Here is a 72,089-nt window from a genome sequence, read left to right on the forward strand (position 1 = left end):
TGATGGAAACTACCGATCACCAAACTTCAATATAACAAACAATGTTTACAACTTCGGATGGTAACGAGCTAGGTACAAGGATCACTATAGTATCGTATGCTAAAGCGTGTGAGAAATGTGTTGTCCGTTCCAAATGCTGAAGTGTGCCCCTTATATAAGTGTGTGTGTGGTCGTATTTTAGGCAAGTCACCTAACTACTAGCTCGTTACCCCTTTAGAAATAGAAGTAAATTTAGCCTAACTAAATGCCCGTAATTTGTGCTAAGTTTCCATATTCTCCACAACGTCTATTCATGTACGAAATTAGCGTGACAGATTCCTTGATAACGTTGCTAAGACCAGGTCCAACTCGTAATTCCTGCAAAACAGCATTAAATTCAAAGAGAACAATCATTAGTATGAGGATCCTTAGGATGATCCATGATCCTGATCCTAAAGCTCTTCTGAGGATCACTATCTGCCAAAGAAACAAGGATCACTTGTTAGGATATCACGTAAGGATCATAGGTCATTAAAATCCTGCCCTAACAATTGCCCCCAAAATATAAGGAGTAATTATGTGATATTAACGAGTTATATTTTGCCGGATCTTATCTATAACTAACTCAACGGATATATAGCCGTTAAGAATGAACTATCCGTTGTGATCTGACGTCATGGAGATGACAGCCCTGCACAAATCATCATTATAAATAGAAATAGGGATAGGATCGTTTGCATTTAAATTCAAGAACTCTTCCCTTTATAACCGCGACCAGAGGATTGAACAGGTATTCCCCTTTATCTTCTCTCTTGCTTGCTCTGTTTTTCTTTATCTTTCCATCGTTCTGTAAAAAATGTTGCTCCGGAATTCTCCCTGCAAGGATCCTAAGAATAACAGCCCCTTGAAGGGTCAAGGGATCATCAAGGATTCCCCCACTGAGAGGTGTTGTTTTACCGAACTTCAAATCGACAAAATCCGTCATTGCTTTCCGGCGAACACCCTTTTTAAGCCTTTTAGCCCCACCGCTTTGAGTGATTACATCTCTGAGACTTGGGTAGCTTTCCCGGCCACTCCTTTCATGATAGGATACTCGTATCCTTTCCCTCAGTTCACCGAATCCTTCTTCTCCCTTACCGGCATCTGCTATATCCAGGCTATGCCGATGATCTGGAGGGTTTTATACACCCTTGAGAGGATCATCGAACAAGAAGGAATTGATCTGGGTATGGCGGAGTTGGCTGAGATGTATGATCTTACAACTTTTGGATCCCACCGATACTTGTTCAAATGAAAAGCTAGAGAGGAGCACCCTGTTCTCAAAGTTACCAAAAATGACATGAACTGGAAGCGGTGGTTCTTTTTTGTGAGGAGAGATACCATCCCTGATGGGAAGGATTTGCCCAAGAAGTGGGCTACCCATGGTAGGATAGAGGATCCTGGAAGGATCGCCGTAGAACTTATCCTTTAGCATAAGGATCACTGACATTCTTTTGTTTCCTTATTGTGCAGCTATATCCGTTTCTCATCTCAAGTTGACTCTTGCTGCAAAAGAGAGACTCTTGGCCTTTAGGAAGCTTGATCATGAAATAAGAACTTTCCAGGTCATCACCCAGGATTCTCAGGAAGTATCCTCTGCTTCTGTCACAATGTCAAGTAAGTATCCTTTTTTAAGGAGTATTTATATAATGAGAGTCAAATAAAATTAAGATACTTATCTTGTTTTGGTTGTGCAGGCGCTGGAAAATCCTCTAAGTCTGCTTCGAAGTTCGGCATCGATGATCTTACAAATGTCAAATCCTCAAGGAAGAAGACTCCTGCTGCTAGCCCAACTGCTTCGGCCCCTAAAGCACCTATCAGGGGAAAAGGAAGCAAGAAGAGAAAGGCCTCTGAGGATTTGCAAGGTCTGCCCCTGCTCCGCCAACAGTGTCTGGATTACATCAACGAGGTAAGGATCACTGTCCTGCTTGTGTATCCTGCTAGTCTAAGGATCACTTGATTTCTGAGGTCATTCCTTGTCTTCCTTGCAGAAATTTGCTGAGATAGAGACGTATGTTGGCCACGTCGAGGATCAGGACCGCCAGATTGCTGACCTCCAACAAGTTGCTGTGTTGAAGGATCTCAAGATAGCTGATCTTGAGAAGGAGCTCCGAGCCACCAAGGATGATGCTGCCAAAATGCTGATCAACTTTGACTATGAGAAGCATGAGATCACCCAAGATGCCAAGGTCTCTGCTGCAATAGCAATGTACAAGATCCAGCTACAAATGGGTATGGAGGCTCAGGATCCTACCTTCGATAGGAGCACATGGGACGTAGAGGGCTGGAAGGCGAGACTGGCAGAGCTTGATGATGATGAAGAGGCTGAGGAGATCCCGATGCTTGAGGGTGGAGATGCTGGCAAGGATCAGGGTGGAGAGGCAAGTGGAGCCGGTGGTGATGGTGCAGCAAAGGATTGAGCTGCAGGATTGGGCAATGATGGAAATTTCGAGACTTAGCCGGAGCCCAATTTTTTTGTTTGGTGGTTGTTTTTTTGTGGTTGTGACGTTTTAAAACAATTATGGTCTGTATTTGAACAATAGGTTTAGGGTTGAGGATCTAGGATCCTGTGAACAATAGGTAGGATTACAAATGGTGGAGGGATCCTCTGTTTGGGGGATGAAGCCATTGTGATCCTGCCGCTTTTAATTTCCTGCACTTGCTATAACCACATAAACAATGGACACCCTTTGCCAACCCATGTGGACGGGCCACGTTTTGCTGGTAGTAATGTGGGTTGGCAATTTTGACAACTTAAAAAGGGGTTAAATATTTTAATGAATAAAATTTTTAACTTTTGACTTATCCTGTGATGTTATCCTTGTATATCTTTTAAACTTTCAATTGTTTTGATTTATACTTGTCTGAGTAAGAAAAGTTAAGCAAATTATGTTTAAGAAATTTAGGATATGATCCTGGATCAAATATCCTATAATCGAAAATTTTCAAAGTAGTTTATTTTAAGGATCATAGGTTTAGTTGTCAAAGTATATGGGTTATTCAAATAAATAATGAATAGAACCAAAACAGTTAAGGGTCATACCTGAGAATCCAAGTTAGGATCCTAACCTTTAACACTGTAATCAGGATAATCATAAGAAAAGCTTTTAATGGGTAATAAGGATTGAGGATCCTTAATTGTTTAACTTCGAAAACCTGAAAACGGAATATAACTTGGGACTAAGCCAATATAAGAGATAAGTTAGTAACTGGGGACAAGCCCAAAGGATAACTGGGGACAAGCCCAAAGGATCACTGGGGACAAGCCCAAAGGATAACTGGGGACAAGCCCAAAGATCGTATGTAAACTGGAGTATGGCCCTTACTGGCGACTATCCAAACTTAGTGACATGAAAATGCCAAAACCTTAGCTAACGTGAAAACGTTAGAAACCTTAGGAACGGATGTATGGTACGTCTACCATTATACGTAGGATCCTAGGTATAGCCAGTACGATGGAATTATCAGCCCCTAAAGCGAGTACTGGTCCCAAAGACGTGAACTATACCAGGATCATCGTGCGCTACAGGCGAAAACTGGGGACAAGCCCAAGGATAACTGGGGACAAGCCCAAATAACTGGGGTTGAACCCAAGGATCTGAGTTGCTTCTGAAGATTGTCGACATTATGCTAAGGATATCTGGACTTATCAGAACTCAAAATCTCATGAGAGAAGGATGAAGGATACATGATCCTTATCCTTAAATAAGAAAATATGTAAATAAGAGTTCGAGCTTAGGACATTACCAGAGTAAGGATCATTGATGCTTCAGGGATCCTTGAAGGAGACTTCCAATGTAAGGATCATACATGCCAGAAGGATCCTGCTCACATGAAATACTTTTTCAAGTGGACAGCATTCCAGGCTCTTGGTAACAGTTTACCTTCCATGGTAAGCAATCTATATGCCCCCTTTCCTGCTTCGGCTTCGATCAAATAAGGGCCTTCCCATTTTGGTGCCAATTTCCCATCAGCAGGATTGGTGGTATTTTGGAATGCTTTTCTCAATACCATATCCCCAACTTGGAATTTCCTTATCCTGACATTTTTGTTGTAAGCACCAGCCATTCTTTGTTGGTAGCTAGCCATCCTTATCCTAGTCAGATCCCTGATTTCTTCAATAGTATCCAAGTCTTGAGCCAGGTTTGCATCATTCTCCTCAGGATCACGGGTACTTGTTCTAGCAGTTGGAACCACCATTCTGTTGGGATCACTGATTCTGCCCCAAACACCAAAGAGAAGGGTGTTTGACAGTAGCATTCTTGGGGGTTGTCCTATCAGCCCAAAGCACATAAGGCAATTCCTCTGCCCATTTCCCCTTCTTGGATCCAAGTTTCTTCTTCAGATTGTTGATGATGATCTTGTTGGATGATTCTGCTTGACCATTGGCTTGTGGGTGGACTGGTGTTGATGTTATCATCTCAATCCCCCAACTGTCACAAAAGTTAGTAGTCCTGCTCCCAATAAATTGGGAACCATTATCACATACAATTTCAGAAGGAATGCCAAATCTGGTTATAATATTTCTCTTAATAAAGGATATAACTTCCTTCTCTCTGACTTGGGCAAAAGCTTCAGCCTCTATCCACTTGGAGAAGTAGTCAGTCATAGCAAGCATGAATACTTTTCCACCAGGTACCTTAGGGAGCTTGCCAACTATATCCATCCCCCATCTCATAAATGGCCAAGAGGATGGTATATGATGTAGAAATTCAGCCGGCTGATGAAGGATATTGCTTTGTCTTTGACAAGGATCACACTTCTTAGCATACTCCACAGCATCCCTTTTCATAGTTGGCCAGTAGTATCCTGTCCTTAAGATCCTTGAGAACAATGCCCTGCCCCCAGTGTGGTTTCCACAATCTCCTTCATGGAAATCTTTTAACACTTCTTGAACTTCAGGATCCTCGATACATCTTAAATATGGTCCTGCAAGAGATCGCTTATACAACATGTTATTTAAGATTGTGAGTTGAGATACCTTAATTTTGAAAGCCCTAGGATTTTCTCCCATAGGAATCTCTCCGTGTTGTAAGTATCTCGTGATTGGTGAGATCCACGATCCTGAACCAGATTGAGTATCCTCACTAGGGATCATTGCAGAATCCTCTTCTATTTCCATGGCCACCTGATTTTCAATAGCAGGAGCCAGGATATGGATGATGGGGATACTTATATCCTCTGGGATCTTCAAAGATGATCCTAGATTGGCCAATGCATCAGCTTCTGTATTTTCCTCCCTTGGTACCTATGTCAAACTGAAGGAAACAAAGGAGAGTGCCAATTCTTTGACTATCTCTAAATATTTGGTTAGTTTTTCACCTTTAACAGCATAGGATCCATTAAAGTGATTAGTGATTAACAATGAATCCACGTATACCTCAAGATACCTGATCCCCATATGCTTAGCAATTTGCAAACCAGCGATTAAGGCTTCGTATTCAGCCTCATTATTAGTGGCTTGGAACTCACAAGCTATGGAATGGGGTATTATGTCCCCCTGTGGCGATTTTAGTAGTATACCAAGCCCCGTGCCTTTAACATTTGAGGATCCGTCAGTATGTAGTATCCAAGGATCCTTGGTTTCATCAAGCTGCTGGACTTCCAATTCGGCTTCCTTTTGTAAATCACTACTGAAATCAGCCACAAAGTCGGCTAGCTTGGGATTTGATGGCTGTTCTAGGCTCATATCTTATATCATGGGCACTAAGCTTTACTGCCCACTTAGCCATTCTTCCGGACATCTCTGGTGTCACACCCCGACCACGTGGAACAACAAAACGTGGCGGAAACGTCGGGGAGTGTTGTAACAGAATCATTGTTTCATAACACATGGAAATTTAAATATTGTTTTATTGATTAAATGAACTCATTGTTCTATTACAATCACATAAGTACAACTATGATCTTCCAAGTTTTAAAGTTGCTAAGGCACGAGTCCATCCTAAATGTAGCATGTATCAACAATCATCTCACGACAACACCTAAAACATGTGTAAAAATAGGTACGTCAGCATAAAAATGCCTGTGAGATACATAGGTTTTGTGAAAATGGGATTCATGACTTGAGTTTAAAGAAAACGTTTAATAACAGTCAGTCATGAACCTTGTAATTTGCTTTGTCTTGTAAATCATTTGAAAAACGATAAGATTGGATGATATGTATAAATAAGAGAACACTGTATTGTTAAACGGATAACCATGTAAAATGTGTTTGTATAAGATAAGTCGTTTGTAAAACAATGTCTCGTGAAAAGTGTGTTATTTGTATAAAATGCCATATGTCTCAAATTGAAATGATTCAAATAACGCTACGATATGTAATACCATATAAACACTTATATATAGGAAGTACCAGCGGCGTATCCACCATGCTTGTATCATATTACACACGCCTCGTTACTTAAGTCACTTACGCAAACCAAACCACCAATATAGAATGTTCATGTTTAAACCAATAGTCCAAGGTTATTGTATAACTCAAGTTAAATGTAAACCACATAATGTATAAACAAAAGTTATGTATGGTAAGTGAAATGATGTAAGGTTAATCGAATAACCTTATAGCAGCATATTAACAGTATACTTTGGATTTGTAAATAACATATTAAAAATACGTTTTGGTTTGTTGATAAAATGCATTTGTTGGTTCTGTACAATATCACACATGAGAGTATATCAAACTATACTTTTTGGGAGTATATCAAAATATACTTTAAAGGTGCGATTTAAGAATTCATTCAGACCTAGTGCATCAAACTACACCTTTGATACTATAAGGATACCACAAAGGAAATCCCTATTTGGATGGAGAAACAAATTGGTTTCAGACATTCCATGACAACAGGAATGGGGTGTCTAGTCCTATAGCGCTATATCATACTACCAATCGGTCTGGTGAACAAAATAAGTACTATTCCAACAATTACTTTTGTAATCTTTGAGAAATCAGTGTTTAAACCATAGATAGTCATTTAGTTTGTCAAAAGATAAATACTAACATGTATAATCAATTATACTTTGAAATCATGAAAATAACAGATAGGTACACATGCTTCACCCCAAAACAGTTTGGAAAATAGTAAAAGAGGGGTTCAATGTACTCACCTGAGATTGCTTTGGAGTTCTTGTATAATAACCAGATAATGCTAAAGATCACGGGATATCAAACGGCACCTAATAGGTAGCTATGTTAATATACCGGACCAAATCGGAAGGATCGGATAGTACGCGGGTTCGTAAACCAAACGAGTATGGAGACTTGTGTAATATGGTTTAACAAAGCCTACATACTAAAATGAAACTTAACCTAAGTGCTTACGGTCCATCACGACCCGTTTAGGTAGCTTATGCTACCCTAACGCGTCGTTCGCATAGAACGCGTTCGGAACGCCTAACATCGCGACTACAAGGTATAACCTCGGAAGGTTATAGCTATGGTCACCTAATGTGTTTGGTCGGATCCTAATGATCGACCAAATGGGTCGGGTTCGAAAGTATAAGCGATGGTTTAGATCGCTTACCTTACGACCCTATATAAGCACTAAACTAAAAGTGACGAGCTAAGCATGTTAGAACATGCTTAACTAAGTTTAGAAAATAGGTTTGGCATCAAAACAAACGGCTTTGATGCTCACGAGTAGTTTGGTTACAAAATACGCAAGAATGCACATTTTGGCCGAAACTACGACTCGTCACTGAGCCTAGATAACGTGGTGACCAGTAGGTATAGTCACTACGGACTATAACCATCGTGATCACGCTCACGTTATGAAGTTCCATGAACTTCGCATCGACCATAAGCTGGTCAATGCAGAAAGTCAACAAAACGTTGATTTTCGGACTCGAAAAGCGATAAAACAACGAAAGGATACTTACGGAGGGTCCCCGAATGCTAATCTACATCATAGAAACTCAGGTATGAAGCAATACTTCAACTTAGAGCTTTTAGATCTGATTCTTGTGATTTTTACACAAAAGGGGGGGGGTATTTATAGGAAAAGTGGAACCGTTAGGATCGTTTATCGAATATCGTGCCGCGATCTCGTGCGTACACTTGTCAAAAATGTGGTGGTTACTGAAAATGGCCTTTGGCCTTTGATTGGGTGAAAGGGCATTGCCCCTTGATCGAACGAAAGGCCAACTGCATTGATTAGAAACATTGAATCTGGTCTGACAGTCTGACGCGGCCCGCCTCAACATTTAGGCAAAACTCACGCGGGCCGCCTGAAGCTTCTGATCTGCACATACTTTCAAAAATGGCAGTTTTGGTCCCTGTTGCGTATTTAAGCCATTTCCGACACTTCTAAGGCCTGTAAAGCCAACTTTAAGGCCCTAAAATGATGCCTAAACATTGTGGACATGAAATATGCTCAAAAATGTTCTGGATGTTGGTTCGTTTGGTCGTACGAACGCGATGTTCGCTTAATTACGACGGAATGCGCATAAGCGCGAAAAACGATCCAAATGACGCGACGAATGGATTTTTCTCATGCCAAACACTAAGGCATAATATAAGGATGCTTACATAAATTTTTGGATGTCCGGATGTATTCAGAACGTAAGTTATGCGCGAAAGTGCAAACTTGTGCACTTTTTGACACTTTTAGTCCCTAATTGATCCAAAAGTTTGTTTTAGCATACCAAACACCTCAAAGCCTATTGCTAAGCTATGTAAAGGATATTTATGGAATGTTTAACTTATGGATATGTTCCGGAATGTTCGTTACAGTTCAAATTGGCATACTTTCGCAGTTTGTCAAGTTTAGTCCCTGTAAGCGAATTAACTTGTTTTTGCTATACCAAAGCCTTCAAAACTTATTTCTAAGTTATGTAAAGGTTATTTAAGGTATGTTGAGTATATGTTGCTATTCCGGAGTATTTGTCGCATTAAACTGAGTACGTTTACGCACCAGTTTGCGTATAACTCTCCAGAAAGCGATGTAGAGCTCGAAATCGAACAAGAGTTGATATGTGCAAACGATACACACATTTGTACAAGTCCAAGGTATGAGATACAATATTTCATTGGTTTGGCGTTTGTTTGATGGTTGAAGTGACACAGGTGTCACATCTGGTTTCCTGGGGACATTCTTAATTGGAAAATTAGTTCTAACAACAATAACATGGGTTTCAAAATAATGTCTTAGTTTAGTAGATGCCATAATCAGTGCAAGAATAAGTTTTTCAAGGTGTGAATACCTGGATTCAGCATCAAGTAAACTCTTACTTACATAATAGACAGGATATTGTGTACCTTCATGATCCTTAACAAGGACTACACTTACGGCTTTTGAGGATACCGCAAGGTATAAGGATAACACATCTCCTTTTTCTGGTTTCATCAATGATGGGGCTGAGGACATGTATTCTTTTAGGGCTTGTAAAGCATTCTCATGCTTTTCAGTCCATTCGAATTTCTTGTTCTTTCTTGGGATATCATAGAATTCTTTACACTTTTCTGAGGATTTGGATATGAATCTGTTTAGAGCTGCTATCCTGCCTGTTAGCCTTTGCACATCCTTAGCGTTGGCAGGGGATTTGATATTCACCAATGCTTTGATTTGTTCCGGGCTTGCTTCAATGCCCCTCTGGGTTACCATATATCCTAAGAATTTACCTGCTTTAACTCCAAAGTGACATTTTGAAGGATTAAGCTTCATGTTATAATTATCAAGGATATCAAATGCTTCCTCCAAGTCCCTTAGGTGATCCTCAGCTTTTTTGGATTTCACCATCATATCGTCTATGTACACTTCCATAGTTTGTCCAATTTGATCTTTGAACATCATATTCACCAGCCTTTGATATGTTGCACCTGCATTTCTTAATCCAAAATGCATAGCAATATAACAATATAAACCGGTTGGGGTCATAAAAGCCGTATCCACTTGGTCAGATGGTTCCATCTGAATTTGTTGGAATCCAGATGATGCATCCATAAAGGTTAACAGTTCATGACCCGCCGTTGCATCCACCATGGAGTCAATGTGGGGTAATGGGAAAGGATCCTTGGGACATGCCTTATTCAAATCAGTGAAATCGACACATACCCTCCACTTTCCATTTTTCTTTTGAACAACAACCACATTGGCCAGCCATTTTGGATACTTCACTTCTCTAATCATACCTGCTCGTAGTAATCTTTCTACCTCTTCCTGGATAATGGCATTTCTTTCTGGTGCAAACTTCCTCCTTTTTTGATGGATTGGTTTAACTGACCTGTCAATGCCAAGTTTATGAGTGATAATATCCTTAGATATACCTGTCATATCCTCATGTTTCCATGCAAAGGTAGATTTTCTTCTTTTGAGGAAGGATACTATGTCTTCTTTCATTTTATCAAGGATCCCTGATCCGATGTAGATTTTGGATTCAGGATCATCAGGATCCAAGAGGATTTCGTCCACATCCTGCTCTCTTGCCTCCAAGACACCCCTTGGAGGATACTTTAATTGCTATTGCTCCCTTGATTTCGAGGCTGGTTTCATTGATGAGGTGTAACAATCCTTAGCCTCCTGCTGATCACTATCGATCTTGATTATTCCCCAAGGGCTAGGGAGCTTCACACATTGATGGTAGGTGGATGGGACTGCCTTCATATCGTGTATCCAGGGCCTGCCAAGGATAACATTACAACAAGATAAACAGTCAATAACACAAAATTTCTGATAATTATGTAATCCTTCCACGTAAATTGGGAGTTTAATGTCCCCCAGGGTTTTCTTAGTTTCACCACTAAATCCCACAAGCACGGAGGATCTTGGTGTGATGTCTGATTCAGGAATACCCATTTTCTTCAGAACATCAAGCTGGATAATGTTTACCGAACTTCCTCCGTCAATAAGGATCCTGCGGACAAAATGGTTAGAAATAAAGAGAGTAATAACTAAACTATCATGATGAGGATCCTGGATGTTAATTCTATCATCTTCATCAAAGGTTATGATTTTTCCTTCCGAGACACTTGATGTTCGAATAGGTCTTTCTCCGTTATCCATTTTAGCTTCCTTTGCATGCCTTTTAGCTGCTGAGAAGGATGTACCACAGATGTCTGATCCTCCAGAAATAAAGTTGATCACTTGTGCATCTGCCGGAGGAGCTGGAGCTCTTTGAGGGATCCTTTCAGGATCCTGAGTCCTTTGCTTTTTTCATCCCAAGAATTCTTTCAAATGCCCCTTGCTCAGCAGATATCTAATTTCCTTTCGTAATGCGATGCATTCCTCTGTCAAATGCCCAAAATCCTCATGGTATGCACACCACTTTGATTTATCTTTAGCTGCGGCTGGTTTGTCATTTTTTCTGGGCCATCTGGCCTTTTCTCCTAGATTCTGCATTGCAAGGATTAGTTCATGGTTATCAACGGAAAAACAGTATTCAGAAATCGGAGGATAATCTTCATCATCCTCTTCTTGGTCAACAGCATGCACGTTCTGGTTGTCAGTTCTATTGTAAACGGGGAATGATGCTTGGTATGATGAACAAAGATAAGGATCACTTAAATGAAAATTGCACAAGTGACACAAGGATTTAGACGAGGAAAAAGCCCTTGATCAATGAATGATCTCCGGCATAAAAAACCTCGGGTGATGGAAACTACCGATCACCAAACTTCAATATAACAAACAATGTTTACAACTTCGGATGGTAACGAGCTAGGTACAAGGATCACTATAGTATCGTATGCTAAAGCGTGTGAGAAATGTGTTGTCCGTTCCAAATGCTGAAGAGTGCCCTTTATATAAGTGTGTGTGTGGTCGTATTTTAGGCAAGTCACCTAACTACTAGCTCGTTACCCCTTTAGAAATAGAAGTAAATTTAGCCTAACTAAATGCCCGTAATTTGTGCTAAGTTTCCATATTCTCCACAACGTCTATTCATGTGCGAAATTAGCGTGACAGATTCCTTGATAACGTTGCTAAGACCAGGTCCAACTCGTAATTCCTGCAAAACAGCATTAAATTCAAAGAGAACAATCGTTAGTATGAGGATCCTTAGGATGATCCATGATCCTGATCCTGAAGCTCTTCTGAGGATCACTATCTGCCAAAGAAACAAGGATCACTTGTTAGGATATCACGTAAGGATCATAGGTCATTAAAATCCTGCCCTAACAGGGACCAGTACTCGTTTTAGGGGCTGGCAATTTCATTGTACTGGCTGTACCCAGGATCCTACGTATAATGGTAGGCGTACCATACATCCGTCCCTAAGGTTTCTAACGTTTTCACGTTAGCTAAGGTTTTGGCATTTTCATGTCACTAAGTTTGGATAGTCGCCAGTAAGGGTCATACTCCAGTTTACGTACGATCCTTGGGCTTGTCCCCAGTTATCCTTGGGCTTGTCCCCAGTTACTAACTTGTCTTATATGTTGTCTTAGTCCCAAGTTATGCTCTATTTCAGGTTTTTGAAGTTAAACAACTAAGGATCCTTGATCCTTACCTCCTACTAAGGTTTGTCTTATGGTTATCCTGATTATAATGTTAAAGGTTAGGATCCTAACTTGGATTCTCAGGTATGATCCTTAACTATTTTGAATTTATCCTTTATTCATTTGAATAACCCTTATACTTTGACAACTGAACTTATGATCCTTAAAATATACTACTTTTTGGAAGTTTTCAACTATAGGATATTTGATCCTGGATCATATCCTAAAATTTTAAACCTAATTTGTTTAACTTTTCTTATTCAGACAAGTGTATATCAAAACAATTGAAAATTTAAAGGATATACAAGAATAACATCACAGGATAAGTCAAAAAGTTAAAGTTTTATTTATTCACAAAATATTTAACCCTTTAAGGTTGTCAAAATTGCCAACCCACATTTCTACCAGCAAAATATGGCCCGACCACATGGGTTGGCAAAGGGTGTCCATTGTTCATGCGGTCATAGCAGTGCAGGAAATAAAAGGCGGCAGGATAACAAGTGGCTTCATCCCCCAAACAGAGGATCCCTCCACCACCTATTATCCTACCTATTGTTCAAAGGATCATAGATCCTTAACCCTAAAAACTATTGTTCAAAGTACAGACCAACCATCATTGTTTGAAATTAAAACACCATAACCAAAAAACCACTATCCAACCTAATAAATGGGCTCCGACCACGTCTAGAAATATTCATCATCGCCCATCCTTGCAGCTCACACCTTCACTGCATCATCTTCAGCTGCTCCACTAGCTTCTCCACCATGATCCTTGCCACTGCCTCCAGCTTCGATTGCTAAAACCTCCTCAGTTTCTTCTTCATCCTCCAGCTCAGCTAGCCTCGCCTTCCAGTCCTTAACATCCCAGTTGCTTTTGTCGAAGTCAGGATCCTGGGCTTCTTGGCACATCTTCAGCCTAGTCTTGTACATAGCAATGGCAGCGGAGACCTTGGCACCCTCCACGAGCTCGTGCTTCTCATAGTCAGTGTTGATCAGGACTTTAGCCGTCTGGGTCTTGGCGTCTTGGAGGGCTTTCTCGAGATCAGTAATCTTGTGATCCTTGAGCACCGCAACTTGTTGAAGGTCTGCATACTTCTTGTCCAGCTCTTCAACACTCCCAACATAGTCTTCGATCTTAGTAAATTTCTTCAAAAAAGATAGAGTACAGTTCAAGATCATGTGATCCTCAAGTAAGCAGGATATATAGGCCGAGTCAATGATCCTTACATCGTTGAAGTATTCAAGGAACTGGTGGCGGATCAGAGGCAAGCCTTGCAGATCCTCAGCCTCAGAGGATTTTCTTTTCTTGCCACCCCCGCCTTTAGTGGGTGCCTTGGGGATCGAGACAATGGGGCTTGCAGTGGGCTTCTTCTTGGAGGATCGTACAGTGTCAAGATCGGTGACGCTGAATTTGGAGGCAGATTTTGAAGTTTTTCCGGCACCTACACATTTAAAACAGATAAGTATCCTCATTTTTATTTAAACATTTAATCACACATAAACACGGATACTTACTTGACATGGTGACTGAGCCTGAGGATACCTCTTGTGAATCCTGGGTGTTTGCTTTGAATGATCTTATCGCAGGGTCAAGTCTTCGGAAAGCAAGAAGCCTTTCTCTTGTTGCAGGTGTTTTGAACAGATGTGAGACATAAATAGCTGCACAAAAGAAATGGAAAAATGTTAGTGATCCTGGTTAGAAGCACGCTTATCTGGTGATCCTTCTAAGGATCCTCTATCCTACCATGAGTGCTCCACTTCCTAGGCAGATCCTTTCCATCAGGGATGGAATCCCTTCTGACGAAGAAGAATCGCCGTTTCCAGTTGGTGTCGTTTTTGGTAGCTTTAAAGATGGGATGTTCTTCACCCGGCTTGTGTTTGAGAAGATACCGGTGAGATCCATGGCTGACAAGGTCATACATTTTAGAAAGCTCTGACATTCCCAGATCGATACCATGTTGCTCAATGATCCTCTCAAGGGTGATCAAAACCCTCCAGACCATGGGCATTGCCTGGATGAAAGAAATGCCGGTAAGAGAGAAAAAGGATTGGGTAAAAGCTGGAAAAGGATAGGTGTATCCTATGGTGAATGGGGTGACTGGAAAGGCTATCCAAGTTTCAGAAGCATAGTCACTTAAAACGGTGGGATCAAACGGTTTGAAAACGGCATTCGCCGGGAAGCAATGACGAATTCTGTCAATCTGCGGGTCGGAAAAGCAGCAGCGTTCTTTTGCGGAATCCTTTATGATTCCTTGGCTTTTCAGGGGGTTGTCCTTCTTATGATCCTTAGCCGGTGAGGATCGGGGCATCATTTTGACAATGGTGGAAAAAGAGAAACAGAGCAAGAAGATGAAGAGAGAAGGGAGAGAGAAGAGTACCTGCTCGAGTCTTCGAATGAGGATTTAAAGAAGAAACGATTGAATTTAAATGCCCTCTAGCCCTTATCTCTAACTGCCATTTATAATGATGATTTTGCAGGATAGTCACCTCAGTGACGTCAGGATCTCAACGGCTAGTCCGCTTATAACGGCTAGTTTGATGGATGATTCGTTGCAGATAAGGACGACAAAAGATAACTCATTATTTACAATATTACTCCTTATATTTTGGGGGCAATTGTTAGGGGTGGATTCACCTATGATCAGTGATCCTCATGTACTGTTGGGTCTAGTGATCCTTGCTTCAGCTTCAGTTGGTGATCCTCAGAAGTGTTGCAGGATCAGGATCATGGATCATAGTAAGGATCCTTATTCTAACGATTGTCTACTTTGAATATGATATTGTTTTGCAGGAGTAAGAGCTTGGACCTGGTCTTGACGAAATTCCTGGAGCATATTCCTTATTTATTCCGCACGTGCTTGACCAATATGGACGTTATGGAGTTCGTGGGAGACTTGCATGAAATGCGGATAGTTAGTTAGCTTAGATATTTTCCATTTTTAAAAGGGGATAGCGAGCTAATTTAGAACACTTGGCTAATTTTGGCTAAACACACACACTACTAACTGCTCTCACCAGCTCGTTACCATTCACTTGGCGATTACACACTTTTATACACATTGTACTATAGTGATCCTTGTAACTAGCTCGCTATCATCCGAAGTTGTAATACATTTCTTGTTTAATTTGAGTTGGTGATCGGTAGTTTCCATCACCCGAGGTTTTTTATGCCGGAGATCATTCATTGATCAAGGGCTTTTTCCTCGTATAAATCTCTGTGTCATTCGTTCATTGCATTTCAGAGTGATCCTTTATATTGTTCAATAATTCAAGCATCATTCCCCGTAACAAAGAGTTTGGTTGCATTATCATTGCTTGATTTTTGACCAAAACAATGACAGTGAAGATTTGGAAGATCAATTGTTTATGTAATCTTTTTTTTATTTTTATTTTCAGTTGATTGTTATAAAATAAAAACGCCAAAACAGCCAAAATGCTTGTTTAAACGATATCATCCCGTTAAATGCCCCCCAAAACTCCCAAACTATAATAAAATTACTTTGAAAAAGTATTATAAAAAAACCCAAAAAAAATAAAAAAATAAAAAGCAAACTTGAAAATGTAACTAGAAATAGTAAATACAAATCAGTAATACTGAAGATAGGGAAAATTTATTATATTAGAATCTAAAACGCCAAACTTGAAAGATGGGACGTGTTACAGACTTCAGAGATAAAGCTTATCAAAAATAATAATTACAAACAGTAACTGAAAAGACGAATACTTTATTATAATAATGCACCGCCTAACTTAGGTGCCAAAAAGACATCCTATAAAATGATACGTCTCAGCAACTTCCATTTGATTAAACCAAAAAAACAAACGCCAATACTACTAAATACCAATCACTGTAAAACGCCAAAAAATAAAAAAAATCAAAGATGGCTAATATGCTTTCTTGGATATTCAGAATTGTTCTTCGTGAAGTTTCACTGAATGAATTGTTATCAGAGGGGAGTAACTCAGAAAGATTTTGCTGCATGAGATGGACAAAAATTCAAGAAAAAGATACTGATGCCAGTCATATGGCATTTTGTATTTTTTGTTCTTGAAGAAGGTTTGGATGAGGAGAAGAGATCAATGACACTGAAGAGTGGGTTGATTATAAAGATGAAGATCAAGATAAAGAAAAAGAGAAAAACCTACTCACACGTCATAGATCTATGTCCCCAAACATCCACAAAAAAAAGCCAGTTCAACAGACGAGCAGGCAAAATAATCAAACCGATGGTTTGTTAAGTTTTACATAAAACGCCATATATTTATTTGGGGCAGTTCTTGTACTATTAAAGAAGAGAGAGACTGATGACAGTGAAGATTGTGAAGAGAGATCCGATTAGGATTTTTAATTTATTTTCTTCGCTTGTATTTTTTTTTTCCTGTGGTTGAAATATAATCTAACAATAGTAAAACGCCAAGATACCACAAACACCAAAATGTTTAAAAAAATAATAGAACAATGGGCCATCTTGTTTAAAACGCCTTGAAAAACGCCATTAAAATAGATTTCCTGACACCTTGGGTTCTAATGGCATACGATTTGAATAAACGCCATAAACGCCAAAATGTTAATACAATGAAACCATTAAAACGCCATTAATTATTGAATTTGGTTAACGCCAAAAATCTTAAAAACTAAAAATTAAAATAATATTGGGAAAAAGCGGAACTGGAAAAGCAGAAGATGAAAGACAAAAAAGCCCCTCCGCCCTTTTCTAAGCGGCGTGACACGTGTTGGGCCAAGAAACGTTCTCACACTTTTGAGCGTTTTCTCCCGATCCTGTTTCGGTATATATAATACCATCTTAAACAAACAAAGTTTTATCATTTGATTCAATCATGGACTCTTACAAGATGTCTAAAGAAGGGGAAGGGCTACTCAAAGTGAATCAAATAAATGGGGGCATAGTTCTTCCTATGGTCATTAAAACCGCTATCGAACTCGATATCTTTGAGACCATGGCGAAGACTCCTGGGGGCCGCTTCTCTTGTTTTGATCTCGCTTCTAGCCTCTCTAGACAAACCCACAAAACCCCGGTGTTAATTGAACGGATTCTTCGGTTTCTTGTTGGCCACTCGATTCTTACATCAACCGTGGTAAAGGATGAACATGGAGATTCTAAGAACTTGTATGGCATGACAACGGTGTCGAATTATTATGATCAAAAACAAGATGGAACATCTCATACTTCAACACTTCTCCATATCAACGATAAAGTACTCGTTGATTGTTGGTTAGTAATCTATATCTACGTCTTATATCTAGCTTCCTTACATGTTGAATCATAAACAAGATGACATGAGATTCTAGTAATATCATAATATGGATGTGTAGATTGGGTAACATACTAGTATGTCACATATGTGTTTTTTAAATAGTTAATGGCGTTACATATGATTTAGGGGTTGCTTGTTTTAGCTTTTAATGGTTCAGATCTCATACTGATATAATACTTAGTAACTTTTGAATTCTTCTATACATTTCTTTAGAGCTATTTTAATAAATAGTTTACTCATTTAACCCTTTATCAATGGAAAAGTTTTAAAAGTGACCCAATCTATTTGGGGCAGGTATCATCTCAAAGATGTTGTTCTTGAGGGAGGGGTCCCATTTGACAAGGCACATGGGATGAATGCATTTGAGTATCATGCAAAAGACAATAGATATAATGAGATATTCAACAAAAGACAATAGATATAATGAGATATTCAACAAGTGCATGTATGACAACACAACAATTGTAATGAAGATGATTCTTGAAAAGTACAAGGGATTTGAAGGAGTCAAAGAATTGACAGATGTTGATGGGGGTTTAGGTGCTAACCTTGGGCTTATTGTTTCTAAGTACCCTAACATTAAGGGGATCAATTTTGACCTACCCCATGTCATTAAGTATGCACCTCCTTGCCCAGGTATATATATATTCAATTTCATAGATCACTAATTACGGTTTTGAGAAATGACAAATCAAACCGGCTGGATTAAGTGGGTTGGATCTACAAGTTTTACCAGTTCGACGGTTTGAACCGATTTTACAAACTCGTTACTTTGTATCATAACTTTTAAAACTATAAAGGTGGTTTATGAGTATAATGCATTACATCACTATATATATATACTAGGTTAGAACCCCGTGTATTACACGGGTTAAATAAATGTAATTCTATACATTAAATAATAAAAAAAAAATTATATCTTTGAGATCCCCCTGTATTGTACGGGTTGAGTAAATTTAATTTTATATATTAAATAATAAAAAAGTTGCATTTTTAAGAATCTCATTTGTTATACGGGTTGAGCACATGTAATTTTATATACCAAACAATAAAAAGTTATATCTTTATAAACCCTATGTATTATATGGATTGAATAAATCTAATTTTATATACTACATAATAAAAAAGTCATATTTTTTAAAAACCTCCTGTTTTACACGAGTTGCATAAATGTAATTTTGTGTAGTAATATCTTAAAAAAAACTAACGGATATACTCGATATACGATGGATGGGGTGATTGCGGTGATGGTTCTTATAAATGTCACATAAACATAGTGATTACCGTATTTGAGTTGAGAATTGAACACGGAAATAAAAGTATAGAACCAATAAACATCGATTAGTACTTTCGTTTACCCCTTATCAACATTTTTGAAATAAGTTCTATTCTTAATTACTTTAGTTTAATAAAATAAATAAATCATTTACATTATATTAATTTATATTGAAGGGATTAGTCCAAGCGTTACGTGATGTGTTAACCATATGTAAACGCACGTTTTGACGTATCTGATTGAACTCAATATATCCTATAGTTGCATTGCGATTGGATCAAAACATAACGTAAATCAAATTTATATCGTACAGTCATAACGTATTATATGTGACCCAAATAACTCGAATTTATATCGTCAAGGCAAAAACTCTTGAGGGGGTCAAAGTGGCATTTACAAAGTTTATAAAAAGTTAAGTGGTTAAAAATTGCATTTTCTAAACTTAAGGACTAAGAAAGGGTAAAGATAAAATTTGATAAAGTTTTGGGGTAAGAAGGAAACTATAACAAAGTTATAAATATTATATATAAAATATTATATTATCTCCTATACAAATTATTTAAATTTATATTAAATTTTATTTTATAATTGATATTAACTAGATTTAAGCTCCCCCACGTTGCGGCGGGGGCGTAGAACTATGCCAAATAGCACTAATGTCATACCACCGTTAGCGACTACCAACACTGAGTCGATTTAGGACCTACGCGTTGCAACGAACTTGTCAAACGGAAAAAAAATAAATGTAAAACATTGAACCACACCTGCATGTTGCGTCGTGTTAACTCGCATAATTTTGAACGAAACAAAAAAATGTTAAACGACACACGCACGTCGCGCCGTCTTAACTCGCAAAATTTAGAACGAAACGTAAAACGAAAAGTTGCGAAAGATAAAAAGTATAGAGACCAAAGTTGAAGGTAAAAATATTGTGAGGTTAAATTGAAAATAATGAAACTTTTGAGTTAAAAGTGAAAAAAAAAAACCAATTTATATGGGTTAAAATTGCAAAAGATAAAACGTTTTTGGGTTAAAGTTAAAAAATCAACATTTTTTTTGAAAACCACCCAAAACATAAATTACAACTCCTTATGCACAAAATTGTTCCAAATTTATGGAATGTAAATTATCTATAAAAATAGATGGCTTCAATGAATGACATGTGTCCTTTTATTGGTTTCTTTTATTATATAGTATATATATATATATAGTGAAAATATAAAATACAATATTGCTTAACGTACGAGCGTACGCTGTGAAATTACGCACGTTGTAAACCCAAAACCCTAATCACGCATGTTGAAAAACCATAATCACGCATGTTATACTTATTTAATGAAGCATGTATAATTATGTAATGAAGCATGTTATGGTTTTCAACATGCGTGATTATGGTTTCACAATGTAACGCCCTAACATGTTTTAACCTAAAAGACGCAGCGGAAATACGTACCATAAAATTTCTTTCATTATGAACGTCTTAACTTACTTGAAGTTCATTTTAAGGTGACACATTTATAATGAATACATCAATCGAACTCATTTACGAAATAGAAACATAAACTATGTTTACTAAATTAGTTATTGAAACATTCCCGTACAATCTAACTTGTGACTCGGTCTTCGATCTCCACTCCTCGATGATCCTCCGTGACTTGTACAGCCTACACTTACCATACATATTCAAACGTTAGTACACATTATGAACGTAACGAGATTCATACACTTTTACATTCCATTCCGTTATTCCTTTGCATTTAGGCATTTCCGTCTGAGTATCCACTCCCTGGTGAGACTTCAACATTGTACCTGCATTATTCCTCATTCTCAAGGTACACTGTTATTAGCATCAATACTCAATCGTATTGAAAACATACGAGCATACGTACTTACCTACTGGCATGCAGTTACACATACATACTTGCACCCACATATATACGTTTCTACCTACACGCGTATGTACCTTCATACTTTAATACATAATGCTTACGCTCATACATAGCTACTTGCGTATATACATACACCGATACCTACATATATACCTACCTGCATACATAACCACATACTTACACGCATACACAAAACGATTCATAACTACACACGTGCATACCCTCACTCACACGTACATATACATACATAATACATAAATACGTTCATACATACATACAATCTCGTACATACCACTTACCTAATTCCCCACGAGTTACAGTCGTATCTTCATTACAACTGTTAGGGCAGGATTTTTAATGACCTGTGATCCTTACCTAATATCCTAATAATGATCCTTGTTTCTGTGGCAGATAGTGATCCTCAGAAGAACTTCAGGATCAGGATAATGGATCATCCTAAGGATCCTCATACTAACGATTGTTCTCTTTGAATTTAATGTTGTTTTGCAGTAATTACGAGTTGGACCTGGTCTTGGCAGCGTTATTAAGGAATCTTTCACGCTAATTTCGCACATGCATAACCAGAAATAGACGTTGTGGAGAATATGGAAACTTAGCACAAATTACGGGCAATTAGTTAGGCTAAATTCACTTCTGTTTCTAAAGGGGTAACGAGCTAGTAGTTAGGTGACTTACCTAAATTCAACCACACACACTTATATAAAAGGCACTCTCAAGCATTCGGGGAACACAACACATTTCTTACACACTCTAGCATACTACACCATAGTGATCCTTGTACCTAGCTCGTTACCATCCGAAGTTGTAAACATTGTTTATTATATTGGAGTTTGGTGATCGGTAGTTTCCATCACCCGAGGTTTTTTATGCCGGAGATCATTCATTGATCAAGGGCTTTTTCCTCGTATAAATCTTTGTGTCACTTGTGCAATTTACCTTTAAGTGATCCTTTTCTTTATCCATCATTACAAGCATCATTCCCCGTTAACAGAGAGTTTGGTTGCATTATCCTTGTGTAATTTTTGACCAAAACAGTTTGGCGCCCACCGTGGGGCAATTGATGCTTCATTCATAACAAAGTTTCCCGTTGGTGATCATTCCGGATCATTGCATACATGGCTTCATCGTTGAAGAATACCTCTACAGCAATGTCTACAGTCAATTCATCTCAGGGCATTCCACCTTTGCCTCCACCACCTGCTGGATCTCAGAAAAATGCTGAGAAGAGACCAACTTCCATTTTCTCTAAACCTCCATCTTCTTCTGCTCCAACTTCTTCTGCTCCCAGTACTAGTGATATGTTTACTTTGATTTTGCAGATGAGGGATCGTATTCAGCGGCAGGATGAAACTAATGACAGGATCCTCAAAGAAATCGGAGATCTCAAGAGACAAAAGAAAACGGCAGAGGATCATTCCCCACTGGTGCCCAAATCCTTGAATTTTGATACTCCGATGATTACTTCTCAGCCATCAGAGGTCCCAGACATTCAACATATGGGTGGACCAAGAGGAGTGCACTTCGGCTCAGCAGTAGTGACTCAGGCATCAGGTTCATATTTCCAGCCAGCAGGATCCTATCCTCAGTATATGGGATCCTTTGTGAATTCAGGAGCCTACTCAGGAGCACATCAGGTTCAAGGATCCTCCTTTGTTCCAGGATCATCCCAGGTTCAAGGATCCTCCTTTGTTCCAGGATCATCCAGGTTCAAGGATCCTCCTATGTTCCAGGATCATCCCATGTTCAAGGATCCCTCCAGATGCCAGGATCCCTGAAGAGTTTGCAAACAAGAAGTTCAGATGTCCATCAAGGAGATTTTATTCCAATGCAGACCATTGCTTCCACTGGTCCCTCCATCATCCCAGAGTCCCAGCAATATGGATTCACATCCAGCATTCCTAACTTGAACCCAATGGGAGGTAACACTTTTAATAATTCTCTTACCGCTAACCATGGATTCACGCAGGATGCAGGTATCAACCATACTATGGCCAAAGAACTGCAAAAACTGAAGGATATGATATCAAGTGTTCCAGGGGTGGTCAAACCTATCCCGGAAATTGCAGATGGAAGCCATAAGGTATCTCGTTTTGCACCACCAATTTGTGATGCTGAGATACCCAAAAGATTCCATATTCCAACTATGAAGCTGTATGATGGTTCAACAGATCCTGAGGAACACATAGCACAATACAGGGAGAGGATGGAGATCAATCTAATTCCAGAAAGGTTAAAGGAAGCATGCCTATGCAAGGGATTTGGATCCACTCTTACTGGATCAGCTCTCAAATGGCTGCTAAGTCTTCCCCCTTACTCTATTACTTCATTTGCTAATTTAGTTAACTTATTCAATAACCAATTTTCTTGTAGCAGAAAATTTGAACGATTGACTAGTGATTTATATAGGATAACTCAGGGTCATAATGAATCATTAAGGGATTATATAACCAAATTTAGTAAAGAATCCTTGGACATTCCCAACTTGGATATAGCCATGGCTGTTGAGGCCTTCAAGATGGGATTGCTTAGGGATTCATTATTCTATGATGATCTTGTTATGACACCATGCAGGAACCTAGATGAAGTAAGGACTCGGGCACTCAGGTTCATCCGGCTAGAGGATGACAAGAGGATCCAGGAGAGACAAGCAGGATCCTCAAAACAAGAAAAGCAAGGATCCTCTTTCAAGAACAACAAATTCAAATCCTATAACAGAACCGACAACCAGAACGTGCATGCTGTTGACCAAGAAGAGGATGATGAGGATTATCCTCCGATTTCTGAATACTGTTTTTCCGTTGATAACCATGAACTAATCCTTGCGATGCAGAATCTAGGAGAAAAAGCCAGATGGCCCAGAAAAAATGACAAACCAGCTGCAACTAAAGACAAATCAAAGTGGTGTGCATACCATGAGGATTTTGGGCATTTAACAGAGGAATGCATCGCATTGAGAAAGGACATTGGATATCTGCTGAGCAAGGGACATTTAAAAGAGTTGTTGGGAAGAAAAAAGCCAAGGACTCAGGATCCTGAAAGAATCCCTGAAAAAGCTCCAGCTCCTCCGGCAGATGCACAAGTGATAAACTTTATTTCTGGAGGATCAGACATCTGTGGTACATCCTTTTCAGCAGCTAAAAGGCATGCAAAGGAAGCTAAAATGGATAATGGAGAAAGACCTATTCGGACATCAAGTGTCTCGGAAGGAAAAGTGATAACCTTTGATGAGGATGATCGCGTAGACATCCAGGATCCTCATCATGATAGTTTAGTTATTACTCTCTTTATTTCTAACCATTTTGTCGGCAGGATCCTTATTGACGGAGGAAGCTCAGTAAACATTATCCAGCTTGATGTTCTGAAGAAAATGGGTATCCCTGAATCAGATATCACACCAAGATCCTCTGTGCTTGTAGGATTTAGTGGAGAAACTAAGAGAACCCTGGGGGACATCAAACTCCCAATTTATGTGGAAGGATTACATAATTATCAAAAATTTTGTGTTATTGACTGTTTATCTTGTTGTAATGTTATCCTTGGCAGGCCCTGGATACACGATATGAAGGCAGTCCCATCCACCTACCATCAATGTGTGAAGCTCCCTAGCCCTTGGGGAATAATCAAGATCGATAGTGATCAGCAGGAGGCTAAGGATTGTTACACCTCATCAATGAAACCAGCCTCGAAATCAAGGGAGCAATTGCAATTAAAGTATCCTCCAAGGGATGTCTTGGAGGCAAGAGAACAGGATGTGGACGAAATCCTCATGGATCCTGATGATCCTGAATCCAAAATCTGTATCGGATCAGGGATCCTTGGCAAGATGAAAGAAGACCTCGTATCCTTCCTCAAAAGAAGAAAATCTACCTTTGCATGGAAACATGAGGATATGACAGGTATATCTAAGGATATTATCACTCATAAACTTGGCATTGACAGGTCATTCAAACCAATCCATCAAAAAAGGAGGAAGTTTGCACCAGAAAGAAATGCCATTATCCAGGAAGAGGTAGAGAGATTGCTACGAGCAGGTATGATTAGAGAAGTAAAATATCCAAGATGGCTGGCCAATGTGGTTGTTGTTCAAAAGAAAAATGGAAAGTGGAGGGTATGTGTCGATTTCACTGATTTAAATAAGGCATGTCCCAAGGATCCTTTCCCATTACCCCACATTGACTCCATGGTGGATGCAACGGCGGGTCTTGAACTGTTAACCTTTATGGATGCTTCATCTGGATTCCAACAAATTCAGATGGAACCATCTGACCAGGAGGATACGGCTTTTATGACCCCAACCGGTTTATATTGTTATATTGCTATGCCGTTTGGATTAAGGAATGCAGGTGCAACATATCAAGGACTGGTGAATATGATGTTCAAAGATCAGATTGGACAGACTATGGAAGTATACATAGATGATATGGTGGTGAAATCCATAAAAGCTGAGGATCACCTAAGAGACTTGGAGGAAGCATTTGATATCCTTGACAAATATAACATGAAGCTTAATCCTTCAAAATGTCACTTTGGTGTTAAAGCAGGTAAATTCTTAGGATATATGGTAACCAAAAGGGGCATTGAAGCAAGCCCGGAACAAATCAAAGCGTTAGTAAATATTAAATCTCCTGCCAACGCTAAGGATGTGCAAAGGCTAACAGGCAGGATAGCAGCTTTAAACAGATTTATATCCAAATCCTCAGAGAAGTGTAAAGATTTCTATGATATCCTAAGAAAGAACAAGAAATTTGAGTGGACTGAGAAGCATGAGAGTGCTTTACAAGCCCTCAAAGAATACCTATCCTCAGCTCCAGCGTTGATGAAACCAGAAAAAGGAGACGTGTTATCCTTATATCTTGCGGTATCCTCGAAAGCAGTAAGTGCAGTCCTTGTTAAGGATCATGAAGGTACACAATATCATGTCTATTATGTAAGTAAGAGTTTACTCGATGCTGAATCCAGGTATTCACACCTTGAAAAACTTATTCTTGCACTAATTATGGCATCTACTAAACTAAGACATTATTTTGAAACCCATGTTATTGTTGTTAGAACTAATTTCCCAATTAAGAATGTCCTCAGGAAACCAGAGATGTCTGGAAGGATGGCTAAATGGGCAGTAAAGCTTAGTGCCCATGATATAAGATATGAGCCTAGAACAGCCATCAAATCTCAAGCATTAGCAGACTTTGTGGCTGATTTCAGTAGTGATTTACAAAAGGAAGCCGAATTGGAAGTCGAGCAGCTGGATGAGACCAAGGATCCTTGGATACTACATACTGATGGATCCTCAAATGTTAAAGGCACGGGGCTTGGTATACTACTAAAATCGCCACAGGGGGACATAATACCCCACTCCATAGCTTGTGAGTTCCAAGCCACTAACAATGAGGCTGAATATGAAGCCTTGATTGCTGGTTTGCAAATTGCTAAGCATATGGGGATCAGGTATCTTGAGGTATACGTGGATTCATTGTTAATCACTAATCACTTTAATGGATCCTATGCTGTTAAAGGTGAAAAACTAACCAAATATTTAGAGATAGTCAAAGAATTGGCACTCTCCTTTGTTTTCTTTAGTTTGACACAGGTACCAAGGGAAGAAAATACAGAAGTTGATGCATTGGCTAATCTAGGATCATTTTTGAAAATCCCAGAGGATATAAGTATCCCCATCATCCATATCCTGGCTCCTGCTATTGAAAATCAGGTGGCCATGGAAATAGAAGAGGATTCTGCAATGATCCCTAGTGAGGATACTCAATCTTGTTCAGGATCATGGATCTCACCAATCATGAGATACTTACAACACGGAGAGATTCCTTTGGGAGAAAACCCTAGGGCTTTCAGAATTAAGGTATCTCAATTCACAATCTTAAATAATATGCTGTATAAGCGATCTCTTGCAGGACCATATTTAAGATGTATCGAGGATCCTGAAGTTCAAGAAGTTTTAAAAGACTTCCACGAAGGAGATTGTGGAAACCACACTGGGGGCAGGGCATTGTTCTCAAGGATCCTAAGGACAGGATACTACTGGCCGACTATGAAAAGGGATGCTGTGGAGTATGCTAAGAAGTGTGATCCTTGTCAAAAACACAGCAATATCCTTCACCAGCCGGCTGAATTTCTACATCCTATACCCTCCTCTTGGCCATTTATGAGATGGGGGATGGATATAGTTGGCAAGCTCCCTAAGGCACCTGGTGGAAAAGTGTTCATGTTGGCTATGACTGATTACTTCTCCAAGTGGATAGAAGCTGAAGCCTTTGCCCAAGTCAGAGAAAAGGAAGTTATATCCTTTATTAAAAGAAATATTATAACTAGATTTGGCATTCCTTCTGAAATTATATGTGATAATGGTTCCCAATTTATTGGGAGCAGAACTACTAACTTTTGTGACAGCTGGGGGATTAAGATGATAACATCAACACCAGTCCACCCACAAGCTAATGGTCAAGCAGAATCATCCAACAAGATCATCATCAACAATTTGAAGAAGAAACTTGGATCCAAGAAAGGGAAATAGGCAGAAGAATTACCTTATGTGCTTTGGGCTGATAGGACGACCCCCAAGAATGCTACTGGTCAAACACCTTTCTCTTTGGTATTTGGGGCAGAATCAGTGATCCCAACAGAAATGGTGGTTCCAACTGCTAGAACAAGTACCCGTGATCCTGAGGAAAACGATGAGAACCTGGCTCAAGATTTGGATACTATTGAGGAAATCAGGGATTTGGCTAGGATAAGGATGTCTAGCTACCAACAAAAAATGGTTGGTGCTTACAACAAAAATGTCAGGATAAGGAAATTCCAAGTTGGGGATATGGTATTGAGAAAAGCATTCCAGAATACCACCAATCCTGCTGATGGGAAATTGGCACCAAAATGGGAAGGCCCTTATTTGATTGAAGCCGAAGCAGGAAAGGGGGCATATAGATTGCTAATTATGGAAGGTAATATGTTACCAAGAGCCTGGAATGCTGTCTACTTGAAGAAATATTTCATGTGAAGTAGGATCCTCCTGACACATATGATCCTTACATTAGAGGTATCCTTGAAGGATCCTTGAGGTGTCAATGATCCTTACTCCGGTAATATCCTAATCTTGAACTATTTTATTTTCTTATTTTCTTATTTAAGGATAAGGATCATGTATCCTTAATCCTTCTCTCATAAGATTCCGAGTTTTGATAGTCCAGGTATCCTTAGCATATCGTCGACAATCTTCAGAAGCAATCCAGATCCTTGGGTTTAACCCCAGTTGTTTGGGCTTGTCCCCAGTTATCCTTGGGCTTGTCCCCAGTTTCGCCTGTAGCGCACGATGATCCTGGTATAGTTCAAGTCTTTGGGACCAGTACTCGCTTTAGGGGCTGATAATTCCATTGTACTGGCTATACCTAGGATCCTACGTATAATGGTAGACGTACCATACATCCGTTCCTAAGGTTTCTAACGTTTTCACGTTAGCTAAGGTTTTGGCATTATCATGTCACTAAGTTTGGATAGTCGCCAGTAAGGGCCATACTCCAGTTCACCTATGATCTTTGGGCTTGTCCCCAGTTATCCTTTAGGCTTGTCCCTAGTTATCCTTTGGGCTTGTCCCCAGTTATCCTTTGGGCTTGTCCCCAGAATTGTTGGGCTTGTCCCCAGTTACTAACTTGTCTTTTATATTGGCTTAGTCCCAAGTTATATTCTATTTTCAGGTTTTTGAAGTCAAACAACTAAGGATCCTCAATCCTTATTATCCACTAAGGTTTTTCTTATGGTTATCTTGATTATAGTGTTAAAGGTTAGGATCCTAACTTGGATTCTCAGGTATGATCCTTAACTGTTTTGATTTCATTCATTATTTTGAATAACCCCTACACTTTGACAACTGAACCTATGATCCTTAGAATTAACTACTTTCTGGAAGTTTTCGACTATAGGATATTTGATCCTAGATCATATCCTAAATTTCTTAAACATAATTTGCTTAACTTTTCTTACTCAGACAAGTATAAATCAAAACAATTGAAAATTTAAAGGATATACAAGGATAACATCACAAGATAAGTCAAAAGTTAAAGTTTTATTCATTCACAAAATATTTAACCCTTTAAAGTTGTCAAAATTGCCAACCCACGTTTCTACCAGCAAAACGTGGCCCGTCCACATGGGTTGGCAAAGGGTATCCATTGTTCATGCGGTCATAGCAGTGCAGGAAATAAAGGTCGGCAGGATAACAAGTGGCTTCATCCCCCAAACAGAGGATCCCTCCACCACCTATTATCCTACCTATTGTTCAAAGGATCATAGATCCTTACCCTAAAAACTATTGTTTTAAGTACAAACCATCAAACTATTCAAACAAACAACCACCAAACAAAAAAATTGGGCTCCGGCTAAGTCTCGAAATTTCCATCATCGCCCAATCCTGCAGCTCAATCCTTCGCTGCACCATCACCACCAGCTCCGCTTGCCTCACCACCTTGGTCCTTGCCAGTGCCTCCACCCTCAAGCATCGGAATCTCCTCAGCCTCTTCATCATCCTCCAATTCAGCCAGCCTAGCCTTCCAGCCTTCGACATCCCAGGTGCTCTTATCAAAAGCAGGATCCTGAGCTTCCATGGCCATTTGCAGCTGGATCTTGTACATAGTTATCGCGGCAGAGACCTTGGCATCCTGGGTGATCTCGTGCTTCTCATAGTCGAAGTTGATCAGTATCTTAGCAGCATCATTCTTGGTGGCCTGAGCTCCTTCTGAAGATCGGCTATCTTGAGATCCTTCAGCACGACAACCTGTTGAAGATCAACAATCTGGCGATCCTGATCCTCAACATGGCCAACATATGTCTCTATCTCCGCAAATTTCTGCAAGGAAGACAAAGGAATGATGTCAGAAGCCAAATGATCCTTAAACAAGCAGGATATGTAAGCAGGGACAGTGATCCTTACCTCACTAAAATATTCCAGGAACTGTTGGCGGATCAAGGGAAGGCCTTGCAGATCCTCAGCCTCGGTGGTCTTTCTCTTCTTGCCTCCCTTTCCTCTGAGGGGTGCTTTAAGGGCCGAAGCAGTTGGGCTAGCAGCAGGAGTCTTCTTCTTAGAGGATTTGACGTTAGTAAGATCAGTGATGCCGAACTTCGAGGAAGATTTGGTGGATTTTCCAGCGCCTGCACAACCAAAACAAGATAAGTATCTTAATTTTATTTGACTCTCATTATATAAATACTCCTTAAATAAGGATACTTACTTGACATTGTGACAGAAGCAGAGGACACTTCCTGAGAATCCTGGGTGGTGATCTTGAAAGTTCTTATTTCAGGATCAAGCTTCTTAAAGGCCAAGAGTCTCTCCTTTGCAGCAGGAGTCAACTTAAGATGTGAAACGGAGATAGCTGCACAACAAGAAAACAACAGAACATCAGTGATCCTTATACTAAAGGATAAGTTCTATGGTGATCCTTCCCAGGATCCTCTATCCTACCATGGGTAGCCCACTTCTTGGGCAAATCCTTCCCATCAGGGATGGTATCTCTCCTTACAAAAAAGAACCGCCGCTTCCAGTTAGTGTCATTCTTGGTAGCCTTGAAGATCGGATGCTCCTCCCCAGGTCTACGTTTGAACAGATAACGATGGGAACCAAAGGTGGTCAGATCGTACAGCTCACCTAACTCGGCCATACCTAAGTTTATCCCCTCTTGCTCGATGATCCTCTCAAGGGTATACAAAACCCTCCAGATCATCGGCATAGCCTGGATATAAGATATGCCGGTCAAAGAAAAGAAGGCCTGGGTGAAGGCTGGAAAGGGATACGTGTAACCTATGGCAAACGGGGTCACAGGAAAGGGTACCCATGAATCGGAGGTGTGATCGCTTAGGGCAGAAGGATCATAGGCTTTGAACACAGTATTTGCAGGAAAACAGCACCGAATCCTGTCAATCTGAGGATCAGCGAAGATACAGCGTTCTTTAGCAGAGTATGTGATGATCCCTTGGCTCTTGAAGGGGGTTTCTTTCTGCTGATCCTTGGCAGGAGAATTCCGGAGCAACATTTTTTGAACGAAATAGATACGAAAAGAAAGACAGAGCAAGCAAGAGAGAAGATGAAGGGGAATACCTGTTCAATCCTCTGGTTGCGGATATAAAGGGAGAAGTTCTTGATTTTAAATGCAAACGATCCTATCCCTATCTCTATTTATAATCATGATTTGTGCAGGGCTGTCACCTCCGTGACGTCAGGATTGCGACGGATAGTTCGTTCACAACGGCTATATATCCGTTGAGTTAGTTACAGATAAGATCAGCAAAATATAACTCGTTAATATTATATAATTACTCCTTATATTTTAGGGGCAATTGTTAGGGCAGGATTTTTAATGACCTGTGATCCTTACCTAATATCCTAATAATGATCCTTGTTTCTGTGGCAGATAGTGATCCTCAGAAGAACTTCAGGATCAGGATAATGGATCATCCTAAGGATCCTCATACTAACGATTGTTCTCTTTGAATTTAATGTTGTTTTGCAGTAATTACGAGTTGGACCTGGTCTTGGCAGCGTTATTAAGGAATCTTTCACGCTAATTTCGCACATGCATAACCAGAAATAGACGTTGTGAAGAATATGGAAACTTAGCACAAATTACGGGCAATTAGTTAGGCTAAATTCACTTCTGTTTCTAAAGGGGTAACGAGCTAGTAGTTAGGTGACTTACCTAAATTCAACCACACACACTTATATAAAGGGCACTCTCAAGCATTCGGGGAACACAACACATTTCTTACACACTCTAGCATACTACACCATAGTGATCATTGTACCTAGCTCGTTACCATCCGAAGTTGTAAACATTGTTTATTATATTGGAGTTTGGTGATCGGTAGTTTCCATCACCCGAGGTTTTTTATGCCGGAGATCATTCATTGATCAAGGGCTTTTTCCTCGTATAAATCTTTGTGTCACTTGTGCAATTTACATTTAAGTGATCCTTTTCTTTATCCATCATTACAAGCATCATTCCCCGTTAACAGAGAGTTTGGTTGCATTATCCTTGTGTAATTTTTGACCAAAACAACAACCCTTCGCGTAATTAAACATGCACGGACAACTTATATGCATTCTCACTCCTATTCATGATTACTTAGTAGTTTAAGCGTATTGGAATGAAGTTAAGTCTATACATGCATACCCACATACTTAGTTCATTACCCCGCATACTCGCTCCCACATCCCGATCTTACTCACACATCCTAAACGCTTTTTGAATGTCTTTCGGGTATGTTTCGGATCTTAAGAATGAGTTCCGTTCTCACCCGTTACTCACCAAGCCATTTGGAAGGGTTGAGGAACATTATATAAACTTAACGAGGCTTGGAATGGGTTCACGGGGTCCGAAATCGAAGGAAAAACAAAGAATTTCATAAACTTTACATTTGCATCAGACCCCCACCGTAAGCTACGGTGGCTACCGTAGCTTACGGTGGCCCCCAAAACCCTTACGGCAACTTTTAACTGCCTTACGACAGAAATAAGGTCCCAGCTCCCACCGTAGCTTACGGTGGGCACCGTAAGCTACATTGATGCCCAGAATCAGCCCCCCATTTTAAAACTAAAATTCGCATAACTTGCTCGTTTTGCATCCGATTCACTTGAAACTTGTTCCTAAACATCCATAAAACAATTCCTTACATATTAGACTTAGAATCCTTACCCCGGGTCCTTAATCATTACCAATTTTATTACCGTTACCTCACTTATTCTTATTTATTCGACCCGTTTGGTCCCACAAACTACCTTCGACTATCTAGATCAATACTTATCTTAATACCTTCAATCATTTCATACCATACATGACTTCCCCTCATTTATAAACAAGAAGGTTCTTATGTATACTAAGAAGTGAGTCGGAGTCACTTACCTTAAGCGTTAGTGTTCATGATTGCTTCCTCGCCTCCGCTTGACCCGTTAGTCTTCCATTCTTTGGTCCATGCTAGTGAAAGCTCCTACCCATTCATGCCATCATATTCAAAACATTGTTATTACATATATTCATCAACACTAGCATTCAATTACAACCCAAACGGTTGCTTGACTTTCGTTAAGTAACTATTAGCATGCATAAGACTCGCATTAGCAATTTTACCTATTCTAATCCATGCTAATTTCATTCACCATCATGTATAGCACATTAAATAATCTAACTTGTATCCCGTGATCTCTCTACCCTTGTAAGTGCATCCAAAGACCTAGTCGTGCTATTCATACATTGTTGACTTTCAGAAAGTCAACCATCTTACGTACATACTTTCATCATATGATAATATACTCATCTAAACCTAGTCGACCATACCAATGATACCATTTACATTTCATAATCATGGTGTAGGACACACACACATACATAAGTACATGATCAACAAATTACATATATGCACACGTATCATCAATTCAACACATACTAACATATTCATGATTCTATAGTTGATAACCATATTCAAAGCTAGAAATTTGACATAATCTCGACATTATTCTTTACTAGTAAGTACACAAACTAACCATTTAGTGCGTATCCATATCCAAAATCACCATTTAGTCACTAGTCCAACACATGATACGCACCTCATCATTCAAGCATAGAGTGCAACTCCTAATGCATAATTCAACCCAAATCATACCATCAACTATCCCATCTTACTAAATCCTTCTTCAATATATCTTCTCATGTGTAACACCTCGAAATTTTGAGTCCAATAATGTGTTAACACGTGTCATGAGTTTACACGTGGCATTAAATATTAAATAAAGGACTAAAGTTGACAAACCTTGAAATATGTAAATTCGAGGGTTATAAATGTCAACAAAGGGTAAATGTACTGTATAGTAACCCTAAATGATGCTCGTACCTTCAAACGAATAAATCATGGATCGTACGGAGCGAAACGCGGAAGAAGGTGAGGGATTACAAGCTGCAGGGGTTAATTGTGTCAGCATGTTTAATTTATACCTCTGAGTGACCCTTTGACGAACCCAAGGCTTTGTAACAGTAAATTACGCTCACTATAATATACGATATAAATTTCGCGAAGTTCCGTTTTAAAACGAGAAAGTTATGATCAAATTCGTATGAGAGGGGTTAAAAGCGTCAACAATAAAAGTTAAGGCTTTTCGAATAGCAATTAAACTAACCGGGGACTTATCAGTGCGAGTAAAAGGCACGAGGCCCTTAACTATAATTAACTGAGGGCCAAATCGCAAAGTTACCCCTTCGAAACCGAAAGGTCAGGTTAATGATTACAAAAGATTTGGTTAATGATTACAAAAGATTTAAAAATCTTGAAAATCAAGTCTAATGCGGACCGCGTTAAGGTTAGACATGATTTAATACGGGCAGCGAGCCAGGTGTAGATACGTTTTCTGACATTAGGATCCATGCGGCCCGCGTGTGAGTTGCTTGATCCTAATGTGGGCCGCGTACAAGTCCCAGATGCAGAAACTTTGGACAGACTTGTTGTTTGAAGTTGTGAACGATCATTTGAGCAATAAATGAAGCATGGGCGCCCTCTACATGACCCCTAGCACCCAGGGCCACCTGCTGAACATCCATGCTCCATGGTAGGGTGATGTGTAATGATCTTAAGTCCATTTTTTCACTATAAAAGACACCACATTGTGCATAAGTGAAACACACCTCAAACCTGCTTTCTTGGCCATCTCTGGAGCTCTCAAGCATTCCTCTATCATTCTAAGTCGTGCACCAAGCTTCTGTAAGTATGCCAACCCTTTTGTGGCTTAGTTATTGCTTAGTTTAGCTTAAAAGTCAATCCGTCGTAACTAACGATTGACTTTGCGATAAATCACGAATGGTCCAGTGGTTTGTCGAATCAAAGATAGTTATATGATGGTAATCATGTGGGCTTTAAACCCCTAAAAGGGCACCCTCTGATTCCCACTCTAACTAGTCCAAATGTCGAGTCAAACGTGCTTAGAAAAAGTCAACAGAAATGTCATTTTGCGATTTCTTGCATAATCTGTAATGTAGATGATATGTAACCTGTTTGAGCACTCATAAAACATGATAATAAGTATATAAACTAGTCTAAGCTTGTTTGATCCGACCATTTTCTGTTTTGACCCGGTTCGGAGCCGAAAGTCGCAAAAGTTTAACTTTTGCATTGACTTCAGTTCTGACCCGTTAAAGTTTGATTTAGATATGCCTTAGGACTCTCTTAGGACCAGGTTACATGATAGTATAACCCTCTGTGACCGGATCGTTGTTTGTCCGAGTCTTTTACACATTTCCGTTAAATGCTTAAAAGTTTACCGTAACGCCCTTTTTGAATTAAAACGAGAATTTCGGACATGTGAAAGAATCATAACCTTAGTTACTGATTTCTAAGCATGTACCTAAAATTTCATGTCAATCCGAGGTCCAGAATAGGAGTTATGCTAAATAGCGCAAATTGCGAAACTTTAGTAATTAAATAGCGCAATTAGCATAACGCCTATCTAAACCCGGATTTCGACACCAAAACTTTTACTCACTGATGTAAAATAATATTTTGGGATTATTAAAGATTTTTAATTATTTTTAACCTGCTCATAACCTGCGGTTATGGCAATGGTTCGGTAAATACCGAATATACCCTTTTCGGCCATAACTTGAGTTCTACAAGGTCTTTTGACCTGATTCCAGTTGCTACTGATTTTAAATAATAAATAAAGTATTTTGAACTTTATAAACTGTTCGGGAAACTCAGATTTCCTGTAGAACTCAGAAACCCCTTTTATAATATTTAAAAAGACCGAAATACCCCTTCGGGGCATAAAATGAACTTAAACTCGTTACGGGCATTACGGAAGGTATCCTACTGATACCACAACCTCTTTAAGGCATATTGACTTAGGAAAACAATGTAGGACTCCTACGGTTACCCGTTACGCCTTTTGCGCGCACGGTTCGGCTTATGTTACTAGTTTACATAAACTAGCCGAAACGGGTCAAACCATATTGTTTTAACCCCAAATTATAGAGTGTGATTATTATACCCCTATAAAACAAGTCTTCAAACTTGTTGGGTTAAAATCACATTCCATTCCCGGTTTTCGCCTTTCACGCGATTAAACCGTATCTATCCTTTGAAACTGACCGGTCTAAGCTACGGCTATATTAAAGACCCGTTAAGATTCTAATAGGTTATTTTATAACCTTCGTTCCAGAATAGGAGACCAGTAAAAGCTATCTGCAATTTATTTCAATTAAGGAATTATACTTGCAAAGGTAAATACTTTTAACTTATTTTCCGTTATACGGGCTTGGGTTACGGTATTTAAAATACCGCTTGGTCGGGCAATTGACCCCAACTCATTAGTAGTTGGGTATTATCAATGTGACCCGTTTAAAAACTTGTTTTGTTGGCTTTACGCTATTGGGGGCTTAATGACCATGTCCCGGATATCCTTGTCAGCATTTACGAATGGCCACGACCTCGACATCCGGTGTAGGCATACACCCGGCATTATGTCCATGACTATAAAAGCGTAGCCGTTGGTTACCCACCACGGTTTTATGCTATGTGGTGTGTCTATTAAACTTTAACCCGACACGACCCGGGCGACCGAATGCATAGTAACATGTAAATCTTTACAAGATTTGATTATAAATTATCCCAAGTTATAAAGAGTTTGTGCCTTGAGCATTCAAACCAATTTTATTAAACATTTTACAAAAGTGTCGGTTGAATGTATTTACCAGTGTAAACTGACGTATTTTCCCAAAAAGACTAAATGCAGGTACTATGCGTAATTGGCTGGGATTTCTCCTTAGCATCACTAGAAGTCTCGCAAGCTTAAGATGCCTGAAGTCTGTTGAACAATACTTTTGTTATTTATTATTTGATCCCCTGTGGATTTTATTTCAACATTGGTGATACTTCGATATCACACTTAACGTTGAAATATATTATCTTTGTGCTTCCGCTGTGCATTCATATATATTGTGTTGTTTGACTATAATGTTGCCAACTACGTCACGGTAATCCCCCACCGGGCCCACCGGTGAGACACGTGGGAATCGGGGTGTGACAGGTTGGTATCAGAGCCAACACTGAGTGAATTAAACACTAGCCTTTGTGTTTAATATCAGTTACACAATTGCACATACTTGAGTCTAGACAAGAACATAGGACAAATTCGAATTGTTATTCTAGTTTGTCTTTTTATTGTTTATTATTATTTAAAATTTTGAAAGCAGGAAATATGCCACCTGTAATCAGACGAGGAAGAGGAGGAAGAGGAAAAGGAACGATCATTACTAACAATGATCACGAAGCTGGACCTTCGAACATGCGAGCTCCTTCCAGTACAAGGAGTGAAGAACCACAGAGATGAAGAAGAAATCTCTTTGAACCTGCGAGACATTCTACCTCGCATAGCTCAACACCCTTATACCGCCATTCATTTGGACCAGATTCGGAAAACAATCCCAATAACCCTCAACCATCCTTTATACCTCTACAGCGATCTGCTTCGCACCGATCTTACGGCGATCCTTCACCTTTCTTCGTAGGACAGTTTAATCCGGCAGATTACGTCCAAGAACCTATAGGGTATAACCCTTTAGGACCAGAGGATCACTTTTCTGAAGATAATGCAGTGGATATGGACGAGGATACAGACCCCGTCGAGCCTGCAAGGGGAACTCCCAATCATCCAATCGAGATCTCGGACGGGTCATCCTTCCATGGGACACCCTATCAAGGTCCCGATAGTTACCAGGCGAGGTTTGACCAATGTAATTGGTACTTTACACCTTCACATCATTACTCGCCTCATGATCAACAGCAACAACAGGATCCTTCTGAGGATTCGCGGTTCGTGGCAGTTACGCCACCGCCACCGCCAACGGTTCAACCAGTAATTCCAGATCCGCCAAGGCGTAGAAGATCAGGCGCACGGATGTCTACCCGAGGAGGGGAATTTCATTTCAGCACCCCTCGCCACTCGAGTGCTAGTCACTTTCCGTCAGTACCTGAAGAAGAACCACAATTAGGGGAACCTTCTGGTCACCCTGCAGAGGTGAATTCTGCACCAGTTGCACCACCTCCGCCACCATTCGGATATGACAATCCGATACCAGCGTACGGCACTTCCACGGCATACAATCCGTTTGAGCAGCCGACTCATACGCACTACAACTATAACTATGATGCCGACCCATATGTGATAGCGGCTAATCATAATGCCCTCCATGGAACCTCTTGGAGAGCAGATTACTCAGCTCATGGGTATCCTATACCTCCTAGACCTCCGGTTCAGCTGCCATCGCAGCAGCCGCGTTTTTCTCCACCAGAGCAAGAAGAAATACTCCACCGTTTAAACCGTGTGGAACGAGACTTCGAACAAGAACGCAAGTGTAATCGTGGATTTCTCAAAGGCCTAGCGAACCTACTAAAAGGGAGGAAGAAACGAGACCATTAGTCTCCTTATGTAATGTTGTATTTGCAATTTAGTCCCTGCGTGGACATTTATCGTATTTCAGTCCCTACGTAGACTTATCTTTATAGTCCCTGTGCGGACATCTATCTTGTGTTGGTCCCTGCATGGACTTGTTTTTCCATAAACCTCTGCGTAGGTAGTTATTTATTTAAAAGTCCCGCTTAGGGCAGCGTGTAATCGTATTTGAAGTTTATGGAATGTTATGTTATAAATTTCATTTTTGTTATTACTATATATGAAATAAATACAAATCATTCCTTTTAAATTTAAATCTGCCTAAATAAAGAATCTTAAGAGTGAAACCTAGCCAGGTGTCTTTATAAGATCCGGCCAAGATGGTAAGACCTGATTAAAAGATTCAGATTCCAAGTTAACCTCTGTAATCATGTTAACGTTCATGGCAGATGTGATTCGTTAAAATCGTACGCATCATCCTTATATAAGAATCCATTTAAGGATTCCAAAGCCCAAATTAATGATTTATAAATCATGGGTTAAATCATCAATAAAGATGATCATTTATTGAAACATCCATTAGCGATGTAGTGCCTACGGGCCAAACTTGTTAAACATCCATTAGCGATGTAGTGCCTACGGGCCAAATTATAAAACATCCATTAGTGGTGTAGTGCCTACGGGCCATAATTATTGTCATATAAGACAAAATGCAGTGGTGGTCTATGACTCCCTGTCAGAAAGGGTAAAAGGACTACGGTTCAAACCTTCATACCTTGATTCTCGGTAATCTCGGCTAATATTATAAAAACGTCCTCGTGGCTAGGCTTTATGCCACTAGCAACATTATTTGTAAATAGGATAAGTATGTTCAAATCCTAAATATAAGTGAGTAACAAATTAACCAGATATGGTCTCTGTTTACCATGGTTAATGAATTGCCATAAAAGACAATTCCTTAATAAACTCCTAAATAAATTTTTCGTTATCTTCTGTAGCAGATTCAAGTTACCATGGCTGATCCTAGTGGGGAGAATAGCCACTCGAAGGAAGACGAATATGATAACGCCCAGATTCATTTGACGGGCGCAGAATTGAAAGCTCTTGTCGATAATGCTGTTAAGGCAGCTCTGGATCGACAATACGAGGAATATACTGAATCTCGGAGCAGAACCATATCCAAACCACACTCAAAGCCGAAAACCCACTCAAAATCTCACAGCAAACCACTGTCTAAGCCGAGAAAGGACGATGATAATCACTCGTCCAATGAAAACAGTGTCCGTCCAGAGAAGGTATATACTGATGCATCTCGCGCCAGAGGCTGCACCTATAAGTACTTCGTATCATGCAAACCCCGAGACTTCACTGGGGAGAAAGGAGCGGTTGATTGCATGACGTGGCTAGACGAGATGGACACCGTGGTGGACATCAGTGGGTGTGCAGAGAAGGATGTGGTAAAGTATGTGTCACAATCATTCAAGGGCGAGGCCCTGGCTTGGTGGAGGGCTTTGGTTCAGGCCTCGGGAAAGGCTGTTCTATACAGCATGTCATGGGAGGAATTCATTTATCTCATCAAGGAGAATTACTACCCTCAACATGAGGTTGAAAAGATAGAGACTGACTTCCTGTCATTGGTGATGACGAACCTTGACTGGCAAGCTTACCTAACGAGCTTCAACACGATGTCCCGGTTGGTTCCGTATCTGGTAACCCCGGAGCGGAAGAGAATAGCTCGTTTTATCGGTGGGTTAGCCCCCGAAATAAAGGCAAGCGTGAAGGCCTCTCGGCCAGCGACCTTTCGATCTGTAGCCGACATATCTTTGTCCCTTACTCTGGACGCGGTCCGACAAAGATCGCTGGGGAACAAAGAGGCTGAAAAGAGAAAGCGTGAAGATGATACTTCACGGAGGTCGGGCAAGAAGCACCGTGGAAACGGTGATAACAAGAAAGGGTTGGAGTCAAGGAAGGATGGGCAACAGGCTGGTGAGAAGCCCAAGTGCAAGACTTGCAAGAGACATCACTTTGGGAAGTGTAGGCTCGAATCAAACTCGCAGACTCAGTCGAAGTCGTATGCTTGCGGGTTATGCAAGTCCAAGGACCACAAGACTGTGGACTGCAAGAAGATAAAAGATGCAACCTGCTATAACTACAACGAGAAGGGGCACATTAAAAGCAACTGCCCTAAATATGCTAAGAAGCCTGAAGAGGCCAAGAAGACCAATGCAAGAGTCTTCAGGATGGAGGCGAAAGAAGCAGTGCTGGATGATAACGTGATCACAGGTACTTTTCTCGTAAATGATATCTTTGCAAGAGTACTTTTTTATTCGGGCGCTGATAAGTCTTTCGTAGATCATAAATTTTGCAAATTGCTGAATATGCCTGTCAAAACCTTAAATGTGAATTATGAGGTAGAGCTAGCAGATGGTACCATAGAAACCGTCTCCACTGTGTTAGATGGATGTGTGATATCCATTAAGAACCACTCTTTTCCTCTATCTCTACTTCCCTTTAAATTGGCCGGTTTTGACCTAGTATTGGGTATGGACTGGTTATCTCACAACCAGGCCGAAATCGTCTGCAACAGAAAGCAAGTGGTGATAAAGACTCCGTCTGGTGAATCGCTTACCATTCGGGGAGATACCCAGTACGGATTGCCTGAGCAAGTGACTATGCTCAAGGCTTCAAAATGTATAAAGAAAGGTTGTGTCATTTACATGGCACAGGTAATTATTGAAGAGCCTAAACCGAAGATAGAAGACATTCCCGTCATTTCGGAGTATCCAGAAGTTTTCCCTGAAGATCTACCTGGTTTGCCACCAGATAGACAAGTGGAATTCGGGATCGATATCATCCCTGGAGCAGCACCTATTGCTAGAGCACCTTACAGGCTAGCACCAACCGAAATGAAGGAGTTGAGGACCCAGCTGGATGAACTGCTAACTAAAGGTTTCATCAAACCTAGTTCGTCTCCTTGGGGAGCACTTGTCTTGTTTGTAAAGAAGAAGGACGGATCGATGCGTCTGTGCATCGATTATCGCGAGCTTAATAAGGTCACGATAAAGAATAGATATCCCTTGCCGAGGATCGACGATTTGTTCGATCAGTTACAAGGGGCAAGTTATTTTTCGAAGATTGACTTGAGGTCAGGCTACCATCAACTGAAAGTCAGAGATGAAGACGTACATAAACCGCATTTAGGACTCGTTACGGTCACTACGAGTTCCTAGTGATGCCTTTTGGGCTCACTAATGCACCGGCTGCGTTCATGGATCTCATGAATCGCGTCTGCAAGCCGTACTTAGACAAATTCGTCATCGTTTTCATCGACGACATTCTTATCTACTCGAAGAACCAAGCTGACCATGAGAAACACCTTCGTTGTATTCTCAAACTCCTGCATAATGAGAAACTTTATGCCAAATTCTCCAAGTGCAAATTTTGGCTACGAGAAGTCCAATTTCTAGGACATGTTGTCAGCGAGCATGGTATCCAGGTGGATCCCGCTAAAGTAGAGGCTGTCATGAATTGGCAAGAGCCAAAGACGCCTACAGAGATTCGTAGTTTCCTGGGGTTAGCAGGATACTACAGGCGATTCATTGAAAACTTTTCAAGGATTGCTGCGCCCTTAACTTCTTTAACCAAGAAGAAAGTAAAGTTCGTTTGGGGCCCTAAGCAGCAAGAGTCCTTTGATATTTTAAAGCAAAAGCTGAGCAACGCTCCTGTGCTGACATTACCTGAAGGTACAGAAGAGTTCGTAGTTTATTGCGACGCATCACACACTGGCATGGGATGTGTGCTCATGCAGAAAGGCAAGGTTATTGCCTATGCTTCGAGACAGTTAAAGGTGCATGAAAAGAATTACACCACCCATGACTTGGAGTTGGGTGCCGTTGTGTTCGCACTAAAACTGTGGAGGCATTATCTGTATGGTATCAAGTTTGTGATCTACTCGGATCACAAGAGCCTTCAACATCTGTTTAATCAGAAGGAGCTAAACATGAGGCAACGCCGTTGGATGGAGACTTTAAATGATTATGATTGTGAAATCAGATATCATCCAGGCAAGGCGAATGTAGTCGCTGATGCCTTAAGTAGAAAGGAAAGGGTGAAACCTATCCGAATCAATGCCAAGAGCATTGAAGTGAAGAATAATTTGATTGAAAGGGTGTTAGCTGCACAGAGAGAAGCTGTGTTGGAAGCTAACTATCCTAAAGAAAAGTTAGGAGTAACTGAGGAGCAGTTAACTCTTAGCAAGGACGGAATTTTACGATTGAATGGACGAATATGGGTTCCAATTTATGGAGGACTACGAGATGTTATCCTCCAGGAAGCCCATAGTTCCAAATATTCTGTTCACCCGGGGGCTGATAAGATGTATCAGGATCTAAAGGCAAATTATTGGTGGATAGGCTTGAAAAAGTCTGTAGCCGCTTATGTAGCCAAATGCTTGACTTGTACGCAAGTCAAAGCTGAGCATCAAAAGCCGTCTGGCTTGCTACAACAACCTGAACTTCCTGAATGGAAGTGGGAATGTGTAACTATGGATTTTATTACCAAGTTACCCAAAACAAGGAAAGGAAATGACACAATATGGGTTATAGTCGATAGACTGACTAAGTCAGCTCATTTCTTACCCATCAAGGAGACTTATAGCTCCGACACGTTAGCCCAGTTATATGTTGATAATATTGTAGCCCTACATGGCATACCTGTGTCTATTATCTCCGACAGAGATATTAGATACACGTCGCATTTCTGGAAAAGCTTCCAGCAATCTTTGGGCACACGTTTGAATTTTAGTACGGCTTACCATCCTCAGACAGACGGTCAGAGTGAGCGTACTATTCAAACGTTGGAAGACATGCTACGTGCATGTGCTATCGATTTGGGTGGTAGTTGGGATAAGAACCTACCATTAATCGAATTCTCCTACAACAATAGCTACCATACCAGCATTAAGGCTGCGCCTTTCGAGGCATTATACGGTAGAAAGTGTAGATCGCCTGTTTGTTGGGCGGAAGTTGGAGATGTCCAATTATCAGGACCAGAGATAATCTTCGAAACGACGGACAAGATTGTCCAGATTCGAGACCATCTCAAGGCTGCCCGAGATAGGCAGAAGAGTTATGCGGATCTGAAGCGTAAAGATTTTCACTTCGAAGTAGGTGAAAAGGTGTTACTTAAAGTGTCACCTTGGAAGGGGGTGATGCGTTTCGGTAAGAAAGGCAAACTAAGCCCGAGATACATAGGACCTTTCGAGGTTATCGAACGTGTCGGGTCCGTTGCCCATAAGTTAAACTTGCCGGAAGAGCTCAATGGAATTCACAATGTGTTCCACATCTGCAATCTAAAGAAGTGCTTCGCTGATGAATCATTGGTGATACCTCATACAGATGTGCATATAGATGAGAGCTTGAAATTTGTGGAAAAACCTTTGTCGATTGAAGATCGACAGGTGAAGAAGCTTCGAAGGAAGCATGTACCTATAGTAAAGGTCAAATGGGATGCCCGTAGAGGTCCCGAATTCACGTGGGAGGTTGAAGCCACGATGAAAGAAAAATATCCTTATTTGTTTGAGTAAATCTCGGGTCGAGATTTATTTTAAGGGGGTGAGGATGTAACACCTCGAAATTTTGAGTCCAATAATGTGTTAACACGTGTCATGAGTTTACACGTGGCATTAAATATTAAATAAAGGACTAAAGTTGACAAACTTTGAAAATATGTAAATTCGAGGGTTATAAATGTCAACAAAGGGTAAATGTACTGTATAGTAACCCTAAATGATGCCCGTACCTTCAAACGAATAAATCATGGATCGTACGGAGCGAAACGCGGAAGAAGGTGAGGGATTACAAGCTGCAGGGGTTAATTGTGTCAACATGTTTAATTTATACCTCTAAGTGACCCTTTGATGAACCCAAGGCTTTGTAACAGTAAAGTACGCTCACTAGAATATACGATATAAATTTCGCGAAGTTCCGTTTTAAAACGAGAAAGTTATGATCAAATTCGTATGAGAGGGGTTAAAAGCGTCAACAATAAAAGTTAAGGCTTTTCGAATAGTAATTAAACTAACCGGAGACTTATCAGTGCGAGTAAAAGGCACGAGGCCCTTAACTATAATTAACCGAGGGCCAAATCGCAAAGTTACCCCTTCGAAATCGAAAGGTCAGGTTAATGATTACAAAAGATTTGGTTAATGATTACAAAAGATTTAAAAATCTTGAAAATAAAGTCTAATGCGGGCCGCGTTAAGGTTAGACATGATTTAATGCGGGCCGCGAGCCAGGTGTAGATACGTTTTCTGACATTAGGATCCATGCGGCCCGCGTGTGAGTTGCTTGATCCTAATGCGGGCCGCGTACAAGTCCCAGATGCAGAAACTTTGGACAGACTTGTTGTTTGAAGTTGTGAACGATCATTTGAGCAATAAATGAAGCATGGGCGCCCTCTACATGACCCCTAGCACCCAGGGCCACCTGCTGAACACCCATGCTCCATGGTAGGGTGATGTGTAATGATCTTAAGTCCATTTTTTCACTATAAAAGACACCACATTGTGCATAAGTGAAACACACCTCAAACCTGCTCTCTTGGCCATCTTTGGAGCTCTCAAGCATTCCTCTATCATTCTAAGTCGTGCACCAAGCTTCTGTAAGTATGCCAACCCTTTTGTGTCTTAGTTATTGCTTAGTTTAGCTTAAAAGTCAATCTGTCGTAACTAACGATTGACTTTGCGATAAATTACGAATGGTCCAGTGGTTTGTCGAATCAAAGATAGTTATATGATGGTAATCATGTGGGCTTTAAACCCCTAAAAGGGCACCCTCTGATTCCCACTCTAACTAGTCCAAATGTCGAGTCAAACGTGCTTAGAAAAAGTCAACAGAAATGTCATTTTGCGATTTCTTGCATAATCTGTAATGCAGATGATATGTAACCTGTTTGAACACTCATAAAACATGATAATAAGTATATAAACAAGTCTAAGCTTGTTTGATCCGACCATTTTCTGTTTTGACCTGGTTCGGAGCCGAAAGTCGCAAAAGTTTGACTTTTGCATTGACTTCAGTTCTGACCCGTTAAAGTTTCATTTAGATATGCCTTAGGACTCTCTTAGGACCAGGTTACATGATGGTATAACCCTCTGTGACCGGATCGTTGTTTGTCCGAGTCTTTTACACATTTCCGTTAAATGCTTAAAATTTGACCGTAACGCCCTTTTTGAATTAAAACGAGAATTTCGAACATGTGAAAGAATCATAACCTTAGTTACTGATTTCTAAGCATGTACCTAAAATTTCATGTCAATCCGAGGTCCAGAATAGGAGTTATGCTAAATAGCGCAAATTGCGAAACTTTAGTAATTAAATAGCGCAATTAGCATAACGCCTATCTAAACCCGGATTTCGACACCAAAACTTTTACTCACTGATGTAAAATAATATTTTGGGATTTTTAAAGATTTTTAATTATTTTTAACCTGCTCATAACCTACGGTTATGGCAACGGTTCGGTAAATACCGAATATACCCTTTTCGGCCATAACTTGAGTTCTACAAGGTCTTTTGACCCGATTCCAGTTGCTACTGATTTTAAATAATAAATAAAGTATTTTGAACTTTATAAACTGTTCAGGAAACTAAGATTTCCTGTAGAACTCAGAAACCCCTTTTATAATCTTTAAAAAGACCGAAATACCCCTTTGGGGCATAAAATGAACTTAAACTCGTTACGGGCATTACAGAAGGTATCCTACTGATACCACAACCTCTTTAAGGCATATTGACTTAGAAAAACAATGTAGGACTCCTACGGTTACCCGTTACGCCTTTTGCGCGCACGGTTCGGCTTATGTAACTAGTTTACATAAACTAGCCGAAACGGGTCAAACCATATTGTTTTGACCCCAAATTACAGAGTGTGATTATTATACCCCTATAAAACAAGTCTTCAAACTTGTTGGGTCAAAATCACATTCCATTCCCGGTTTTCGCCTTTCACGCGATTAAACCGTATCTATCCTTTGAAACTGACCGGTCTAAGCTACGGCTAGAATAAAGACCCGTTAAGATTCTAATAGGTTATTTTATAACCTTCGTTCCAGAATAGGAGACCAGTAAAAGCTATCTGCAATTTATTTCAATTAAGGAATTATACTTGCAAAGGTAAATACTTTTAACTTATTTTCCGTTATACGGGCTTGGGTTACGGTATTTAAAATACCGCTTGGTCGGACAATTGACCCCAACTCATTAGTAGCTGGGTATTATCAATGTGACCCGTTTAAAAACTTGTTTTGTTGGCTTTACGCCTTTGAGGGCTTAATGACCATGTCCCGGATATCCTTGGCAACATTTACGAATGACCACGACCTCGACATCCGGGTGTAGGCGTACACCCGGCATTAATTCCATGACTATAAAAGCGTAGCCGTTGGTTACCCGCCATGGTTTTATGCTATGTGGTGTGTCTATTAAACTTTAACCCGGCACGACCCGGGCGACAGAACGCATAGTAACATGTAAATCTTTACAAGATTTGATTATAAATTATCCCAAGTTATAAAGAGTTTGTGCCTTGAGCATTTAAACCAATTTTATTAAACATTTTACAAAAGTGTCGGTTGAATGTATTTACCAGTGTAAACTGACGTATTTTCCCAAAAAGACTAAATGCAGGTACTATGCGTAATTGGCTGGGATTTCTCCTTAGCATCACTAGAAGTCTCGCAAGCTTAAGATCCCTGAAGTCTGTTGAACAATACTTTTGTTATTTATTATTTGATCCCCTGTGGATTTTATTTCAACATTGGTGATACTTCGATATCACACTTAACGTTGAAATATATTATCTTTGTGCTTCCGCTGTGCATTCATATATATTGTGTGGTTTGACTATAATGTTGCCAACTACGTCACGGTAATCCCCCACCGGTGAGACACGTGGGAATCGGGGTGTGACATCATGTTTAATTATCATCAATCATGTTATTATCAAACTCTACACATGTTCATCCATTATTTAACGTTTAATTTCACATGCTAGCTTATACTAGGCATTTCATCAAACACTTGGTGTGCGTACACCTTTTAATGCACAATGTACAACTAATTTATGCATATTCTTCTAATCTCATACATAGTTCATCCAATCCTCTTACTAATTAGTATTTATCATTCATACATAACATCAAGGATATCAACACCATATTTCTTTCAATTCATTTAACAAGAATTCATCATACCCACATAGTACAATCAACATGCAACAAGAATTAGACATGGATGATGATTCAACTCATCATTCTCACCGTAACTAATGGGTTTCACCTCTAAACATCAAATTAACCTAAATAATGCATAACCCATGTTCTAGATTATGATTCTAACATATCCTCATGCTCAATTTCATTCCAATTCCCGATTTACAACATAACCCACTTCGTGGATAATCACCAAACTAGAATTTAAGACATACCTTATGATCCCCTCGTTTAGGTGATCACAAATTCGTGTTCGGTTCTGAATTTGAGCTTCGTTTACCCTTCCAATTTGATGGATTAGATGAAGTTAGGGTTTTGGCTTCATGAGAGCTCCTGCTCTCTCTAGAACACACGATCGTGTGTGTGTTTGTGAGTGACATTTTTTTTTATTTATTAATTCAACTTTCAACTTAACCCACTTTAGCCCCTCAAGTTGTCATTAATTATAAATGGGCATAACTTTCATTCCTTTAATTGTTTTTGCCATTTTGTTAACTTGGTTAAATAACCTAGTCATTCATTTCTTGATGAACCATACGAGAACATTTAACGATTATAAACATTCGGATTTTGGGGTGTTACACACAACATGCGTGATTAGGTTTTGAGTTTTACAACGTGCATAATTTCACAGCATACGCTCGTACGTTAAAGTATATTGTACATTAACCGGCCTCTCTCTCTCTCTATATATATATATATATATATATATATATATATATATATATATATATATATATAAACGTGAAAAGAATTATATATAATAAAAAGTTTAAGCAACCGGTTCTAAGTATTAAACTGGATTGAACCATTAAACCGCTAAACTATGAACATCAAATTCTTAGGATTTCAAACCGACAATAACCAAGACTCTATGTCACTAATAATTACTTGATGCTCTTAACTAGGTGTGGAGCATGTCGGAGGAGATATGTTCCAAAATGTTCCTAAAGGAGTTGTTATTTTTACGAAGGTTTGTACTCAAGTTCTTTAACATAATCTTAGTTTAAATAATATTGCTTTTCTGTTAAATAAGCACAATTATTTTTCGTCTTCTTTTAGTGGATACTTCATGACTGGGGTGACAATTATTGCATCAAGCTTCTAAAGAACTGTTGGGCGGCATTACCGGAGCATGGTAAGGTGGTGGTGGTAGAAGTGATCATTCCCGACCCTGAGAGTGATATTAGTTGTGGTGATGAAGTTTCTAAAACTGCCATCGGCAATGATATGGTAATGTTGATTGCTAACCCAGGTGGCAAAGAGCGAACCGCAAAAGAATACAACGTCTTGGCCAAAGAGGCCGGATTCGCTTCTATGAAAATGGTTTGCGAGGTCTCTACTTTTTGGATCATGGAATTCTACAAGAATATTTAACTTATATGTTGAATATAATAACCTTTTAACCAGGATCCGAAGTTAAAGGATTTCATATGTCATTTCGTTTAATATGATAATAAACACGACAGTGGATTTGTTAAATGCATTTCATGATTGTAGCCTTGTAGGTGAGGAGTTGGTGAGACTTGGCCCATCTTCTAGCAAAAGGAATAATATATTCACTAACGTAATTATAGGAGGACAATATAGTATTAAAAAAAATATTAGCTGGATACGGTTGAGTAATATGTCACACATGTTTTTTTTTAAATAGTTAATGGGGTTAAATATGATTTAATAGAATTAAGCTATTACCATAGCAATATGGTTTTAGTTATAGATAACTTTATTTCGAACGATGTAATCACTGAAGGTGGCAAATTTAATGGTCAAAGTGTCAAACATCTTTGGTAAATTTGTCTGGGTCAGAACAAAAACATTATATTTATTAAATAGAAAATATTATCTAGGGTCAAAATAATGAAGCCACTCATGACTGCTCAAGATTTTATTTTCTAAAACTCGAATCTAGTGACTTTAAACGAGTCCAAGCTTAAATTTGAGCTTTATACCAAAGATTGGAATGTTGAAAGACAAACACGTTCAAAGAAAAAGTGGCTAGGGTTCATTCATTAGAAAAAAACACAAAATACAAATGAAAAGAAAATAAATATTATATAGCCGGGCTACATGCTTACTAGCTAACGGACCAAAGACTATGATAAACTAATAACTAAACTTATTTTATTACACTAACCTCCCCCTCAAACTCACAATGCAACAGTAATAACTAATAAGCATTGAGAGTTTGTCACATAAGTACCTACATCGAGATGCCGACAGAGCCTTGGTAAAATTATCCGCAATCTGCAAGGCTGATGGAACAAAAGGAAGCGAAATTGTCCCACGCTGAAAATGTTGACGAGTAAAATGACAATCAATCTCAATATGTTTTGTTTTCTCATGAAAAACAAAGTTTTTAGCAATCTGCGTAGCACTTTGGTTATCACAATGTAAGGGGGTAGGCTAAGAGATTGTAACACCCATATATACAAGAAGACATCGTAACCAAACAATCTCACATCTAGTCAAAGCCATAGCATGATACTCAGTCTCAATATAAGATCTTGAAACAACATCTTGTTTCTTACTTTTCCATGAGATTAATGAATCTCTCAAGAAAACACAAAAAACCAGTGGTTGATTTACGATCATTATCCCAATCAACATCATTGTAGACACGCAACTCTAGAGAATATGTTGAGGGAAACATAAGACTGTGAAATTGAGTTCCACGAAGATATCTCAAAATACGAAGAACAGCTCCCTAATGAACAGAAGTAGGAGCAGTAACAAACTTGCTAACTACATGAACAACATGAGCAATATCTGGACGGGGTAACTGTAAGATAAACCAAGCTGCCTATAATAATATGATACCAACTCGGATCAGCCAATGATTATAGACTCACTCAAAAAACACTCACAGATTCAAGATGAATCCGAGAGAGAAACAATGAAAACCCTAATCACACTTGTGTAAAGAGAGAAATCAGGTGATGCAAACTAAAAACTTTTGGAACTATCCTTCTCCATATATATGAGCTTCAAAGACTTTGGCCTAGCTCCACATGAGTCCATCCTTTAGCCCACTGACATTATAGCCAGGGCGGACTTAAGGCTTGCCGCGCATCCTCGGGAAAAAAAAAATTAGTGCTAAGTTCTGTCGAAAATCCCGTCCACACCCCTTGAAATTTTTCGTCCGCACCCCTTGGAATTTTTGTCCGCACCCCTTAGGTAAAAAGTGTTATCAATTTATATTTTAATTTTTTTTTTGGTAAACTCTTATTTTTTTTAAAACACTTCATAAATTATATAACTTTTAATACCTAAATAACTAAACTCAAATACTCAATACCTTTAACTAGCCCACTAATAATTATTAGCTCAATAAACAAACCCAACAAATCAACAATATTTCCAACTAAAATAAAATAAACAAGCCCAAAACCCCTACATATTCTCTCCCGCTCTCTATCATCCATGCACGCACGCCAGCGATCAGAACATCAGCGACAACAGCAACCGCATACCACCGTAATCAGCTATCATACCACCGCCGATCGAACACGGGTAATTTTCTTTGTTATTTTTGATGATTTTTGGTTGATTTTTTGGTTGATTTTTGGTGGGGTGGGACGGAACCAGTAGCCACCGGAAGTGATTTTTTTATGGCAGGAGACATGTGCTTCTTGTTAGTGATGATATTTTATTTTGTGGTGGGTTATAATTTATATGTTGTTAGTGATGATGATGATGATATTTTGTCTTTTTTGTGGTGGGTTATATACGATCAGACCTGATGTTTTGGTTTTTTTAATGGTGTATATGATGTTTAGATGATTTTTAGTGTGATTTACTTTATGATTTCTAGTGTTTGAATACTTAATACATTATGTAATATGTTATGGAGCCATGAGCTTATAGATCAATTTGTTTGTGATAGCCGATAGGAACCAGGAGTAGGGACGTTATGGCGCGATTTCTCAAGAGGAAAGTTGAGACATCTTCCGAATTCCCGTTGATGTGGATACTCTTCCTTCGGATCCTTATAATCGCAAGCCGATTGAATCATATAACGTGAATCAACGAGATGAGATTAGAAGGGCATATCTACTAAGAGGACCATATCAACCATTTAGTTTGATGTTCTTTTGTTTTACATGACCCGACCCGACCCGACTCGAACCAACCCGATACAAACCAATTTTTTTACTTATATACCTTGGGTCCTAACATTTTTAAAAATGTTGCGCACTCCCATGAAAAAATTCCTAGGTCCGCATTTATAGCCCATATGCCTTAGCCCATAACATTATAACCCATCACACGGTCATTCATATCCTCATCCCATAAACAAGAAATGTATTGAAAACAAATACATTTAAAACTTTACTTAACAAATATAACAATTAAAACTCATCTAAAATAATATAAAGTCTTAGAGATGAATGCCATGAATTAATTTTAACAACTTATAATCTTGTAAGCTTAATGTTTTCTCAACAATTTCGTTTTCTATTATAATTGTTATTTTAAGCTACAAAATGTTTGTTTTCATTTAGATTTTTTATTGAAGCTTTCATTACGATGTTTGTTTGACAAGATACACATAACACCTCAAATGTTTGATGCTAAAATAGTTTCATGGTGATGAATGAAGGTGTAGACTAAGGCGAAGAAAAGGGGTCTGCCTTTGACGTGTGGGCTGTTGGGTGTGCAGTAATCGAAATGGCAACCAATTCGAACTTGTGGCTAGAGATAAAGAACCGGATCTCCGCTTTATACATAAATGGATATTCCGATGATGGACCATTGTTTCACAACTTGTGGAAGCATATTCGGTGAAGTATTGTTTTCTAAATTGGGTATAGAAAGGATGAAGTGAATCTAAAGTGTACGGTGGTAAGATGGAGGAGGAAGAGGTGAGGGTAGGGTTTTGATGGGGAAGACCGGTGACTGACTAGAGACTGATGACCGACGACCGCCTAGGGTTGTGATTGGTTGCACATGGAAGAAAGACGAGGGGTTTGAGATGTGGGACACACCTTAACTCTTTTATTTATCTAACTTAGTTATTTATTTTTGTTTTTTAATAGTGAGGTTAGTTTGGTAATTTCACATAGACTTAACTAGACAACCTAACGATGTTGGCTAGTAAGGAACATTATTGTTATGAAAATGCAACCATCGGGCTCATTCATGAACATTTTTCCAACCGACGAAACAAATTATGCAATTATTAAACGATAAGGATCAATGGTGCAATATCTACAAAGCACAGGTATCAACTAAGCATTTAACCCTGATATTTCTGTGTTACCAATTAGTAACATGTTTATGCAATATGTAGTTGTACCTGTGGCTTTGGTTATGTTTTAAGCTTGTGGGTGTTGTACCTTTGCATATATGCAATGTGTAGTTGTACATTTGGCTTTAGTTGTACAATAAGTGATATGTACAAAATTGGATTTAGAATGTCTACACCTAAAGATGACATGGATGTATTCGAGCGGCTAACGAGGATTCTTGAAGACGTAAATTTCGACTGCGTATCAACGAAAAACTAAACGAGCTAACCGAAGGGGTTAGCAAAATACGTGAAAAACAAGTGGAATTACAACTCGCTATCGACGCGCTTAACATTCGTTATCTTAGACCTAATATTTTTAAAAAATAGGCTTATATATATTAGTATTGGGACACATAGGTTGTAATATAGGCCTGTAAACGAACCAAGCGTTCATGAACTGTTCGTGAACTTGTTTGGTGGGAGGTTTGTTGAACACACATTTTATTTGTTCATTTATATTCTAACGTCCGTTTATGTTCATTCATTTGTATTCATTTATGTTTGTTTCAATTAAAATACCTAAGTAGTTATATTTATATAGATATTAAACATAAAATGAACTTTCTAACTACTTATATAAATATAACTAATAGGTAATTGGGATTTCTAGTAATAAAGTGGGTTTTCCATTGAAATTTATTGTTATTAATCACTAATTTATATAAAAACTACTTTATGTTCATTTATATTTAGTAAATTATATTCATTTTCTTGTTCATTTATGTTCTCAGGGTAGCACTCGGTAGCAACCTCTCTTTGCAACCAGGGTATTGCTTTCCTAGGTGGTGGTTTAATTCGATGTTATTTAAGGAGTTCGAACACAAATATAGGCTAAGTAAATCAACGTGCAGTCTTAGTAATAATAATTACTATATATAAAATTATGAAAAAATAACTAAATTATGTATAAAATAATAATTATAATTAATATAAATTAATTAATAAATAACAAAGAAGTTGAGCCCTAGCCAAGCTCAAACTTGAAAAACTACCTACACTCGAGCTTTAAAAACAAAGCTCGAATCAAGTCGGGCTTGAGCTTTCATAAGTTAAACAAGCTCGAGCCTCTACACCGTTACCACTGGAACATAGCATTGGGTCCATCTTCACCGATGAAGTTTGCAGGACCACAGGCCTTGAATTGCTTAAAACTGAAAGGCACTTTTGGAGAGTCGCTCTTTGATTCAACAGGGGACTTGCTACTGACCTCGTTGATCTCACTGACAATCTGAGGTATGACCTTAGCCATTTCCTTGGCTACCAGTGAAGCGATGCGCTTGCCAGCATGGTTTCGTCGTGCAGCGCGTTGCGTATGCGATCAAAATGACGACATTGACTGCAGCAGACGTCGCCAATTGAATTAGACGAGATTCGATTATATCGGGTTTAGTTTTGAAAAGTTTAGCGTTTAACCAACATACTTATTATTATTATTAGGTAAAGCATTAGGAACACGTTGGCACATAATCACATAATCACGTAGGCACGTATACATATAAGCACATAGGCACGTAGGAGCACATAATCCACGTAAGCACATATTTTGCACGTATTCACCTATCTTTCAAAGTCGCGTAGCGCGTTTGAGAGTTGCACGAGCGATAGCGAGTAGCGTTGCGAGCAGTGTAGCGTCGAGAGTAGCGTACGAGAGTTCTTAGTTTGAGTTGCGATTAGCGTTTTAGATTACGAAGGGTTGTGCGAGTTGTGTGCGTTTTGTAGAGCGATGAGCGGAAAGCGAATAAACTTCCAAAATCGAAACATATAAACATATAAACACATAAAATCGATAACGCGTAAAATCAGCGGCTGCGGGCTCAGAATCAAAACAGAGTGTCTTGGGTGTTAGACATCGACTACCCAAAGTGATTCAACTATTTGCAACGACCTCGAGTACACGCTTTGGCTTAATAGACTATGCTCTCACCGATACATGGCAAACGACACACATCCTTCCAGTTACTACGTGACTCAAGTTGTTGGAATCGGTCGAGACTTTGGTGAGAGTTTTGTAAAGCCAAAGTAGAGAGTGGAACAGGTCATTAAGATGTGGGTTTCACCCCTAACTTAACAACTTCGTTCCTGAAAGTGTGGTAAAACCACGAGATAGAGATGGAGAATTTCGTTGAGATATGGGTGTCATTCCTAGCTCAACGATGATTCTCGTGCTGATAGTAAAATACGCGTAGAGTGAGCGATCTTATCGAGAGTTCTTGGTTTTCACACCTAATCTCGACACCATCACTCGTTCGTGTTATACGAGTGTTTTCGAAAACGTGTATATTGTGTTAGCCTTAGGAAAGGCAATAATGTGTTTTCAGTCTTAGGAAAAGCTGTCTTCGTGCGAAGCTGTAGTATGTGGTGTTCGCACAAAGATGTAGTTTTAACGATTTGAACGAGAGTATCAAAGGTAGGCTCATGCAAAACCCCTACTGGGTTCGCATAGAGCGGGTCTGTTGGTACTTATACTATAAACTAGGTCAATTCTGCGACACGACCTAATTCCCTATAGTTATGGCTCTGATATATGAACTTGATTCTAGTTAATATCATAAGAAATTTGATACCTCATAAAGATAAAGACAAAGTTGAGAATCCTAATATAAATAAATATAAAATTAACCTCACTAAAAATATATTAATTTTTTTTAAATATTACAAGTCTACTTAGATTATTAATTTTTAAATATTACAAGTCTACTTAGATTATTAATATATATAAAGATAAACATAACAACCTCATTAAAAAATATTGAAAGGAATTTTATAAATATTACAAGTCTACTTAATTAGATTTGTGTCAGCCACTCTTTTTCCATATCTTATACTGAACTAACCGATCTACTTATAACTCGGTCTATCAAAACTAAAAGAATTGAAAGTTGACATATTTAAAGAATTGAGGGGGAACACTGGACACATTTGAAGTATTGGGGGCACTTTGTCCTACACTACAAACGGGTCCCATTTCGAGCATTACGAAATGCCTTGCATAAAAAGGTAAAAAAAAAAAAAAAAAAAGCAGTAGTTCAACGTATATAGCTTAAAAATAAAAAAGATGGTTTTATGTTAAAAGAATGAGAGTTATATTCATTTTGTTCATTCAAATATTCAGTTATATATTTCTAACCGATTGATAAAGTGGTTATGACAGGTTGTTGTTCTTAAAGGGCCTTGTTGTAACTATTGGGAGTTTATGGTATGTTGGAAGATAGTTCAAGGGTGCAGACTGTAACTTCAGATATTTTTGATATATATTGAGAGTTTCTCTCTCATAGTTCCAGATTCATCTCCGATCATCTTTCACATTCACTCTGATCTATTTCACCCTTTGTATTTCTTGTGTTGTATTGTACCGATCTGCTGATGTTGTTGGTGAGATCTCAACTGTGAGATCAAGCTTTGTAGATCAGGTTGTTTCTTTCTGTATTTGTTCATATTTGTCTTGTATTCATATAGATCAACTGATTGAATCAGTTGATCTGGACATTTGTTCATATAGATCTTACATTTAGTAAGATCTTTGGGTATTGGGGGGTGTTTTCTGGTTTGGGTGAATAATAAGATTTTGGTCACGGTTTTGTCGCTATTGCTTTGTTCTTGTTCTGTGTGTTTGATACCATAAGTTTCTACATGGTATCAGAGCTAAATAAGCTCTTGATTGATAGTTCTTCCGCTGTTTCATATCTCTTGTTGTGTTTTCTTGTAGGTTGTCTTAGGGTTTCTGATCTTAAGAAACCCTAGTTGGTTGATCTTGGGCGTGATATCAAATTAGGGTTTGTGAAACCCTAATCGGAGGTTGTGCTTGGTTCCATTCTTGGAGTCTGTGAGAAGACTGTGTTGGTCTCTGAAACCCTAGAAGGATTCAGAGCAAACCAACCAGTGTTTGTTCATTGCTGTTGGTGACTGATTTGTAACCCTAGAAGGTTACGGTCTTCATCTTGTGTGAAGACTTTGCACCCTCTGTGAGATCTCTCCTTTTCTGTAGTTAGTTTACTGCTTTTATTGGTTGATTAGTTGAAGTCGGGGTAGTGAGGACCGGCACCTTGTTTGTTCTTTGATTGTTATTTCTTGTTTGGTTGTGCTCCTGTGATACGCTTGTCCAGGCACCTTTAGAGTGACGAACCTGGAATCTGGCCTCTGTCACAGTTAGCTTTTTTGGTTGATTGTTTTGTGTCTTTCTTGTTATTGATTGGTTGTTGCTGTTTGTTGTGTATTGTTTGTTGATCATGGGAGATACTAGTACTTCTGCTACCATGATTAGTAAGCTTGATATTGGAGACCCTTTGTACCTTCACCCTAGTGACTCTAGTACCCTAACCATTGTCAGTATAAAGTTAAAAGGAACTGAAAATTACCCTGTCTGGTCTAACGCTATGAGGCTTGCTTTAGAAGCAAAAAATAAGTATGGGTTTATTGATGGTAAATGTATAAAACCAAAAGATGATCAGGTCTTAGCAAATCAGTGGGATAGGTGTAATTCAGTTGTGATTACTTGGTTACTAAACTCTATTTCTGAGGAGTTATTTCTGGGGCAAGTTTTTTCTAAACTTGCCTCAGAAGTCTGGACTGATTTGAGAGAGTCATTTAATAAGGTGGATGGTTCTGTTGTGTATGATTTGTATAAAAGAATAAATGGTATTTCTCAAAATGGAAGCACTGTTGCTGAATACTATAACAAGCTGACAACCATGTGGAAGCAGTTTGATGCAATGGTGCAACTTCCTACATGTTCTTGTCAGGCTGCTAAAGATTACAATGATTTTTCCACTCTTATTAAACTAATGCAGTTTCTTATGGGGCTTGATGATGTTTATCAGCCTGTAAGAACAAACTTGTTAACAAGAGAACCATTCCCTTCAGTTAAGGTTGCTTTTTCTATAGTGTCCAGAGAGGAGTCTCATAGGCTGGCCTCAAATGGATCTAAAGGTCAAAATGTGTCGTTTGTTACTAAGTCAAATCAGTCATTTGATTCTAGGAAAAAGAATATTAGAGGTCCTAATCCTAACCTAAAATGTTCTCATTGTAATATGTTTGGTCATACGGTTGACCGGTGTTATTAGGTTATTGGATATCCACCTGGTTTTAGGAAAAGACCAGGTGGGCAGTCTTATAGATCTAATGTGTCTAATAATAATAAAAGTAATTCTACTGTTGGGTCTTCAAATTCTGTTGGTACTGTTATGCCTTTCACTTCTGAGCAGATTTCTAAGTTGTTGAGTCTTGTTGGAGAAAGTTCTGGTGGTGAACAGGCTAAATCCAATATGGGAGGTGAGTCTTCTGTAACTTGTAGCTTTGCTACAGGTTTTGTTAGTTGTTCTAGTTCTGCTATGTTTGAGTTTGAGTATAATTGGATTGTTGATTCTGGTGCTAATCAACACATGGTCAAGTCTGATAAAGGCATGTTTGATTGGGTGGATGTGTCTGATTATAATCTGAAAGTAAGTCATCCAAATGGAACTAATGTTAAAGTGTGTAAAATTGGTAAAATAAAACTTGTTAATAATGTCATTCTTGAAGATGTGTTTTATGTTCCTGGTTATAGTGTAAATTTGCTGTCAGTCTTTAAATTAGCTAAAGATAATAAGATAGGAGTCTTGTTTGATGAAAATCATTATTTGCTTCAGGATTTGAGATCCAAGAAGGTCCTGGTGACTGGTAGTCAGGACAATGGCTTATACTTTGTTGGGAAACATGGTAATTCTGTTAATGTTTGTTTGAATAGTGTGTTTAAGTCAAGTTTGTGGCATAGTAGGCTTGGCCACCCATCTGATCAGGTTCTAGCTGTTTTAAAAGGGTGTCTAGATGTTAAAACATTAGATCATGGTCCATGTGAAGTTTGCCATAAGGCAAAACAAGTGAGGGTTCCATTTCCTTTAAGTGATCATAAAACAAAAGAAATAGGTGACTTAGTTCACTTAGATGTATGGGGTCCATACAGAGTGTCTAGTAATGAAGGGTTTAAATATTTTCTAACTGTGGTTGACGATTATTCACGAACTGTATGGTGTTATTTACTGAAAAATAAAACGGAAGTTTTTGAAAATATAACTGATTTTTATGAACTTCTCTTAACTCAGTTTAAAAAAAAGAGTAAAGATTTTCAGGAGTGATAATGGAACCGAGTTTGTAAATAATCAAATGAGTAGTTTTTTAAGAAGGAAAGGTGTTTTACATCAGACAACCTGTGCTTACACACCACAGCAAAATGGTGTGGTTGAGCGTAAGCATAGGCATCTACTTAATATAGCTAGAGCCTTGATGTTTCAGGGTGGTTTACCGCTGAGTTTTTGGTCTGATTGTGTTCTGACTGCTGTTTACCTGATTAACAGGTTACCCTCTTCTGTGTTGTTAGGTAAAAGTCCTTATGAGATAGTCTTTGGTTTTAAACCCTCTTTAATGCATCTTAGAAACTTCGGGTGTTTGTGTTTTAGCACTGTGTTAAATGAAACAGACAAGTTTACTTATCATGCTGATAAGTGTGTATTGATTGGGTATTCTAATGTTAAGAAAGGGTATAAATTGTGGAGTCTAGATAATAAGAAGGTCTTATTTTCTAGAGATGTTAAGTTTTATGAGGATGTTTACCCTTTCAAGAGTAAACATGTTGGTAATTCAGAATTTATTGATAAAAACCTAAATCATATAACCTTTTTTGACTGCTATGATAATGAAACACCTGAAGTTTCACAAATGCCCGATGATGAAGAGGGTAATAATGGCTCTCATGGTAGTTCCAGTGATGATCAGCAGCCATTAGGACCCTCCACATCTACCATAACCAGTGTTGCTGATCAACCTCAGCAAGTTCCAACTGGTTATGAAGGAAGTAGTGAAACTGGGTTTTATGGCGAGGCAGAGGACAGTGGAACACCAAGTGATGAGACCAACCTATCTGAGGGTGCTGGTCTTGGTCTTAGAAAGTCTACTAGGACTTCAGTTGTTCCAAAAAGGTTTGAGGACTATGTGTTAAGTGGAACTGCTAAGTATAGTATAGATAAAACTGTGAATTATGCTTGTTTGTCTAAAGAAAATTTTAGTTTTGTTAGTTTGTTGAATAAAACTCTTGAGCCTACTTGTTATAATGAGGCTGCTAAAGACCCTAGGTGGGTCGAGGCAATGAATAAGGAAATGGAGGCCTTATTCAGAAACAATACCTGGACACTTGTTGATTTACCCCCTAGTAGAAAACCCATTGGCTGTAAATGGGTTTATAAGGTCAAGTACAAGTCTAGTGGAGAAATAGAAAGGTTCAAAGCTAGACTTGTGGCCAAGGGGTTTAATCAAAGGGAAGGTTTGGATTTTGGGGAAACATTTTCACCCGTAGTGAAAATGGTAACTGTGAGATGTATAATTGCTCTTGCTGTTCAAAATGATTGGCCCATGTTTCAGCTTGACATTAATAATGCCTTCTTGTATGGCACTATTAATGAAGATGTGTATATGTGTTTGCCTGAGGGTTATTATTCTCCTGATGAGACAAGAGTGTGTAAACTGGTTAAGTCGTTGTATGGGCTGAAACAGGCCCCTAGGAAATGGAATGAAAGGTTAAATAGTGTGCTTGTTGACTATGGATTTGTGCAAAGCAAGTGTGATCATTCTATGTATGTTTTGGCTAAACAAAAGGTGTTTGTTATTCTTTTAGTTTATGTGGACGACATTGTTGTTACTGGAAACAGTGTTGATGAAGTTAGTAAAATTAAGGGTATTTTGAATTCAAACTTTCAAATTAAAGATTTGGGTAAACTGAAATATTTCTTAGGCATTGAGGTCTTATATAATGAATCTGGTGTGTGCTTGAATCAGAGAAAATATTGCTTGGAACTTTTGAGTGCATTTGGTTATTTGGCATGCAAACCTATTAACACACCAATTGAACAAAGTTATGTGGTAACTGCTAAGGTATCTAAGAGTCAAAGTGTTTTGAAAAATGTCACTGGTTTTCAAAAATTAATAGGGAAACTAATCTATCTCTCCTTGACTCGTCCGGATATCAGTTATGCTGTGCAATTTCTGAGTCAGTTTATGCACAGTCCAACTGATGTTCATTTGCAAATCGCCTTAAGGTTGTTAAGGTATCTCAAATCTGGTCCTGGTTGTGGTTTGCTGTTCAAAAGGAGTGATAGACTAGATCTTGTTGGTTATGTGGACTCGGACTGGGCAAAATGTTTGTCCACTAGAAAATCTGTGACTGGTTATTGTGTCTATCTTGGCAGTTCTCTTGTTTCTTGGAAAAGCAAGAAACAGAGCACTGTTTCAAGGTCTACAGGTGAAGCCGAGTATCGAGCTATGTGCTCGGCAACTTGTGAGATAATGTGGTTGCTGAATTTGTTGAGGGAAGTGGGTGTTAATTGTGGTTTGCCAGTTAAATTATATTGTGACAGTAAGGCTGCTATGTCTATAGCAGCCAACCCTGTTTTCCATGAAAAAACTAAACACTTTGAGATTGATCTTCACTTTCTAAGAGAAAAGGTAAGTTCAGGGGTTATTGAAACTGTTAAAGTTGACTCTGAGAGTCAACCAGCAGATGGTTTTACCAAAGGGTTAAGTGTTGTGCAACATAAGAAGTTTTGTGAAAAGTTAGGAATTGTTAATTGGTTTTCATATTTGAATGAAGAGGGGATGTTAAAAGAATGAGAGTTATATTCATTTTGTTCATTCAAATATTCAGTTATATATTTCTAACCGATTGATAAAGTGGTTATGACAGGTTGTTGTTCTTAAAGGGCCTTGTTGTAACTATTGGAAGTTTATGGTATGTTGGAAGATAGTTCAAGGGTGCAGACTGTAACTTCAGATATTTTTGATATATATTGAGAGTTTCTCTCTCATAGTTCCAGATTCATCTCCGATCATCTTTCACATTCACTCTGATCTATTTCACCCTTTGTATTTCTTGTGTTGTATTGTACCGATCTGCTGATGTTGTTGGTGAGATCTCAACTGTGAGATCAAGCTTTGTAGATCAGGTTGTTTCTTTCTGTATTTGTTCATATTTGTCTTGTATTCATATAGATCAACTGATTGAATCAGTTGATCTGGACATTTGTTCATATAGATCTTACATTTAGTAAGATCTTTGGGTATTGGGGGGTGTTTTCTGGTTTGGGTGAATAATAAGATTTTGGTCACGGTTTTGTCGCTATTGCTTTGTTCTTGTTCTGTGTGTTTGATACCATAAGTTTCTACATTTTACATATAATAAACATCTAAAACTTTGAGTTTTTTGTAAACTAAAAAAACATCTATTATATCTAGTGAAATATGGATTTGAGTTATAATTATTTGGTGTTTTTTACTTGACCCGACCTATGTTGATATACCCATATTTTGGCCCTATAAAAAATTTATGTATTCGTCATCGCATGAAACACAACTAATAATAGCTTTGGAAAGTTTCACCCGTTCAAATCGAACCACAAACATTCCTAATATATTTGGACAGTTGAGGGTAGTCTTATTTGATACGGTGCTTAGTCTTATTTGATACGGTGCTATATTACATATCAACCTAACACATCCTGTCACATGTCAGTAAGTAGGACTCGAATGTCATTTAGTCATAACTTGTGAAGGGGCGTTTCTGTAATTCTGTAAACATGAGGGTTATAATCAGAATTAGTTGGTTAGTCGTTAGGAGAGAATTCGTTATATACTGTTTGAGTTAGTTATAACTGATTCTCTCGTAATTTCTTATCGGAACACATTTTTATCTCTTGCATATCGGCTGCCATTGTGTGGAATCATATTAGTTCTTGGCGTAAAATCCCAAGCATTTTCGCATTCTCTCTGCAAGATTTGTTTGTGATGTTCAAGAGCCTCAACGTGACGGAGAGGAAAAAAGACGCGGTTCAAGGTATTATCATGGTTATGTGTTGGAGTTTATGACGCGCTAGGAATAATATGAGATTTTCGAACACTCCCATTAGAATTGAGAGCATTATTAGTGAAGTTAAGGCGTTAAGTTTCTTTTGGTTTTCGTGTAGATCCAAGTTTAAAGGGATAGGATGGGAGGATTGGTGTTCTTTTGTAAATATGTAATGTAGTTTCGGTTGTGCGTTGGCCCGATTTGGGTCGGCGAGTGTTTCTAATGTAATTTACCTTTCAAAAAAAAAAAAAAAAGTCGTTTGGCCTGCTACACAGCTAGTTTCAATTCACATCCACATCTACAAATACTTTAAAAATATTTTCTAAATTAAATACTTCATGATTGTAGCTGGTGAGCAGTTGTTGGTGAGGTGAGACTTGGCCCATCTTCTAACAAATGGAATAATATATCCTCTAATGAAATTACTGGAGAGGAATATATCATTAAAATAGTTTTTGTCCTCTTTTCAAAACTCAAAAGTCATCCAACAAGTTGGTTCAATAACATAATGTTTTGAGTGGTATATATAATACCATCCATAACCAACTAAGGTTCACCAATTAACAAACATCATTTGGTTCAATCATGGGCTCTTACAATATGTCCGAAGAAGAGGAAGGGCTACTCAAAACGAATCAAATAGTTGGGGGAATGATTCTTCCTATGGCCATAAAAACCGCTATCGAACTCGATCTCTTTGAGACCATGGCGAAGACTCCCGGGGGCCGCTTCTCTTGTTTTGATCTCGCTTCTAGTCTCCCTAGACAAACCCACGAAACGCCGGTGTTAATTGAACGGATTCTTCGGTTTCTCGCTGGCCACTCGATTCTCACATCAACTGTGGTAAAGGATGAACATGGAGTTTCTAAGAACATGTATGGCATGACAAAGGTGTCGAATTATTATGTTCGAAAACAAGATGGAACGTCTCATGCTTCAACACTTCTCCTTATCTACGATAAAGTATTTGTTGATTGTTGGTTAGTTATCTATATTTACATCTTATTTCTAGCTTTCTTACATGTTGAATCCTGGACAAGATGACATGAGATTCTAGTAATATGTCACACTTGTTTTCATTTATAAATAGTTAATGGCGTTAAATATGACTTAATAGAGTTAAGCTATTACCATAGCAATATGGTTTTAGTTACAGATAACTTTATTTTAATGGTCAAACATCTTTGGTAAATTTGTCAGGGACAAAACAAAAACATTTTATTAATTGATAGCAAATATTATCTAGACTCATAATGAGTGAAGCCACTCATGACTACTCAAGATCTGTTTTGTTAAAACTCGAATCTAGTGACTTTAAACGAGTTCAAGCTTAAATTTCAGCTCTATACGAAGGACTGTGACACAAGAAAGCCTATTATTTATTTAATATAATGTGGATGTGATGTGATGTGAAGTAGTATAATTTGATGTAGGGGTTGTTTGGCAACATCTGAATGATTAAGTGCTGAACCAGTAAGAGGTCTGAACCATTAAGTGTTGAACCAGTAACAGGTCTGAACCATTAAGAGCCTGTATAATGCTTAACCGTTCAAAGGCAAATGTCAGACCAATTCAGATTAGATGTCTTAACCATTCAGACTCTGTATAAATCTTAACCATTCAGAGGCAAATGTTTGAACCATTCAGACATCTGATCGTGAAACAAACGGTCTGAACCATTAAGTGCTGAACCAGTAAGATGTCTGAACCCTTAAGAGCCTCATTAAGAGGTAAACAAACGGCCCCGTAATATAATATACTGTAAAGTAATAACAACGATATAATTTAATGTAATGTAACATAGCGTTTGAGTCGTCCCAGAGAATCTTTGAGAATCCAGAGTCCCTAATCGAGTAGAAATTTTTTCCATGGATTGTAATAGGTTTAGTATACTTGCTAACTTTTGAATTATTTAATAGGTTTCTTTAGAGCCATTTTAATAAATAGTTTACACATTTAACCCTTTATCAATGAAAAAGTTTTAAAAGTTATCTTATTTATTTATTTGGGGCAGGTATCATCTAAAAGATGCAATTATTGAGGGAGGGGTTCCATTTGACAAGGCTCATGGGATGAATGCATTTGAGTATCCTGCAAAAGACAATAGATTCAATAATGTATTCAACAAGTGCATGTATGACAACACAACAATTGTGATGAAGATGATTCTTGAAAAGTACAAGGGATTTGAAGGAGTCAAAGAATTGACTGATGTGGGTGGTGGTTTAGGTGCTAACCTTGAGCTTATTGTTTCTAAGTACCCTAATATTAAGGGGATCAACTTTGACCTACCCCATGTCATTAAGGATGCACCTCCTTGCCCAGGTATATATTCAATTTCATAGACCACGGTTTAAGAAATGACATGTCAAACCAACTAGATTAAGTGGGTTGGATCGACCAGTTTTACCGGTTTGAAGGTTTGAACCGATTTTCCAAACTGACAATAATTAAGACTTTAAGTCAATGATAATTACTTGATGTTCTTGGCTAGGTGTGGAGCATGTCGGAGGAGATATGTTCCAAAGTGTTCCTAAAGGAGATGTTATTTTCATGAAGGTTTGTACATCAAGCTCTTTAACATAAATAATAATGTTTTTAGTTAAATAACCACAATTGTTTTTCATCTGCTTTTAGTGGATACTTCATGACTGGGGTGACAATTATTGCATCAAGCTTTTAAAGAACTGTTGGGCGGCATTGCCAGAGCATGGTAAGGTGGTGGTAGTTGAAGCGATCATTCCCGACCCTGAAAGTGGTATCACTTGTAGTGATGAAGTTTCTAAAACCGCTATGGGCAGTGATATAGTAATGTTGATTGCTAACCCTGGTGGCAAAGAGCGTACTGCAAAAGAATACAACGTCTTGGCCAAAGAGGCAGGTTTCGCTTCTATGGAAATTGTTTGTGAGATCTCTACTTTTTGGATCATGGAATTCTACAAGAATATTTAACTTATAAGTTGAATGTAATTGCCTTGTAACGAGGATCCAAAGTTAAAGGACTTGATATTTCATTTCGTTTTATATGAAAATAAACGTGAAAGTGATTTGTTATGATGCATTTCTCTAATTATAACCTAGGTATCATTCTCTATAAATCGAGATTGTTTGGTAAGATTGATTACAAGAACTTACAATAAGGCTACAGGGTGTGGTATAAAGTACCTAAGGGCTTTATCACGTCACCTCACCGCCACGTCACACAGGGGGGTTTAAAGCCGCTTCCTTTAACTTGCATGCAATGATAGACCATCCGTTTTTTCAAGTATCCTCGACGGCTAGGCAATGATAGACCATCTCTTTTTTAACACACTGAAAGTCCGCTCGATATATTTTCTTGCTGACTCTTGTTTCTTCTTGTAATACATTCTTTTCTCGTCATCTGGACACGAAAGGGTTTTCACAAACGTCGCCCACTCCGGATAAATACCGTCTGTGAGATAGTACCCATACTTATACTCCACGTCGTACGCATGCCAAATTCATAAATCTTGAGACGCGACCGCTTGTAATATTAGGGTAGAACATCGTTCGTCACCACGATAGTGTTACCCTTTCCAAGCAGTTGGACATGTCGCCCACTCTCAGTGCGTGCAATCAAAACTACCCAACATCCCAGGAAACCCATGTATCCACTGATAGGCCTTGTGTAAAAGTGGAACGTCGGAAGCGGTTGGCATCCTCAAATATCGCCTCCCATACAGAAAAATAACACTTAATAAAATAATAATAATAATAATAATAATAATAATAATAATAATAATAATAATAATAATAATAGCAATAACAATAACAATAACAATAATAATAACAATACTAATAATAAAAATACCTTCACAGAAATTTTCAAGACAATCACGACAACTTCTGGCCGACATCCTTAAATATTAATCTCACGCATCACTCGCTGTGCCGTACACTAGTTGCCTAATTGCGACAATACACTTTTGTATTCCAGGGAAACCAATTTTGCGACTAACACTTTCTCTTTGTGTGAAAAAAGGGAATTCAGCCGCAAGATTATTAGAAATTTTTAGGAAAAGATGACGACTCATACGAAACCTACGCCTAAATTGTTCATCATCGTATAACGGATTTTCACAAAAATGATCTTGCATTAAACGTTCATGAGCACCTAACCGATCTCTTTCAAGAGGCAGTTGTCTGGTACGCGATGTAGACGATTGATCTTCTTCTCGCAAAAAAATTATCGTCTCCTACGTTACTGATAATCATATCATCAAGAAAACCGTCGGATAAAAAGCTCGACGAATCGGATGACATTCTTAAAAATGATTGGAGAGAATTTAAGTGATTTTTTTTTGTGATTGGTGTGTGTTTTAGCTTGTGATTGGTGTGTGTTTTAGTTTGTGATAGGTTTGTAAATATATTAGAATTAAAAAAAAACTTTTTTTAATTAAATTGACCGTTTGGCAGCGGTCATCTTTGGCCACTTTCCTGGAATTTGCCAAAAAAACGTCCGTTAGCACCATGGCGAAGAGCCTTTAGCGCCCCCCCCCCCCCCCTCTTAGCTCCGACGGGATGGTGGTTGGCGCCCCGGAACGCCATAAATGTTGAGGTGACGGGATCAGTGGCGGAGCCAACAATTTTTTCCTATGGTGTCGTTTTTTTCTCGATATCAGGGTTTGTAATAACTCGGAGTCCAAATTTTTAGATCGGGTCGAGTCGAATTACATAATAAAAATCAATATCATAATAAAAGTGGCATGTCATTGAAATAACACAAAATGAAAATACAAAGTCATTTATAATATATTTAATAAAATACATTTTATAGTTGCTCGCTACGTGTTTTCATGTTTTGAAAACGATTCATAACGTCTTCAATTGCAACTTTCGCAAAGAACTCTTTTTCAATATAACAAATGCAAGCATGAGTCAAATACTCATCACTGATCCGATTTCGTAAATCCGTCTTCACATGCTTCATAGCAGAAAAACAACGGTTGCCTCATACACATTAGCAATTCAGTGGTTATCTCATTAAAACGGTTGCCAATCTCTTGGATTTGCATATCTAACACCGTAAAGCTTACTATATAAAAAATACCTAATTGGGCTTAATTTTTAAACTATAAATATGTTTATTATGTAGAACGTTTAGAAAAAAAAATAAAAAAGTGTCTCTCGAAAAAAGCAATAGTGTCGCTCGTAAAAACACAATGGTGTCGCTCGAATTTTTTCTATTATAGAATACATATAAAGCTCAAATTTGAATGTTGTCGGCCGACACCGTTGCCAAGTATGTGGCTCCGCCACTGGACGGGATGGCGTTAAGCCACACCCTGTGACCTAAGTGTGCTAATGTGTCATTAACATGGGAAATCTAAAAATACCTATAGTGAAAACTATAAATGGAGATGAAACCACCGTTATATGCTTTAACATGTTCCTTCAAGATAGTGAATTGTCGATACAAATTGAAACTAAATAGTTACAACAATATCCATGTTTGATGTTAAACAAAACTTCTGGTCTTCTGAAATGACCCAATAGAGATAACTGTTAGACCAAAAGAACATGAATAGAGAGAGTTGCTCTTGAGTGGGCTTCATTTTCATTGCATGAGTTTTTGCTTCATCAAAACAATTGAGCCCAAAACAACACCCCCCCCCTCCAAGCCCAAGTTGATTCAGATTTCTTCAAAAGCTACCCCTTTTTCTTTTATCATTTTTGTGTTAGCATTCTGAAATAACCAAGATCGTAGATGCTTTTCTGTGATAAGAGATCTTGTTCACGAATGCTGTTTATAGATCTATAACTACAAAGGTTGCATTGCATTTATTACGATTTAAACTAATTCTGGAAATCGATATTAACTTCAACCGAAATCAAAACCGGAGTGTCATGGGTTAATCTACTTTTTTAACCAATTGGTTTTTTGTTAATTGGAAAGGTTTATTCGGTTAGATTGTTATTTTTCCGTTTGGTTCAGTTCGGTTAATAACCAAACCAAACTTGGGTTAAAGAATTTTCCTTAGAAATACATGAAATGGATACATAAATACATAAAATGGAATATATAACATGAAATACATGTAATGGAGGTATAAAAGCTAGTAATGTATGAATATATAAATGATTCGGTTCGGTTATATTTAGTTTTTCAAGGGTAAGAAAACGATAAACGAGTTTTTGTTTATTTGATTTTCGGTCAGTTCGGTTATTGGTTGATTTCGGTTTGATTTCTTATGCTTTCGATTCGGTTCCGGCTAACGGTACGTTGTTGCTTACCAATAGACACGGTTAATCACTTAACATGTCAAGTAGTTTAATTAAAAAACGACGACAATATTATATTGGAAAAATTACAAGTTTTGTCCTTTATCTTAATACCACTTATCAGGCGGTGTCATTTTCGACGAATTTTGACAGGTTTTGCCCTTTATAGTGAATATTGTTGCACGTCTTGTCCTTTAGCCCTAACCCAATTAGATATTTTTGTTAAAACTGATCATGTGCAAGGCGCACGAGGGCATTCTTGTAATTTCACCTTAAAGGACTAAATATGTAAATAACTTAAATTCTCAAACATTTTAAATAAATAAAAATGTTATCTCTCTATCACTTACACCACCATCACCACCACCGCCATCTCCCACCACCACATCTCGGTGTTTCCTCATCGACAAACACGATATTTTATGTTCGTGTTCGTTTGTTAAGGAAATAAACTTGTCGTGTTCGTTTGTGTTTGTTTGTTAATGTTAGACGACGAACGAAAACGAACATTGATGAATACAAATGGAAATAAACAAACACAAACATGCGTTCATGAATAGATCATATAGACACTAACATTTATTAAATATTTTATTTGTCGGGATCTTGTAATATGTAAATAATATATTAAAACAAAACACCAATGAACTATCAAACACAAACGAACACGTTACCGAACGTTCGCGAACATAAATGAATGAACGCGATCTTTGTTCATGTTTGTTCATTTAACTAAACGAACGAAATTTCTTGTTCATGTTCGTTTGTTTAATAAACGAACGAACACAAACGAAATTCACGTCGAACGGTTCAAGAACTGTTCGCCGAACGTTTGGTTCATTTACAGCCCTAGCTATATGAAGAACCAAAATCATTGTTCTAATAACTGCAGAAAGAAAAACGTTTAGGTTATCCGATGCGAATAATTGTTAGCTTTGATTTACAAGGTTTGAAAAGGTACAATATTTGATTATTGCATATAGAATGATTGTTGAGGTTATTATCTCTTTGGAGCAAGTGGTGAGGAGGTCCCTTTACAAATTGCTTTCCAAGAATCCACATGACTCAGCAAGCAGCTCTACAAATTGGGGTCCAAAACTAAGTAAAAAATTCTGGTGCCTTCAAAAAATTATATATATTTTTGCTAACTTACAACCCTTAGAGAACGTAACTAAAACCAAACATCACGATAGAAATTTATTTTCTTTGAGTGATAGTAAATTTAAATGGAACTCAAGAAACATATAAACAAACCTCTAAGCTTTGAGAGCAGTTTTCACCATTTTTTATCTTGTGCATTATAGCCACCTCACCATGATTTAAAAAAAAATATTAATTAAAACCCATTTCTTGAAAACTCTTTATCTTTTTAAGCATACAAATCACCTTGTAGAAGCCCTATTCGTTTAAAATGACAAGCTCTATTCATATAAATAAAACCAGATTGAAGAAGTTCTATTATTCAAGCTATAAAAAGCATCTAATTGAGCTATTTTCTACTACAAAAGCATCTAAGTGAACCCTTTCTATTGATTATAAGCTAAGAGTTCTATTCAATTAAACTAAACTAGATTAACTGTCATGTTAAATCTCAGTCTCCACTAACTAACACTTTCATTTGATAGGTCTCATTCATGATGCTTTAGTTAAGAAAGAATTGGTTTAATTAACGTCATACCATAGGTAATGAGACCTCCGTAACAAGTTTTGATAATACTCCAGCTAGAAAAGCATATTGAGCATCTATTGTGTCCACAAGATCCACCTTTAAACCTTCCACCTAGATAATTAACAAATATCACAAAAAGATTATCCATACTCAAAAGATTATGTTGGCATATATATACAGACTAATAAATTTCAAAAAATGTCTCTTTGGCAAAGCATCGAACACCTCCCGGCGTGCTTTTATCATATGCACAAAATCCATCATACATATAAATCAAAGTGTTACCAATATACAAATCCATTCCATCTAATCTCACACCAAATAAAAGTAAGAAAAAATGGCATGTTAAGCACATAAAACCCACTCAATTAGGAGCTCCAATAATCAAAATACATTGGCATTTCAAGCACGTACCTATAAGTGAATGGTTGGCCGAGACTTCAAATCAATTATATTTACTATCTTCGGTCTACCGTCAAATCTCCAATGAACTTTGTTTCTCCAATTCGGCCGTTCTTCTTTTAATGTTAATCCTAACATGGAGTACATATAAATATATTCGAGGGCCCGAGAAATTAGAGAGTGTAAGCCGCCCTGAGCATCATATGCTCCTTTTTTTTTATTTTGTGTGGTGGTTGTAACTTCTAAATATTCCAGAAAGGCAATTCAAGGGATATGGGATGGGGAAGAAGCGGGAGATTGATAAATTTTGGATGAATTTTGGAAAAGATGAAATTTTGAGGGGGGGGGGGGGGGGAGAAGCCGAGCCTTGGCACATTGACAGCCAAAAACGAGCTCGAGTTTTAAGTTTTACTAACGAGCCTCCAAGGTTCGAATCGAGCCAACCTCGATCTCGTGCTTCAGAAAGTCGTAATGAGCCTAGCTCGATTAAGGTAAGGCTCGGGCTCGTTTGCACCCCTAGTCGCCAACAAGAAATATCATGTTTGTCTCCTCTAACACGACCATTAGTGCTTGCAGGGGATAGAGACGTTGGTGCATAATGATTGGAGCCAGGTGGCATGATGGTTGTCCTTGTTGTCGAGTTTCTTACCAGTTGTGGGTGGAGATCATGGATCAGTGATCGGAAAAACCTGATTGGTTCCACGCCACTTTCCTTTTATACTTCTTGTCTCCGGCACGATTGTCCATCGTGGGAGTTGTCTGGTCAGGTCTTGGCGCATGCTGATTGGGCACAACCCTTGCCATCTATACTATTGTACTTGTCTTAGTTGTCACTGCGCTGCATGCGCCGGTCTGGGCCTACGTATATGCTCTTGTCAAGGCTAATTATAATTTTGTTAAGCCTGGGTATGATTCTTTGCGCGCATATCTTAGAATGCCTTACACATAATTTGAGACCATACCACCTCATAATCTTAGTAATATTATTAGTTATAATTCAATTC

At 38.6% G+C, this 72,089-nt stretch overlaps 2 protein-coding genes across 5 annotated transcripts; both read left to right on the forward strand.

Moving 5' to 3' along the window:
- Positions 1 to 17,287: 17,287 nt before the first annotated feature.
- Positions 17,288 to 48,990, forward strand: LOC110880491 (caffeic acid 3-O-methyltransferase). Its single transcript, XM_022129014.1, has 5 exons — positions 17,288 to 17,682; positions 18,020 to 18,091; positions 18,123 to 18,361; positions 48,522 to 48,586; positions 48,676 to 48,990. Exons 1-5 carry the CDS (start codon positions 17,288 to 17,290, stop codon positions 48,988 to 48,990), a joined length of 1,086 nt encoding a protein of 361 aa, XP_021984706.1.
- Positions 48,991 to 58,050: 9,060 nt separating this feature from the next.
- On the forward strand, positions 58,051 to 65,828 carry LOC110883924 (caffeic acid 3-O-methyltransferase). Of its 4 annotated transcripts, XM_035979071.1 has the most exons (7): positions 58,051 to 58,174; positions 58,531 to 58,600; positions 61,614 to 62,759; positions 63,382 to 63,751; positions 64,786 to 65,096; positions 65,266 to 65,330; positions 65,409 to 65,828. In XM_035979071.1, exons 3-7 carry the CDS (start codon positions 62,711 to 62,713, stop codon positions 65,721 to 65,723), a joined length of 1,110 nt encoding a protein of 369 aa, XP_035834964.1. In that variant the 5' UTR covers positions 58,051 to 58,174; positions 58,531 to 58,600; positions 61,614 to 62,710; the 3' UTR covers positions 65,724 to 65,828. The 4 variants fall into 4 exon arrangements, with proteins under 4 accessions (XP_035834964.1, XP_035834962.1, XP_021987277.1 ...); XM_022131585.2 differs by lacking the exons at positions 58,051 to 58,174; positions 58,531 to 58,600 and having other exon boundaries at positions 61,602 to 62,759; positions 63,120 to 63,751; XM_035979070.1 differs by lacking the exons at positions 58,051 to 58,174; positions 58,531 to 58,600 and having other exon boundaries at positions 61,602 to 62,759.
- The last annotated feature ends 6,261 nt before the right edge of the window (positions 65,829 to 72,089 follow it).

This window comes from Helianthus annuus, chromosome 10 (assembly GCF_002127325.2).
Source record: "Helianthus annuus cultivar XRQ/B chromosome 10, HanXRQr2.0-SUNRISE, whole genome shotgun sequence".
Classification (NCBI taxonomy): domain Eukaryota; kingdom Viridiplantae; phylum Streptophyta; class Magnoliopsida; order Asterales; family Asteraceae; genus Helianthus; species Helianthus annuus.

Coding starts and splice junctions, on each gene's coding strand:
- LOC110880491 (XM_022129014.1), top strand. CDS start 17,288: ATGGACTCTTACAAGATGTCTAAAGAAGGGGAAGGGCTACTCAAAGTG. Junction 17,683..18,019: donor AAAGTACTCGTTGATTGTTG/GTTAGTAATCTA, acceptor TATTTGGGGCAG/GTATCATCTCAAAGATGTTG. Junction 18,092..18,122: donor CATGGGATGAATGCATTTGA/GTATCATGCAAA, acceptor AGATATAATGAG/ATATTCAACAAAAGACAATA.
- LOC110883924 (XM_035979069.1), top strand. CDS start 59,303: ATGCATCTTAGAAACTTCGGGTGTTTGTGTTTTAGCACTGTGTTAAAT.